Source organism: Cibotium barometz, chromosome 35 (genome assembly GCF_041138505.1).
Source record: "Cibotium barometz isolate CiBa-2024 chromosome 35, ASM4113850v1, whole genome shotgun sequence".
Lineage (NCBI taxonomy): Eukaryota > Viridiplantae > Streptophyta > Polypodiopsida > Cyatheales > Cibotiaceae > Cibotium > Cibotium barometz.
The window spans coordinates 38683757-38755845 of NC_141080.1; the positions used below are offsets into that span (position 1 = coordinate 38683757).

The 72089-nt window shown below is 43.5% G+C and overlaps 1 protein-coding gene across 1 annotated transcript; it reads left to right on the forward strand.

The window, feature by feature from the left end:
* Positions 1 to 8463: 8463 nt before the first annotated feature.
* On the forward strand, positions 8464 to 49757 carry LOC147618419 (uncharacterized). The gene is made up of 4 exons (XM_086774856.1): positions 8464 to 9105; positions 11034 to 11087; positions 48972 to 49097; positions 49255 to 49757. Exons 1-4 carry the CDS (start codon positions 8548 to 8550, stop codon positions 49402 to 49404), a joined length of 888 nt encoding a protein of 295 aa, XP_086630982.1. The 5' UTR covers positions 8464 to 8547; the 3' UTR covers positions 49405 to 49757.
* Positions 49758 to 72089: the final 22332 nt, after the last annotated feature.

Below are 72089 nucleotides of genomic sequence, written 5' to 3' on the forward strand. Positions count from 1 at the left end.
CTTGTTTGTTTTACCAAATTGGGTCGCATTTGCATTACCATTTTTCTTGGTATTATAGATGTATTGCATCATTGTTTGCATTTCAAATTTGAAGAGAAAAAACAAGGTTCAACTTAATCCTTTCGACCTTTCTCCATATCGTTGTTGTGTGTACATCTTACGTGCGTCAACCATGAACACTTTTCCCCTTTTCTCCTAAAGTCGATTAAAAGTTTAACCTACTTTTATCTCTATCTTAATGGTAGGCCACCACTATTAGCTTCCCTCCCCCCCCCCCATTTTTAGACCACCATGCTATGCTATTATTTTTGTGTTTAGTTATTTCTTTTTGGTCTTCTTCTTCTTTCATATCTTATTGGGAGTTGCCACGTCGGCTCCTAGCTGCCTCACGTGGCAGCTACTCTCAAGTCTTCTCTTCTTCTATACTTTACTACTACTCTTTTATAGCATACTACTATATATCTATCGATTGTATTAAGCACAAGTTTCTTCCCTTACCACGTGTCACACTCTCTCTAGTCACTTCCCTTTCCTCATGGCCAAAAGAGAGGTGGGAGTGAGCAAAGGGAGAAAGGGGGGATATTCATGCTATCCTTTTTTTTTAATTTGAATTTTCTCATCTCATGTTATTTCAATTTTTGAGAGGAGAGCTATCCCTTCTAAAATAGGGGCCTCCCTCTTAAAAGATGAGCTTTATGATGAAAACTTCAATGTGTAGGTATTTCTCTCTTTTTCTCTCTCATTATAAAGAAGAGACAAAAGACATTGTATGTAAAATACACTTATTTAAGAGTGAGCACACCTCTCCATACATCCCCACCCATTAGAATTTAATTAATTGAAATTATATATGTATGTGTGTGTTTATTTGTTTTATAAATACATGTGTATATATAAGAATATATAGGTATATGTGTCTAAATATAATAAACATGCGCATCTCTCTCTCACACACACATATAAATATATATAATATATATTTATATGTGTGTGTGTGTGAGAGAGAGAGTTGTGCATGTGTGTGTGCATGTATGTAAGAGAGAGAGTTTCTATGTGTGAGAGAGTGTGTGTGAGAAGACAAAGGGAGTGTGTGTATGTGTGTGAGTGAGTGAGAGAGAGTGAGTGAGAGAGAGACACACATATAGACAAACAGAGAGATAGAGACAAAGACATAGAAGTCTATGTGTGAGAGAGTGTGTGTGAGGGGAGAAGAGTGTGTGCTTGCAGTAGTACATGTGCGTTGTGTGTGCAAGAGAGAGAGAGAGGGGGAGGAGGCCAGCATAACAACTATGGCCCCCCTTGTTTGAGGAGCCCCCTCACCATGTGAGGGGGATGGTGCAGCAGAAACATGCGACCAGGCAGATGCGGCAAAGTGAGATGGAAGCCCCAAATTGGACGCCAATGTGGCTGAGACAAAGAGACTCAAATTCTTCCCTTCCTTTGAGGGAGAAATAGCCACTTTAAGTAGAAAAGATGAAGGCTTGGGCCCAAGCAAGGCCATGGCTTTTAGATGCAAAGCAAGGGACAGAAAGGACCTCCCTTTGCAGGAGGAGGCACAATTTGTAGAGGCTAGAGGCGGAGATGACATAGACGGGTGAGTAGGCACTGCCATAGTGGTTGCGACTCGTAATATAGAAGGTTTGAATGTTTGTAATGAATTAATGTCTGGTGAATAGATGCATGTGCGCATGTTTGGGTACATGAGATGCATGTAAACCATACTCCAACATCTCCTTCCTCACCTCCTACAGAGAATCAATACTTTGTTCAGTGCATGTTGACATTGAGTGGGATGATGATTCACAATACCAACATAATCAACAACACTATATTTTGTGCCTCTCGTTTACATATTCAAAAATTTAGTTCGGTAAACCCACTCCTGGTAACATCACTGTACTTTGGTAATTTTTTACACTCACTTGATGGATGCACTATAGCTGATGTATGATTTCAATTCAAGCATCATGTCTTGGGACATGATATTATGTGTTAAAATGCATTTATACATAGTAAATTTAATGGTTGAGAGAGAGAGAGAGAGAGAGAGAGAGAGAGAGAGAGAGAGAGAGAGAGAGAGAGAGAGAGAGAGAGAGAGAGATTGCATGTAAGATGCATTGATGCATTTATTTGAGAGTGAGCACACCTTTCCATGCATCCCCACCATTAAAATGTAATTAATTAAAATTGTATGTGTGTGTGTGTGTGTGTGTGAGAGAGAGAGAGAGAGAGAGAGAGAGAGAGAGAGAGAGAAGATTTTTTAATGTCACAGGAACAATCCTAAAGACCAAATATGATCTATCTGATGGGAGAGAGAGAGAGAGAGAGAGAGAGAGAGAGAGAGAGAGATGTGTGAACCCACACACATGTACACATACATATTTATAATAGTGTTTTATCCCAACAAAACATTTGCACATCTCACACACATGTACACATACATATTTATAATAGTGTTTATCCCAACAAAACATATGCACATCTCACACTATGAGTGTACACATATTTATAATAGTGTTCATCCCAACAAAACATATGCACATCTCACACTATGAGTGTATTCACACATATAGTCACTTATATTCAAATAAAAGCCCATAAGTTGGTACATAGGGCAATTGAAATATTATTTCAAGATGTTGAGTTTTGCTTGTACATGCAGGTCCATGACTTGCATGCTCTCTCCTGCCAGATGCTCTCTCTACGAAGGCAGCATAGCCGCTTGAACAACAATGCAAGAAACTAATCCCATATCTACCACATGGTAGGTTTGAGAGCTCCTCTCCAGACCCATGCTCTAGACACATGCCACATGGAAGTAGTGTAAAGGGAGTGCACAGGTCACGGCAACACGCAGGTCAAGTACTAGTTTTATATACTTTAACTTGTATCTCCTCCGCCCTAGAGCGTGCTTTTTCAAGATCAACACTACACTTGTTGATAATTTGATTCTTTTGCTAAATAGTTCTATTGGATCTAGAGAGGTGGTCATCCCGCATGGCTATTTTATGTGTGAGTCTAGTGTGGATATCTTTTCTTTTATTGATACCTTTACATTTAATTGTTGCATTTGATCTGACGCACGAAAGGTCTTATCTTCTTGTGCATGTTTTTGCTCTACATCTTGTGCATCTTTCCTCATACTTCTACACCTTTGTTGTGTGATTGAAAAGCTATAGTGTATTGTAGATAATGGCCTTTACACACCTCTCTTCTACTTTCATGCTTGACATAGTTGCATAATCCACATCATTAGTTGTCCCAAGAACCAAGCTATCTGCTTGGCATTCTCTAAAAATTTAAAAAATTGTCCTTTTATTTTGTAGCTGAATTCTACATGAAGACTATAGAAGGAATGGATCAACTTTGTGTTAGAAGTTGTGGGGTAAGCTACGGTGCTGATGTAGCTTGATGATGTTCTTTCACCTTAGTCTTAGTCTCCTTGCCTTCTTCTACCTGGCCTTTACCTTCTATGTTTTCTACTGGGCACCCTTTTATGCTTCGATGTTAGCCTCCATCTTTGTTTTCTTATAGGCACCCTTTTATGCTTTGGCGCTAGCCTCTATCTCTGTTTTTTATTGTGCACCCTTTTATGCTTCGATGTTAGCCTCCATCTCTATTTTCTTATGGGCACCCTTTTATGCTTCAGTGTCAGCCGCTTCCATCTTTGACCCAGTCTCAATGATGATATTACCATGTTCATCACAATAGAGAATTTTAGGTTCTTGGTTGTTCACTGCACTCCTGTCTTTTTTGTCCTTCATATCCTTCTTGTTTTTGGGGGTGTCTTCTACTACTTGAAACTCACACCGACTACTATGAGTGGTGGCATAAGCTAATCCAATAGGTCTATGGCTTGGTATATTACCCATGTGAGCACGGCTAATGCAAGGCTCTTTTGTGTTCTTTAGTGTTAACACCCTTTTGATATTTGCATAAATTACTTCTGCCTAGTTTTCTTTTGCTTGAAGGGGATTGGGGGCCCAGGTGAACTCTGTTGAGTGCTAACACCCTTTTGATCTCTACATAAATTAGTGCCAAGACCCTTTTGATCTCTACATAAATTAGTGCTAGCACCCTTTTGATCTCTACATAAATTAGTGCTAGCACCCTTTTGATCTCTGCATAAATTAGTTCTACCCAGTTTTCTTACTTGAAGGGAATTGGGGCATAGGTGAGCTCTGTTGAAGTGAGTGAGTAGCCTTACATCCACCTGAGTTGTGCGATATGGCTTGTAAAAAGACAAATATATATAATATAGCCTACATAGCATGATAGGATGAGGTAAGATGATGTCCTCCCAATGTGGCTTATGCTTGTCTATTCTAAACATGCGACCTTCTCTGTTGGCTTGTTTATTTTTTTGAAGTCCCACTCACATGTTATTTACCATGGGAAAATTGAATGACTACCTAACCAATTCTTATGTGAGCCTCACCACTCTCCATTCATTGCTCGATGGCCCTAGTGGGCTAGCCATATGACAAATGTCTCTGTGTGGTTGTCAAAGGAGTGGATGGCATGGCAGCATCCAACCAAGTCCATTCCCCAATATGGCAACTTAAACAAGGGTAACAACCCAATCTTCTATAATAATTGCCTCATGGGCACATCCTCCAATGTAGCATATGGGCCTTGCCGATCCACATTCATTGTTGTGACGAGAATCATGCATGGGCCGAGAAAGCTCTTAGGCATCGAGAGCCTAATAGATCGAAGTGGCTGATGCTTCCCATGGAACTCCTCTCTCATTTGGTGTTCAAGGTATGTGCACGCCTCGTAAATACACTACAATAAAGCCATGTTTTGATTTCCAAAGATGTAACTAAAACATAAATGCATTGCAGTCTGAGTTTGATGTCATATACCAAGTGAAGATCAGTGGCTTGCCTGAGCAAGGGAGTAGAGAATACAACTAAAATGCGAAAATGTTCGATAAGAATTACAAAGGCACCCTAAAGGATACGGATGCGCTATTTACAAAGAGGGAACATGAGCTAGCACAAATTGCCAACCCCGACTGGCAAAGAGTTTTTTAAGAAGGTGATCTCTTACTAGTAGCAAGGTTGGGGTGAAAAGGTGAGCAGATTCACTACTCCCAAGTTAACAGAGATCGCTCGAGCACATATTCCAAATGATGCAGAGTAAAACCACACATTTTCTCTCAATGCATTAAAGTTTCTTTGATATATAGCTAGACACATAAGGCTAGTTCACAATGCAAGAAATGTAGATTCGCTGACATATTGGCGGGTGGCAAGTTTGTAATGAGAGACGCCCAAATTTCTCCTTTCAACAGAGCATTCTTCATGTGGATAAATCGTCATGTGTACTAGTTCCAATTGACCAAGTACACGCTATAGCTCTATGCAAAGTTTAAGGTACCATGGCTTTATCCTTGAGACATAGAAAAACCTTGTTTTTTTTAAATGAACAATGTTAACCATGTGGTTGTAGATGGGTGAAGGGAGAGGTGAATGCACTGGAAGGTGATATAGATAATTGCCATTGTTTACAAGGAGCGTGGCTACAAAGGAGAGAACGCGAAGGGTGAGGATGGTGCTTCTGTAATGCTTGTGCCTACTATCAAGAAGAAGGTGAGCTTCTTGCTACCTAGAGTTGGTGTTACCACCCAGGTTCATAAATTGCAAAAAAATATTATAGAATTATCACATCAATGGGCCCCCTCACTCTCATCATCATCATCACACAACTTGAATTTACATAAAATTACAAAAAGTAAATTTTTGTAGGAAATAACTTGAAATAGGAGATTTACACCATATTGCAAAGAATTGCCACAAATATTCGATTATGAGAAAAGTACAAAACCATAGTCCATTGTGGAGCTTGAACCTCCCACCCTCGAGTTTTCTCACTCACTCACACTCGTATAAATCGCCCCTCTACATAGAGGTTTGATTAAATCACATGAAATCATGAAATCTCTGAAAAATCAGCTAATCAAAATGCAATCTATGATTAACAAATCCCAAGAGAACTCCAGTTTCAATAAAACTCGAATCATGCATGTAGCGAATAATAGCCATGCACCCACGCAAGAGTGCTCACCACCAAACTTTGAAGAGGCTAAAGGAGAGGCTCATGTAAAATTTGCATAGTCACACTAGGAAATGGCCCTGTTTTAGGAGCATGTATCTCCCAAATAGTGATGAATTGGGGCTCCTATAAAATCTACAATCTCTTTTTTGAACACTAGGAAAATGGCTCTGTTTAGGAGCCTGTATCTCCTAAACAACGAGGAAAACTCTCTCAACATAAGTTTTGTAGCCCTATGAATTTTACACATTATTGTTCTTGAGATCTTTATACCAAACTCCTCCTTCTTCATCCCCAAAACTCACTTGCAAAACCGTGGCATGGAAAAATACCCAAATAATGAGCTGTAAATGACGTGTGTACTAGTTTGGAGGGTAGATTTGGGTACTTACACAAATGAATTGGGCTAGGTTTTGCTCTATAAAAGTTTTCTACTCTAAATTATTTGCAAGTCTATCATATAAACTTTCTTCTAATTCTGACTCTAAAATAGGTCACAAAACAACATAAATCACTCTTGGGCACAATAAAAATTCCTATTGTTTCATCCAAATAAGTTCCAAGACTCACATATACATTCTAAACTCTAAAGACACGAAGTTTCTAAAAATTACTTTACTTCCAAAAACTGGAGCATTACACATAGAGGAGCTATTGTGGAGGTTGTGGCTCCTCTAAATATAGTGCTTTAATGCCACTTCATGAGAGCTGGAGAAAGGCTTGGCGTTTTTTAGGGATTGCTCCATGACGATGCCACTTCTAGAGGGCTCAAAAAGGGAGTTGTGTCGTAAGGTGATGTTGGCAGAGAGAGTGTGCTGAAACATGATGCCTCCTCTACTACCTTGTCTTAGATGATCATGGATGCCAAATTCATTTTTTCTACTTGGCACATTGTTTTGGTTTGCTTTCCTGCTCGCCTTGCTAATGCTTTCCAACTCACCTTGCTAATGCTTCTTGTGTAGGTGTTGTTGCATGAGAATTTCTCTCTCTCTCTCTCTCTCTCTCTCTCTCTCACACACACACACACACACACAACACACACACACACACACACACACACACACACACACCTTTGCTTTCCTGCTCGCCTTGCTAATGCTTTCCAACTCACCTTGCTAATGCTTCTTGTGTAGGTGTTGTTGCATGAGAATTTCTCTCTCTCTCTCTCTCTCTCTCTCACACACACACACACACACACACACACACACACACAATAGCAGACATGATTCTCTCTCCCTCCCTCTCCAAATAGTAGACATAATTCATATTAATTTAAGCTTTTCCTTCTCCTTCCATGCCTCATTGACTACTTGTGTGGATTGTACATTAACATATATTGCCACTCATCAACTCCACCCTTTTGGATTGAATTGTACCTTGCACTTTGCTTTCCCATTCATCCATATTTTTAAGGACATTGAGGTGCAAAATATTTGCTAATTTTCTTTGCTCCTCTAGCTTCTATTAAGCTCTTACTACTACCTCAACTTTTTGTTTGAGCTTGAATTGGTGGTGGTACTAGGCCTCTTGTTCTCCACTCTCCATGTTCCCTCTTGGAATGCAACCACCCCTTTTTTTGTCACCACTAGAAACTTCCTTATAAATTCAACTTGCCCTTTGGTTTACACCCTCATTACGTTTCTTGGAATGCAATCACCCCTTTTCTTGTCACCACAAGACACCGCCTTATAAATTCAACCTGCCCTTTGCTTTACATCCGCGTTGGCAATGTTACGACTTTCATCAGTCGTGTCTCAAAGGGGAAAGAAGCTAGGAGTAAGTTCTTTGACATTTGTGCAAACGAGAGATAAGCTCTCTTGTTGATGAAGCCTTGTTGGCACATAGATCAATGGAATTCACTCATGGTAAAAAGGGAAGGTGAAAGGTAGTAGGCTACGAAGAGATTGGGTTGATCGATGACACTAAAGGGACACTAGAGGGCTATTGTAAAAAAGGTTAAGCCATGTGCTTGATCAAATTAGAGATGAAGACTTGAGAGTGGTGTAGAAGGTGCCTATGAGTGAAACTCCATCACGGAGGCAAGCGAAAACTAATTCCACACACTTCCACATAAAGTGTTGAAAAAATAGGCGAAGCCCACAAGAACGAGTTACGTTGCGTGGGGATGGCACATTTCTAGCTTGGCCTCCCAAGATGCAAATAAGTTTAAAGATGCCTATCCATATTCGAAATTGTGAGAGTCATTCTCTCATTTCTCATTTATGGGCGTGACCATGGTTGCCTACTCAACACCCATCCCATGCATGCTTCACAAAAAACATTTTTCTTAAGAATTTATGAATTTATGAAAATAAAATATAACTAAAATACTTGAAATTTTAAAATTGAGAAAATAGAATTTAGAGGTAAAAACAAAAATGTCGGGTATGTGCTAGATTCTCATTAGCCACCGCCTAACGCAGGGCTGCGCTCACTTCTCACACGAGAACAGAAAGACATTTCAGGAAGGGCATAAAGGATCAGTGCATGCCATCCACCCACCCAGCCATGGCCGCTTCTTTGGCTGCCTCAGACCCTTCTCTGCTGCACGCGCTTAATAGCGGCGGCAGCGTGGCCAGGCTGCGCTCACTGCCGTCCGGCGGCCATTTCTTAAAGTTCCAGCCGCTGCCGGACGCTCGGCTGCGCCATCGCCACAGCAGCGTCCAGATCGCGGCTTCCGCCAGTGCCAAAAATAATAGCCTGGATGATTTGGCTGCCCGCCTCATGGACGCCGCCCGCTCTCTCAGCCACAGAACAGGCCAAGTGGTAGAGTCCACCTGGCTTCAAGCGGTGAAGTTCGTTGAGTCCCAGAATCTTCAAGGCAAGATGAACCAGAGCTTCTCTGCCGCTAACCAGAAGCTTGAAGAGCTCAGCTACGATGCCCGCAAAGGAGCAGAGAAGTTAGATCGCCGTTTTAGAGTTTCTGAGCGCGCTCAGGAAATGGCGGATTTTGCCAGCCAGCAAGTCAAGAATGCTGATCAGCAGTTTGGTTTGGTTCAGAAATTCAGAAACGCTTCCTCAGACTTCCGGAGGAACTGGCCTACGGTACATGCTGCCCTCTCCCTCTTAATTGTTTTTCTTTTGAAAGACCATAGTTTCAACCACCTCTCTGCCAATGTTTTTGGCCTTTTAACATGGCATTTTGTCCCCATTTTGGTTTCAATCGTCTTCCTGCCGAGTTTTTGTGCCATCACTCTCAGAAACTCTGGTCCATTTCATTAAAGTCACATTGGACCTGCACTTGGCGATATGCAGGAGGCTACACATAGTTTGGCTTCGTCATATGCGGGGTACCATGGTTTGGTTTCGGCCACATATCGTTTGGTCTGGGCCATGTGCAGCCACACTTAGTTTAGTTTCTGTTTTGGCCACATGGAGGCCACACATAGTTTGGTTTGTGGTTTGGCCACATGCAGGCAATACCTAGCACATTGTTTGGTTACTGTCCACATGCAGGGCCCAGGCTACACATAGTTTGGTTTTGCCTATATATAGTGAAGAGGACCTTAGCCCATTTAGCCTGCTTTTTGATGCATGTTATGTTACTGCTTGTATTTTGAAATGTTCTACTGATGCACTTGTGGTTCTTTCTAAATGTTCCACTGATGCATGTTTCTTCATATCCTACTATGCGCTTGTGTTTTCTTCATAAATGTCGTGTTTCTTTATATAATTCAGCATGGGTTTTATACTCTTATCATGGTTGCACATGTGCTTCACCATACCGTTCAGCATTGTCTCATGGCTGCACCTGTAATAGGCTTGACCTGCAAGATCTTAACAATTCAATGAAATTAAACATTAATGTTGCAGTATGATATCCAAAGACAATTTTTTTTTTGCATGCTTATGTGTGCTTGTGCTTGACGATACTGGGGATCGAATAAATGGTTGGTCTTCCTCGTCAAGGTATTCTTCTATTCCAATTTTTTGGATAAAACGGCTTGTGTAGATTTCAAATTTTATGTAGTTAAAACACACAAGGCAAAGAATTTAGTTTGGAGTTGACCTTTTCTGGAACCTCCTCGCGAGAGGTATTCTGCCAGCGGGTGTGCGCACTGCAGTTGGTGTCCCCATGGACTTTCTGCTCCAAACCAATAAGGTCCGAGCTTGAAGAGAGGCAGTGATTTGAACTAAATAGCAGGATCTCAATGTGGGAAAAAAAGGAAAAAAAATGGAATAGAAAGGGGTCTGGGAGGCCCTTTTATAGGATTTTTCCCGTGTGCCACTCAAACCTGCACTTTTTGGCTGTAAGCTGATTCTGCTCCAAACTGCTCCTTTACTGGTCATTTACTGCTTTGACATTTCCAGCTTGTTCATTCTCATGGGCCAATGCTCCCTGGCTCATTATCCCATCACAAGTGTGCATCTTACTTGCTTGTGTGAAAGCCCTAATCTCATGATCACTGGTGATGTCTTTTCATCAAATAGGGTACACAATGGTCTCTCTGTTACGTCAACTACAGTGTCTATGTTATCAGTAATTATGACACATGTATCTGGGGCCTGATGCATGTGACATACATTATGCGTGTCCCCTCCCCTTGGGCAAAAAAAAACCGAGAAATTGAAAAAAAAACTTCCTCTCAACGCAGACTACTACCCTCCAAGGATATCCATAGCAAAAGAAAACTCTCATGCAAGGTCAATAAAGCTAAGGACAGAGGATGGGGAGCTCCCTCCCCCTCCCTGGCTTGCTGCTCTTGGAGGGATGTGTGTCCTGTTAGGTACCAAGTCTGGAAAAGTGTCTCAATGTATGTATTATGAGTTTGGCTCTTTTGGTAGTTACTTGTGATTTTATAAAGGAGCATCTATTACTAAGTTTATTGGAAGGTTTTTAAAATTAAAATTGGCGTTGATCTTGTTGACTGCAAATAATGAACATGAGTTAGATCTTTGGTATCTTGTATCACTTAAATTGACAAGGAATTACAATGCATGGCATCTGATTTTCTTTGATATCTATGTTACAGTATAGGCGGCAGCTGAATCAATTTCTTCAAACACCAGTTGGTCAGACCTTAACAGTTAAGTATTGTTTGTTTTCTATATTTTGCTTTTGTTGCATTTAGATTTTTATTTGAGAAAGAAAGAAAGTTCTTTTTACATTTAGACCAAAAGGGACTATGAGACCAAAATTAATATATGTGATCTATGGGTAAGAGTATGCCAACAAAACATGAAAGGGACAAAAAAACTAGCTACCCAAAGAAAAGGACCCACGTACAAGGTGAGTTTTGCATGTACAACGTGATCAATCCAACAAGCCACATGATGTCTTCATCCAATGCTAGCACCATCTTGCTTTGTGTGTGTGTGTGTGTGAGAGAGAGAGAGAGAGAGAGAGAGAGAGAGATTTCCAATTGTCTATGAGACCAAATGGTAGTACAATATTTCCATGAAAATACTGATCCATGGGATTGAAAAAGAAACTACCTACCTATATTAAGAACAGGTAGCCCCATGTGGCTATTCCATGATGCTAGTATGTACAAGGGGTGAGAGGAAAGCATGATTCATCCAATTATAGTACCGTCGTCCTCCATGACAGAGCGAAGGGCTATAATGATGTCCCTCTCTTGCGATAAAACGTTCTCATGTCGTGCAGAGTCTTGGATTTGAAGGTGACAGAGTGGTAGTTTGGGATGCTTGGAGGTGGGGGTGTTTGGCTCTTAGAACGTATTGTGCGCTCTCTCTAGTGACATGCTAACTATGCAGAAGTGTAATTAATGATGATTATCTCTAGGCTAGAGAGATTAATGCTAATCACATACGCAATTATGACATAAAAGTAGAAAAGAGTCTCTTTACCTAACCTTCTCCTAGTGTATATTACCAAAACATGATGTATATACAACAATTGTTCGGATATGAAGTAGATCCGGACACTTGAATTGTGACACCTACGAGTATGCAGGGCACAACCGGGCATCATATAGCAGCAGGTAGGCAGGTTCAAGCATAAAGTCATAATTCAGTGAGTTAGTCAAGTTCATTCATCATATTATCATTCTCCTAAGTCAATAGAAGTCACTTACGGCCAGACGTCACCCTATGGGGCTGACCATGTCACGTGCATCGTGCACTTGGATGCCACGTAGACATATCTGAACAAGAAGGTGCAGGACCTGGGGTGGAAAACTGGTCCAAAACTGGTCCCATGTGACCCCAGTCCGGGACGAGATGGTTCCACTCCATTCGTCCGAGGTCAGGTGTGCATTGTCCTGCACATGCATCCAAGGTCAGGTGTGCATTGTCCTGCAGATGAAGTAGTGCCGGTCCGAGCTGTGAGTCTCCCTTTGGAATGATGTCAATTGCTCTGTATGTTTGGTTTGTGACTAGATGTCAGACGATTGCGTAGATGTAGGTGTGCATTAGGTATGGGCACGGGGAAGGCTATGGGCCACCCCAAGGGGGCCAGGAAGGCCCCAGGCCCTGCCCACCAGCCCTAGTATGGGCTGGGCAGGCTGTCGGCCAGCCTAAGGGGCCTATCCAGGCAGCCGATAGGGCCTTGGGCCAGCCCAGCCTGTCGGTCAGGCCAAGGGGCTGCCCAGCAGCTAGTCGGCTAGTGCCGAGGGGCTGCCCAGCAGCCTGTGCAGGCCTGGACAGCAGCCCACAAGGGCCAGGCCAGTACAGAATTTACAGTGTGAAAACATTGGCATTTATTAGCATTAAATGCTAATTTCACTAGTCACGGGTCTTTTTCAGCAAACCGACCCCTGATAAACCAGCCTAAGCGGCCTGACCAGGCAGCCGACAGGGCCTTTGGGCCAGCCCAGCCTGGCGGCCAGGCCAAGGGGCTGCCCAGCAGCCAGTCAGCTAGTGCCCAGGGGCTGCCCAGCAGCCTGCACAGGCCTGGACAGCAGCCCACAAGGGCCAGGCCAGTACAGAATTTACAGTGTGAAAACATTGGCATTTATTAGCATTAAATGCTAATTTCACTAGTCATGGGTCTTTTTCAGCAAACCGATCTGTGATAAACCAGCCGACCAGGTCTAGTTAAGGGTATATAAACCCAAGGCATATTTCAGTCCAATCCATCTCATAATTCACAAGGTGCTGAAGCTAACTCGAGGGCCAGGTCAGCCAAGGTAGAAGCTAACGCAAGGGTGAAGGATTGAAGGTCAAGGTCATAGATCTATCTCAGCCAAGAAGGTTCAGGTTCAGTGTTTTATTTCAGATTTTGCATCATTCTAATACAAGCAAATACACCATTCGTGGTGGGGGCCCTGTAGAGGGTATTTGGGACCCAATATTGTGTCCTCTTTTCCCTCTCTCTCTCTCTCTCTCTCTCTCTCTCTCTCTCTCTCTCTATTTTCTGCACATCTATTTTCAGTTTTGTACGTTATTCTCATTGTGAAACATGTGTTGATTTCTGAGCATTGAAGTTACCGATCTTCCCCGAAGCTTCCGCATGTTACAGTGGTATCAGAGCCTACTTCAATTGTAAAGATTCAGTAAGAAACCACAAATTTTTTCTCGCTTGTGTGGTTGGTTTTTAGACTCCGGAAGTCTCCCACACGCATAGTGGATGGTCAGATTGCGCTCCAGAAAGGTGGTGCATTTTCCTGCTATGGCGAGCTACGACGGCGAGAGACCAAGAACCTTGGGACCGAAGTGCACCAGGCAGTCCAGCTAGGGCATCAGGCTTGAGTGTACAAGAGATGTTCCAACGAATGGTGCGAGCAATCGTAGACTAGAGTACCAAGTTGGAAGAGCATAAGGCGTGGATACTAGCTCTGGAAGAGCGCACCTGTTTTCCAGCTCCGCGTTTTCCGTCTTCTTCTTCTCCCTCCGTTTCCCAGATTCCAGATCCTCTACACAAGGACCCTTTCGAAGGGTCAAGACTGCATCCGAGTTGGATGCTCGAGTTGCAGATGCGTGCATTGGAGATTCGACAACGTGAAGATGTAACTTGGTTGAACACAATGCTAATCAATACACTTAAATACACTAAGATTTGAAGGACACTTGCTCAAATACAAGAAGTAAAGTGTTGAATTGACAAGAGGCACACAATGAGCCGGAACGGCCGACCCCTCCCTTGAGTAAATTGTATTACTATTGGAGAAATTCAATACATAGCTTCACGGGCATCCATTGCCAAATCCTCCATGCCAATGCATATGAAATTCAGCATTTAGAAAACAATGGTATGTCGATGTAGATCACCAAGGAGCTGCCTTGATGCCCGGCCCGACTTCAGTGCCCATATTCTCTACCATTGTCTCTATGTTCTACCAAGCAAGGTAGCAACATCCTCAAGAGCACATAGGACAAGAGAAATACTACACAGGGCGGCTAAACAAGGAGTCCTGCCCTTCTACTGAGTAAGTAATGACAACACATTGTCCAATTAGCTTACCAGTCTTCATAGAAGTTGTTGCAAGCGGAAGCCTTCGCGTTGGAAGCTTTAGAAGTGTTGATATCTTCGATTTGCCGCAATCCTTCGCGACAAAAGTCTTCAAGAGGATGAAGGGAACCTTGGGAAAGCTTCCCCTATGGTTCAACTTGAGAAAGGAAGGCTGAAATTAGGGTTTTCAGCAAAAAGACCAGAAATTACAGTAAAAATGAGAGTTGTTTTGCTGAATTTCAGTCATTGGGAGTGAGTAGGAGAGTGATTAGCACTTGGAAACACTCTTGGAAGCTTGGAAAATACCCTAGCAAGTTGGGTATGGCTATGGAGAGCTTGGAAATGGAGAGAAATGGTGGAAAAACAGAGTTTTCAGCCTCCAAAAATCCTCATGAAGAGAAAACACGAATTTCTCTTAATAAGTAAGTGAATTGGGGTCCAATCAGGTGAAGGGACATGGGGAGATGCCCATTTATGAGTAAAAGGGGAGGATCAGGTCCTGGACATTGAGTCTTGTCCGCCTCGGGACTTCAGTGAGTGTGAACTTGGAAGCGGTCATAATTTATAAGTGACTTTTGGGCGCCCAAACTTTAATGAAATGGGAACGCACTTACTTATAAATATTGGCTAAGTCCTAAGGGCTATTTGAGCCTAGATTGGGTAATACTTACCACCTGTTCACATGCCACACAACCATGTCAGCAGACAGTTTCACACGCACGGTTCACGGGCGGGCGTCCCCTAGCCCGGAACTACACATAGGTCATGCAGGCATGAAAACAGCATGCAATTTCATTTGCAGTCAAGCACATAAAGATGCTATGCAATGCAGCATTGGCATGAGCAATTTCCGTTCATGAAACCATATAAGACCAGGCGTTTCCAGGCAAGTATACGCAATACCAGACCCAGTGGAAAGCCAATCCTCCAGGCGTTTCCGGGCATGTACACAAAGGCACAAGTCCCAGCGGAAAGCCAAGTCCTCCAGATATTCCGGGCATGATAACATCAAGTCCCAGCGGAATATCATATCCAACTATACAGCATGACACGTGTCAATCACCTGCATAGGCATATTCCATAAGCCATGGACACCAATCCAGTATGTACATAGTGTGAAAGCAAGAGTGAACCATTTGGGTGGCCAAATGGTGACAGAAGATGACGCCATGCAATGTGTGGAACATGAGTGATAGCTTGCGGCCTTGGACGCAAGACTGACAGGCTTCCTCAAATCATTTTCTCTCGAGAAAACGAATTTTAGTAAGTATAATGGTAAACTCGACCCCACAACACTTTATTCATGGTTGCATCAATTTGAAGCTTACTTTGCCGCAGTTCGAAAAAGTGATACTGACAGGGTGATCTTAGCTAGTTGGTACTTGGAAGGTGAGACCATTCCTTGGTGGACCCAGTGGGCTCATGCCCACACCAGATTAGGTATGGCAACTTATGTTTGGAACGAGTTTGTCCTCGACCTTAAGCAACGGTTTCTACCGTCCCATTACCTTGAGCGACTCGAAGACGAGTTTAGGGAAGCGTGTCAGAACGCGCAACCAGTCCTTTAGCTTGCCAATAAAATTTCGAACTTATCTTTGCAGTTGGGCTTATTTGATACGGACAAGAAAGGGCAATTCTTGTATGGTCTTGATGTATATCCAGTGGGAGGTGCGTATGTTTAGGCCAGCCACCTTCGAAGACGTACTCTTGCTTGCGCAGAGTGCTGAAATGAAGCACAATGGCGGAAAGCCCAAAACTTCCTAGTCGGCTACTTCCAAGGCTACCACCTCGGGGGGAAAATGCCAGAATCAGACGGGGTCTTCCCCAGGACAGAGCACAGGAGCCTCTGGCTCCAATAACTCGATCAATGCGCCCAGGCTTACTCCAGACCAGAAAGCAGAGGCAGGCAAGACCGGTGGCAAGTTGAGTGTTGAGGAGATTGCTCAATATAAGAAGGAGGGTAGGTGTTTCTTTTGTCATATAAAAGAACACACTTCTCGGGAGTGTCTTAAGAAGACTACCGCTCCAAAGACCGTTGCCTCAGCCTCCACGGCTTCTGTGGTAAGCCCAGCTTCCACACAGACCCCAGTGGCTGTCCCTAGTTCTTCGGATCCCAATGCTTCGGTTGGAGCAATTATTAGTCGGGAGCTCGAAGATAAGCAGAAGGGTGCCCATGACCAAGAGTATGAGCGCAACGAATTGCTCAAGACCTTTGGCTACATAGGTGGCCAGAGATGTCAGAATACGCAGCGGAGATGATGACCAGATTTGGGAACACGAGCAAAAAAAACGCATGCAGAAAAACAGCACAAGAGAAAGAGAGATGTAGGCGTGTAACTCTGCTCTGATATACACAAGAAGATCCCGAATATGATACAATGAGTGGAGTGGGGGTGGGGGCCTATTTATATGCCCCCACATGTGCAGTCGGCCTGCTGTAGGCAGCCGACTGGACACAAGAAGCCTCACGACTGGATAAAACACAGTCGGCGAGCATCAAGATAAGTCGGCCAGCAGTAGGAGAGTCCCACGACTCATGAGGTGCAGTCGGCTATCTCACAGATGCAGTCGGCCAGGCTCAGTGTCCACCTGCCACTATAGGGGTGCCTCCCAAGCCACAGAAAAATGGGAAAAGTAGGGGAAAAAAATACGGGGAGTGAGGAAAAATGATAAAACACCTGATAAGGGCGGGCACACCCACAACAAAGGCCGTGGTGTATAAAACTGGACAGGAGGTGACTTCTAACACCCCCTCTCAGCTCCTGGCTGTGAAACCAACCACTGGGAGCTAGGGTGCCGCCTGAGCAAATCCTGAGATAGCGACTTCGTGAAGAGGTCCAGTCCTCCATTGAACAGAACTCCAGCAAGATGTCATCAGCAACGATCTGTTCACGAACAAAGTGCCTCTGGATGACCATGGGTTCCTCCAGTGGAAGCCCAAACCTGCTATGCAACCTCTGCATCCTCACCACCTCACAAACAGCATCACAAACAGCCCGGCACTCTGCCTCTGTTCTCGACAAGGCAAAAGATGGCTGTCTCCAACTGCTCCGTAAAACTGCTCCTGGGCCTGAAGTAGATCCCCTTGTGTCCGGATCTCCTCCCCAAACCGAGTCACTCCAACCGTGGAGTCGGACTCCATCCAACAATCCCCCTCCTGTGTACAAGAGTCTCTGATCCTTCGCATGCCGCAGAAACCACAGGAAACGCAATCCTGCCTCCCAAAGAGATATCTGCAACCATGAGCTCAACTGTCTCATCAGGAAGCTCCCGTCCAATCTGGTGTCCATCAACCAGATCAATGAACCATACAGCTTCTGAGTCACAGAGACATCACACTGCTTACAAGGATCAACACCTGTTACGGTGCACAAACAAGTCCTGAAACCTGATGAAACCTGTCAACCTCCCCCTCTGAATCCGGAACCACAAAGCCTGGAGAAACCACCTCCTTCTGCAAGTAAGCACCTGCCACCTGCCACTACTGGAGGTTCTTTGTTCCAAATACTACAAGACATCAGGGCATAAGTGACATGTTCAGCTTCCTCTGACTGACGAACACAAGAACTACCAACATCAATACTGGAAAGTTCCTGCCAAACAACTGCTGCCATCTATTGGCAAGCTATCCACCATCTGGTCCCGGAAAGCCCGCACCTGCAGCGTATCCACACTTAAGTGGCCATAACCAGACTGCCACTCATCACAAACCTGAGGACCTGGGAGAGAGAGTGCTGAAAGCCTGTAAACTCCATTCTCCACTCCGCCTTCCCAAACCACTTGGCCTGTTGCTTTGTCCCGGAGAGCAACAAAGTGCTCATCAAACTCCACCCGTACGCCAGTCTTGCAAACGTGATGCACTGACAACAGATGAAAACCAAGTGCTGGAACATACAACACCTGGGAGGAATGCTTCCCCCCTCTGCCATCGGGAACTATCTCCATCCTGCCTTCACTGTGAACTGGGATAGTGGACGTATCCCCAGTAAGAATATGACCAGAAAGCCTGCAGAGATCCTGAAAACCGGAACGGGAAGGAGTCATGTGCCGCCTGGAAGCACCACTATCGAGAATCCACTCCCGAGTATCCGTTGCGGAGAGTCCTCCAATCTCCTCCCTGCCTGAAGAAAATGAAGCATCGGTGTCCATCACCTCCAGGTGCACAAAAGCCGGAGTCTTCATGATTGCTACTGAGGAATCTTCACCCTTCTCGGTCTTCCGCTTGGGACACTGCCTCCAATGGTGGCCTTTCTCGCCACAATCATTACAGGTCCTCTCTGCCTTCAGTTTCTCGCGGTCAGCGTCGGACTTCTTTCAAAAGACTTCTCCGACGAAGCCTTCCCTTTGCCTGAGTTACGGCCTTTCGACCGTTGGCCAGTTAAGGCCTCCGAACCTCCACCCTGAGGAGGGTTCGTGAATCGTTCCTCTTGGTCTAGGACCATGGGCACAAGCTCCTCCCACGTGATGGTGCTGAGCCTGCCACTCGTAATCAACGACGAGTAAAATGCTGAGTACGAAGAGGCAAGTGTGACAGCAACGTTATGGCCATGTCCTCTGATGATATCTCCTTCCCAGCCTGAAGAACCTCTTGCTGAAGAGCCTGCAGCTTGTTAATATGCTCCCGCATCGTCGACGATTTTGCAGGGTTCATAACCCGCATCTGTACTTCCAAGGAAATCCTCTTCATGGGCGATACCCTGTTGTAAAGTGAGGCCAAATGCTGCCATATACTTCTGGCCAGTGTCATGTGCTTTACATGATTGATTACCTGCGGTGTGTAGTTGAGAAAGATAAATGAACGGACCCTGGCGTTGACACGATCCCACATCTGTGTCTGAGCCTCCCGGTCCTTACGGGTTGACGGTAACTCCCCTTCCTCAACTTCCGGCCGTGGAACTCCAACAATGACGAAATGAGCGAGGTCGTAAGACTCCAGAACAGATTCCATCATCACCTTCCATATGCCGTAGTTGCTCCCGTCCAACTGACGGTCCACCGGGAACGTGGGGAGTGTCGGGATCTTCACATGTCTCTCGGCCATCTCAAACAGATCTGCCATTGCGGGGATGTCCTCTGAAAAGGGTGGGTGGGTGGGAACAGAGAAGAACTAAAACCTGCAAGTGGCTGTCCAGCAAATCAGCCCGCCGTCCTCTTGCTTCTCCTCTTCCCGAACAGTCCAAAACAGTCCACCAATCAGCCACAAAACAGTCCCCCTCTTGCTCACACAAATCCCAAGACCTATCTAGAGCCTAATGCTCTGATACCATGTCAGAATACGCAGCGGAGATGATGACCAGATCTGGGAACACAAGAGCAAAAAAAACGCATGCAGAAAAACAGCACAAGAGAGAGAGAGATGTAGGCGTGTAACTCTGCTCTGATATACACAAGAAGATCCCGAATATGATACAATGAGTGGAGTGGGGGTGGGGGCCTATTTATATGCCCCCACATGTGCAGTCGGCCTGCTATAGGCAGCCGACTGGACACAAGAAGCCTCACGACTGGATAAAACACAGTCGGCCAGCATCAAGATAAGTCGGCCAGCAGCAGGAGAGTCCCACGACTCATGAGGTGCAGTCGGCTATCTCACAGATGCAGTCGGCCAGGCTCAGTGTCCACCTGCCACTACAGGGGTGCCTCCCAAGCCACAGACAAATGGGAAAAATAGGGGAAAAAAAATACGGGGAGTGAGGAAAAATGATAATAAAACACCTGATAAGGGCGGGTGCACCCACAACAAAGGCCCTGGTGTATAAAATTGGACAGGAGATGACTTCTAACAAGAGAGTCGTCGTCTTGTTTGACAGTGGCAGTACGGAGGACGTGGTCATGGAACAGGCCGCTCGACGTGCCCGTTTCATCCCGACTTCGGTGGAGAAGCAAGTTGAGGGTTTTAGCACAAGCATGACAACGAGCGTCAAGTATGAAGCTCTAGGTGCTAAGTTAGTTATTCAGGGCATTGAGTTTGTGCGTGATTTTATGGTCGCCCCTCTTGTAGGAGCAGACATAATTTTGGGCATTCAGTGGTTTCACAAGTTCCTTCTTGATGTCAAGTGGGACAAGCACACTTTCCAGATTAGCCGGAATGTGTCCAACGCCCCAATGACCAGTTAAGTGTGAGCCAGGAATCCCAAACTTTTCGCTCATAAGCCACTTGTAGGCTAAATGAGCCATCAGGAAAGGCACACATTGTGTGATGATTTACATCCAGACTGCCCAGACGGTGGCCAGGGATTTCGAGAAGTATTTGGCTCTCCATGAAAAGTTTCAGAAAATTTTTCTTCAGGACAATTTCTCTCCCCAACTCCCCCCGTCCAGATAGGAGGACCACAAGATCGACCTTCTCCCAGGCTCGGAACCCCCGAGCAAGTTTCCATATCACCTTTCCAAGGCAATGGAATCGCAGTTGTACCGCCAACTCCAAGAATTGTTGCAATCTGGCTTCATCTGTCCAAGTGTGTCGCCATTTGCAGCACTGATCCTCTTTGTCAAGAAGAAAGATGGGTCTTCTCGTTTGTGTGTCGATTATCGTGCACTCAATAAGCTGACTATCAAAAAAAGATTCTCGATGCCTTGAATAGATTTATTCTCGAGAGGTTGAACGGGGCTAAGGTGTTCACGATACTTGATTTGAAGAGTGGGTACCACCAGGTGAGGATTGTTGAGGGGAACATCCCCAAGACAGTCCTTCGTATGAAACGGGCCCACTATGAATTTGTGGTCATGTCTTTTGGCTTGACGAACGCCCCAGCCACATTCAACCGCATGATGATGCGGGTGTCCCGGGAATTGATTGGAAAGTGTGTTTCCATATTTTTGGACGACATACTAGTATTTTTAGCTACGGTTGAGCAGCATGACATTGATGTGGAGAAAGTCCAAGTTGTTGGAAAGCAATGGGACAGCCAGTCAAAAATCTACAACCAGTTGGCCTTTGATGTGCTGAAGTGTTATGTCCACGATAAGCAAGGTAAGTGGGAATCTTATTTGCCTTTAGTTCAAGCTGTTTTGAATGATTCATTTTCTTCAGCTATTGGCAGGACTCCATATGAAGCAGCGTTTGGAAGACCATTCCAGTCGCTATTGACCAGAACCTCGTCTTCAGTACCTGAAGCGAACAGTTTGATGGAGTCCTGCCAGGAGATTTTGGAGTCAGTAAAAGACAGGTTGGCTAAAGAGCAAGAGGTCTGCACTCGACAGGCCAACAAAGACCGAAGGGATATGAAGTTTTCGGAAGGTGATTGGGTTTATCTTCGGATTATGAAGCAAAGGTTGAAACAGGTGGGCAAGCGATGCCCAAAGTTGTCATTCAGGAGCTTCGGACCTTTTCCCATCCAGAGAGAGATTAACGAGGTTTCAATGATGTTGAAGCTACCTCCGAGTTGGACTATGCACGATGTGTTCCATGTCAGCTGGTTAAAACCATATGTAGGTCCCAATGCCTTTAGAAGTGAAAGACGAAGCGGAACCAGATATCATTGATGAAGCTGAAGTGATGGTTCCAGAATAGGTCTTTTTGCACCGCTTCAAGCATGGCTCAGGCTGAAGACACAGACAGTTCCTCACAAAGTTTCAGGACCGAGGAACCCACAAAGTGGTATGGCTTGACAAAGAGTTCTTCGACGACTATCCGGCTTTATTGACGGACTATTTGGAGGCTATGCAGCTTCCGTCAAGTTAGGCAGAAGGGGATGTCACGTGCATCCCGTACTTGGATGCCACGTAGACATATCTGAACAAGAAGGTGCAGGACCTGGGGTGGAAAACTGGTCCCATGTGAGCCCAGTCCGGGACGAGTCAGCCATGGTTCCACTCCATTCGTCCGAGGTCAGGTGAGCATTGTCCTGCACATGCGTCCAAGGTCAGGTGTGCATTGTTCTGCACATGAAGCAGTGCTAGTCCGCGCTATGAGTCTCCCTTTGGAATGATGTCAGTTGCTCCGTATATTTGGTCTGTGACTAGATGTCAGACGACTGTGTAGATGTAGGTGTGCATTAGGTATGGGCACGGGGAAGGCTATGGGCCACCCCAAGGGGGCCAGGAAGGCCCCAGGCCTTGCCCACCAGCCCTAGTATGGGATGGGCAGGCAATTGACAGGGCCTTTGGGCTAGCCCAGCCTGGCGGCCAGGCCAAGGGGCTGCCCAGCAACCTGCGTAGGTCTGGACAGCAGCCCACATGGCGGCTATGCCAGTATAGAAGTTAGAGCGTGAAAACGTTGGCATTTATTAGCATTAAATGCTAATTTCACTAGGCGTGGGTCTTTTTCAGCAAACAGACCCTTGATAAACCAACCAAGGGCCAGGTCAGCCAAGGGAGAAGCTAACACAACGGTGAAGGATTGAAGGTCAAGGACAGAGATCTATCTCAGCCAAGAAGGTTCAGGTTCAGTCTTTTATTTCAGATTTTGCATCATTCTAATAAGAGCAAATACACCATTTGTGGTGGGGGCCCTACAGAGGTTATTCGGGACTTAATACTGTGTCCTCTTCTCCCTCTCTCTCTCTCTCTCTCTATTTTTTGCACATCTATTTTCAATTTTGTGAGTTATTCTCGTTGTGAAACATGTGCTGATTTCTGAGCATTGAAGTTACCGATCTTCCTCAAAGCTTCCGCATGTTACAGACAAAGAGCCATCATGATTATAGGCCTCAGGCTTGCAGGCTGATTAGTACATCATGTTGATTTCAAGTCCACAGCCAAGGAGATTTGGGAAAGGCTGGAAAAACATTTTGGCAATGAAATTACAAACGCAAAAGTATTTCTTAAGCTTAAACTTTATGATCTCAAGATGAATGATAATGAAGAATTAAGTGACCACCTTGCCAAGTTTTACTCATTAGTCCAACAGCTCACTAGTCTAAAGTGTGAGCCTATTAGGCAGAGTAGGGACTCGCCTTAGCATACCAGGGCCTTCGCAGACCCATGCGAATGTGTGTGCCTCGAGGGGCGCTAGTGGCTCTTGAAAGCACGTTGGGCATATATTTTGGCCAACCATCTATGCATAGTCACATAGAAACGTGTTTCTGGGCTGAGAAACTCCGAAACCCCGAAATGCTAGAAACGTGTTTCAGAAACGGGATTTTTTTTGTTTCTAAAAAAAATAAATTGTCTTTTTTAAAAATTTTGCCTAAGTGTTAAAAAAAAAAAATGTTGGGCTCCCTCCCTCCCTCTCTCTCTCTCTCTCTCTCTCTCTCTCTCTCTCTCCTGTAGTCCAAACATTCTCCCTCTCTCTCTCTCTCTCTCTCTCTCTCTCTCTCTCTCTCTCCCCCCCCCCCCTTGCACGCACGCGATCTGCAGTCACCTCTCCTCCTCCTCCTCCTCCTCCTCTCTTCACATAGAAACGTGTTTCTGGGCTGAGAAACTCCGAAACCCCGAAATGCTAGAAACGTGTTTCATAAACGGGGATTTTTTTTTTGGTTTCTAAAAAAAATAAATTGTCTTTTTTAAAAATTTTGCCTAAGTGTTAAAAAAAAAATGTTGGGCTCCCTCCCTCCCTCCCTCTCTCTCTCTCTCTCTCTCTCTCTCTCTCTCCTGTAGTCCAAACATTCTCTCTCTCTCTCTCTCTCTCTCTCTCTCTCTCTCTCTCTCTCTCTCCCCCCCTTGCACGCACGCGATCTGCAGTCACCTCTCCTCCTCCTCCTCTCTTCCCTAATTCCTCACAAATTTCCCAATATTCCCGATTCCCTAAATTCTCAATTACCCAATTTCTCATAAATCCCCAATTTCTCACAATTGTCCAATTTCTCACGAGTCACAATTCCACAACTCCCCAATTGCCCAATTGTGACCACAATTGCCTAAGCTTTTACCATATTTTAAGTGCCTAGCTAGCTCTAGGTAGTCCTATAAATACTTCTACAAACTACAAGTTCTAAACCATTTTATTGTATTTATATGGAAAAAACTACGAAACCTCCACGTTTCTTAGCTGAGAGACGAAACGTTTTGCCCCGAAACCTCAAAAACCCCGAAACGTTACCATATTTTAAGTGCCTAGCTAGCACTAGGTAGTCCTATAAATACTTCTACAAACTACAAGTTCTAAACCATTTTATTGTATGGAAAAAACTACGAAACCTCCACGTTTCTTAGCCGAGAGACGAAACGTTTTGCCCTGAAACCTCAAAAACCCCGAAACGTTTCTGGCGACTATGCATCTATGTCATATGTGGTGTGGTATCATGACACATCATGGGGGGTGTGGCAACTCTTGGTTTCCAAGAGGTGGATCATTGATATCCAACAAGTGATGTATTAATTTTCGCATCTTTCAAACTATATCTTCTATTTATTAAAAATACTTTATTTGTCAAAGAACTACTCTGAGCGTGGATTTGCGAGCTCCCCCCCTTACGCGTTTTCTTGCTGCTTGCGCCCCTCCCCCCCTCTCCCCCCCTCTTCGCTGTCCCCTCGCCACCTGCTTGCAGCCCCCCTTGCTCCTTGTTTTCGCTTGTGCATCCCCCCTCCATCCCTTGCATCGCCCCCCTCTCCCCCTCAGCGCTCCTCCCCCTTTTTTTACTTGCGCCACCCTCCCCCTTCCTCTTTCCGCTTGCCACCCGCCCCTGCTCGCTTCCCCTCTCTTGCTTTGTCCCCGTCCCTTATTCGCCCGGTTTTCCCGTGCGACCCCCCCCCCCCCTTTCTCTCTCTCTTCTGCCTTCTTCTGTCCCCCTCTCGTGTCTCTCCCTTCCCTCCTCCGTAGCGTCTTTTCCAGCTCCTTTGCCCCCTCCGTCTTCTTCCGACAGCTTTCTCAGTTCTTGGGGCATTCTCCTTTCGGTGAGTCTCGGCCTATTCTGGTCTTCACCCTCATGAGGATATGTAAGCCTGAAGATAAACGCTGATGTCAGCCCAGATGTAAGCGCTGAAGACAGGCTGATGTAAGGCTGATGTTAGCCAGATGTAACTGGTGTTTGTCGATCAAACTTGACCTTTTGACAAACCAAACATGCGTGAATCATAAAGTTTCAATGTCCTTTCTCAGAGTAGGCCAATAGAAGTTGTCACGATTGTGACTAACTCTCTTAATCTCTCCCTAATTACTCCTTAATCCCTCATTAATTGTAAAGACACTTGTGAAGGGTCTCACCCTTGCACATGGGTCACTTCAAAGGACATGCCTATTCATTAAAGACACACCCCTTAAGTCTTAAGGACATAACCATTGATTCAAGAGCCACACTCCTTCACAGGGATGTGCCTCTTCAGTTTTACCTTTTTGGTCTCTATTTAAGAAAGGCTCCCGTTTCAATGCAATCACTCAGTCTTTTCTTGCAGTATTTTTCTTATGTTCATTAACCAAGTCTTAATCATGTTAATAAAGCTATAAAAGCTTTACAGTGGTATCAAAGCAAACTTTTTCCGCCTTGTGACATGCCCAAACCCTAACCCTAACCCTAAAATCAGTCCTAACCCTAACCCTAAAATTAGTCAGCCCAAACCCTAAAATTGGGTGTAGCCAGTGTTGAATGGAAGAGCAGGAGAGAATGCCCCCATCAAATTCAGTCTCCAACTCCCAATTTTTGCTGATTAATTTCGGGCCAGTCATATGTAGAAAACTCTTGAACAGAGGCAAGACAATACGGAGGCTTACCTTTTAGCTGGCACCCTTTCATGGACAGGCACCCCTCCATTGAATCGGCGCATCCCTTCTTCGTGGATTTTTCTCCAGTCGGCTGCCTGTTGAGAAGCGCACGTCGACTTGTTGATTTTTTATTAAAAAAAAGCAAACACCCGTCGTACCCACTCCCAAGGTTATGACCCTAAGACACGTATACAAACAAAAAAAAAACATAAAAAAAAAACCCTCACGAATCAGTGCCAACTGCCCGTATTCGTGCAGTTTTCAGTCGCCCTGCACACGGTTCAGCGTACCACTTGCAGTCGCCTCTCTTCTCCACGGATTTTGCACTCCCTTCATCGTTTGCTTTGTGCTGTCCACTACCGTTGCTTGGACCAGCCGCTTGCAGTTGCAGATTTTTGTTGGATTGCCGGCCCCCATCTCCTTGGTGCTTCTCCTACAGCAACAACATTATGTATGGCAATCTTTTTCAGGTGTGATTTTTTCATTTTCTTGGGTATTAAAATCTCACATAATGTGGAGCATTAGAATATCAGAAACCCGTCACTTTATTCTTTTGCGTGCTTTCCACCCATCAGGGGCCAATGTTACTTTTTACGGGTTTAAGAGCACCTCCCGGATCACGTGGACACAACCCTTTCAGCTCTTCAAGCAAAACGGTGGGTCCGCAAGAGTGGTTGTTCCTCGGCACTTTTAATGGTCTATCGAGCCAATGATCCTCCTGAGGACATGGATACGAAGATGATGTACCTCAAGTAACCTTTCTTTGCTCCATACTTGGATCTTTTTCCTTAGGAGCTTCCTGCGGTTCTCCCACCTCGGTGACCAGTCGACCATGCTATTGATCTCCTTCTGGCAGTGCTCCACCTACTCGTGCTCCATATTGAGTTTCTTTTACGGAATCTCAAGAGATATAGCGACAACTTACTGAACTTTTGGAGAAAGAACATATTCGACCAAGCAAAAGTCCTTTTGGAGCTCCAATACTTTTAGTGAAAAAGAAGGATAAGTCCATGCGCCTTTGCATTGACTATCGTGCTCTTAATAAGTTGACTATCAAGAATAAGTACCCTCTTCCACGCATTGATGAATTTTTTGATCAATTGCTCCATGCAAAGGTCTTCTCCAAAATTGATCTTAAGTTTGGATATCATCAGATTCGCATTCGCGAAGGTGATGAATATAAGACAACTTTTCGCATGATGACTATAAGACAACTTTTCGCACAAAATATGGTCATTACGAGTACCTGGTCATGCCATTTGGGTTAACCAATGCCCCTGCAACATTTATGAGTCTGATGAATGATCTTTTTCGTCCTTTTCTGGACAAGTTTCTTATTATCTATCTTGACGACATCCTGGTGTTCAGTCGTAATATGGAAGAACACAAGGCACATCTTAAGATCGTCTTCCGACAATGCTCTTTACATTAATCCAGGCAAAAGTGAATTCTTCAAGACATCCTTGGAGTACCTTGGACATGTTGTTTCAGCATATGGTATTTTTGTGGATCCGAAGAAAATACAGGTTATTGTCAATTGACCAACTCCCATAAATATCCATGATGTTCGTTCTTTCTTGGGACTTGCCAACTTCTATCACACAGATTTTTTCGATTTTCAGAAATAGCTGCTCCTCTCATAGAACTTTAAAGTTCGCTTTTGCATTCCAGTGGACTGAAGTCGCAACACAAGCTTTTGAAAGATTAAAGATAGCTTTGACCACAACTCCTGTCATGGCTATTCTTGACCCTACTCTCCCTTTTGATGTTTATACGGATGCTTCCGATATTGCCACTGGTGCCGTTTTGATGCAACAAGGACGTGTTATTGCATTTGACAATCATAAGCACTCTGCGATTCAAGTAAGATACCTAGTATATGACAAGGAATTTTTGGCTATTGTTCATGCCTATCGTGCATGGAAACATTCTCTCCTTGGTGCGGATTCAGTGGTGAAAACAGATCATCATTCTTTGAAATATATATTCACGCAGCCAGTTATGAATGCTAGGCAAGAGCGTTGGGTCGAATTCTTAGCCAATTTCCATATGACAATTGAGTATGTTCTTGGTCTTACCAATGTGGTTGTGGATGTCCTCAATCGTATGCCGCCAGCTTCGGTCTTGGCTATTTCTACAGTTGAAATGGATATACCTCAAAGTTTCAAGGATCGTTATTCAAAGGATTGTGATTTTAGAAATGCATTTCGAATTCTCAATTCTCAGAATGCAACTCCTTCCGAATTGAAGATTTATGGAGCATATACATTAGTGGATGGTTTATTATATTATCAGGATCGTATTTGTGTACCTCATGATACTCATGTTCGAAGAGTCTTGGTGAAAGAATATTACGAGGTCACTTATGTTGCACACCCAGGCATCAACAAGACATATCGTCTTTTGACGGCTACATACTATTAGCCTCAAATGAAGCAAGATGTTATTAAGTTTGTCATAGCATGTCTTTCGTGCCAACGTATGAAAGATAGCAGACAAGTTCCAGCCGCTTCTAGTTTCCAATGAACGCTGGGAAAGTATTAGTTTGGATTTTATCACTTTATTGCTACGTTCTTCTAAAGGCAATACACAGATTCTTGTGGTGGTTGACAGATTTTCTAAGATGAAACATTTCATTCCGTGCAAGAAAGCAACCTAGGCTTCGGATATTGCAATACTGTTCATAAAGTATATCTTCAAACTTCATGGGTTGCCAAAATCTATAGTTTCTGATGGAGATCCAAAATTTACAGGACATTTTTGGACTTCGATATTCAAGTCTCTTGGTACAAATTTATATTTAACTCTGCTTATCATCCACAGACAGATGGACAAATGGAACGAGTTAATCAGATTCTGGAAGAAATGCTACATCATTATGTTCAGTCCGGATTAGCTTCATGGGAAGAATATTTACCTTTGGTGGAATTTGCTTATAATAATTCTTATCATTCAGCTATTGGAATGACACCTTTTCAAGTAGCTTATGGCCATACTCCCCTTGTTCCTGCCAACTTTGTTCTTCAACATAAAGTGTCTTTAGCAGACCAACTCATTCAAGAGATGCAAGATATTCTGTTACAGATTAAGGAGAAGATGGTCAACGTACAAGAGCAATATCAGCGCACAGCTAATAAGCATCGTCGTCACATTGAATTTCAAGAAGGAGACTTGGTATTATTATATATTGCCTCTCATCGATACAAGACAGTGAAATCAATCTTTCCAAAGCTTCGCCCAAGATATTATGGACCCTTTCGTATTATTAAGAAGAACTCATCTCCCAGTTATAAGTTGGAATTACCGTCTTCTTGGGGTAGAATTCATCCAACTTTCCATATTTCTTGGCTCAAGAAGTTTGTGGACGGTGATTTTCCAGTTTTAGATGTTTTGGATTATGTTCCAGAAATCGAAGATGAACACACACTATTAATTCCAGAGACAATTCTTGATGTCAGATAGAAAGAAACACGACATAAACTCACTACAGTATTTTTGGTTAAATGGAGAGATCTTGATGATTCTGAGTGTACTTGGCAAAGTGATGAAGACTTACAGAAATATCCAAAACTTATTCGGGAATTCTTTCAAAGACAACCATCTCTTCTAAGTCGGAGTCTTATTTTAAGTGGGAGGGAATGTCACGATCGTGACTAACTCTCTTAATCTCTTCCTAATTACTCCTTAATCTCTCATTAAGTGTAAAGACACCTGTGAAGGGTCACACCCTTGCACATGGGTCACTATCAAAGGACATGCCTATTCATTAAAGACACATGTCATGTGCATCACAGATGCCATGGACATTCTCAGGGCTAGATCCAGAAGAGGCAGCCAGATAAAGATCAGAACCAAACAGAGCCAGGGATTGGAGCACAAGTGGCCAGTTTGGATGTGGAGAAGAACCAGGGTACAGTCGGCTGAGTATAGGAGCTGTCGGCTGTACCAGAAAGCATGTCGGCTGACGTCAGCAATGCCAGGAAAGTGTGGCAGCAGCAGGCGCATCAAGGACAAAAAGCACATCCAGTCGGCTGGATTAAAGGGGCTTTAATGAACATGTAACTGGCCGACCAGCAGTCGGCCAGTTCATCATTTATTCCAAGGGGCTATAAATAGCCCCCCTTGCTCATAGAATTAATCATTCTCTCCCACTAGGGGATTGGATCATAGGAGGTCCCATAGGGGACAGATTTTAGGGTTAATAACCTTTTTATGAAGGCAGCCCATGGCTGTACAGATATGTACCTTTTTGTACCATAGTATATACTGAATTTCCAGCACTTCTCACTCTCTCTCTCTACTCTCTCTCTACCTGCGTTTTTGCATCAGATGGTGCGTTTTTGCATCAGAAGGTTTTCCAAGAGTGTTTAGGGCTGAAAGAAGACTACCCAGAGCTTCCGCGCATTACATTGGTATCAGAGCTTAGGTCATCCTAGGACAGTTCTTAGTTTATATTTGGTGCATGCTGAATTAGGGTTTCTGAAATTAGGGTTTGCGTTTTAGGGTTTACGAGCAAGATTAGGGTTTGCATTTTTGCGTTAAATCTGCATTTTTGCATCAACTTTTTGCTCATTTTCAGCATAGTATAGTGCTAGAAAGTCTAGTTTTCAGCCTAGCATGATCCTAGGGAGTTTAGAAAGCATGTAGAACTCTAAAGTTAGGGTTTTTGGGCTGATTACAACAGGAAAAACAGCAAAATAATATCATGAGTTTAGAGGCAATGGACGATGACTTTCTCACGTCTTTGCAGAGTCGTCGAAGACAGGAAGATGAACGATACAAAAGGGAAGAAGAACGCTATGCTCAGTATGAACAAATCATCGGTGGGGCCAGGTTTAGGCAACAACTCATAGAAAAGCTTCAAGAAGAGATGCGTCAAGACCCACTTCTATACGAGCAAAGATGGACACAACTCAAGGAGACATGGGCAAAATTCATGGCAGCATCAACAAAGGCCAAGAAGGAATCACCTAGGGTTGTAAAGCAGCCCATGACCGAGAGCGTTTACCCAACGAAAAGAGAGCTTCTAAGACAAGAGTTCTCGGGAGACGTGATCACAGAAAGAGGTGTTTCCGAGGAGGTGCCATTACCCGGGATGCACATGCCAGAACCAGAACCAAAGCCAAAGCTAGAGCCAGAAGCCAAACCAAAACCAGAACCAGAGCTCGCGCAAGTGGATCTTTCCAAATCCTATTTGGAGGAGGATGAGGTCAACCCAATAGTTCCCAAGGAGGTGGATCTCTCCAAATCCTATTTGGAGAAGGATGAGGTCATCTCGACAATTTCAAAAGATCTAAAGACCAAGCCAGAGAACTTGAAGACCAAGTTAGAGAACTTGGGGATTGAGCCGATGGATATGAAGTGCAATCTTCAATTGGACCAGAAGGAAAATGGAGCAAAGGTGTATGGATTACCCCAGTGCTCCAAGCTTAGCAAAAGGGGATGTCATGTGCACCCGTTCATGCCAATGCTCATAGACATGTATATTCTCATTAGCAAATATATGGGTAGATTTAGGGGCAGATTTAGAGCAGATTTTGCAGCCCTACAAGCTCCCGAAAGTGCCCAAGACATAGCCCAATGGTTGGGACACCTTTTGGGCATAGTTTGGACACAAAATATGACTGTTTGGACAATGTTTTGTGGGAAAAATAGGCAAAACCGACTTGATTACGAATTCATTCCTTTTTCCTATAAATAGGATCATTAGGCATTCATTAGAATCATCATTCAAAGATCAAGAGGATCCATTTGTCAGAGTCTGCAAGGCAGCAAGGACACAGTGGTGGATCAACAGGAGCTTCTCTTGTTCGATTGCAAGTAGAGGGTTGCAAGGATCTTTGGTATGCATCATGAAGCTGTGAATCAGCAAGATCATTGTTAGAAATAATGTCCTGACATTATTATGGGCAGTGGCCAATGTATTAGGACCGGCCGGGCACTTTTTACTCACTTTAAGTGAGGTTTTTTCCCCGCGCCCAATAAGGCGCCCAACTTACCGTTATGTGAAACGGGCACCAGTTAGGGTTATTATATGCCCTAAGTTTTGTAATAAACTTATCTTCATAATTTGAGCTCCATCGTTTTGCTCCTTGCCTCCACACGTTTTGCTTCTGTTTGTTCGCGTGCTCCACACCGTCTCTCACTCACAATTGGTATCAGAGCCAGGTTGTTGTTCCTGCTCGCGCCTTCCCTACTGCTGGTGAAGCACTTTCGTCGCGAAGAAACACCTCTATTGTGCTGGTCGCCTGCTTCTGGTGCTGAAAAACAAGTCGCCCTCCTTCTACAGACCTGGGCGACCGCTTTCTGTGTGTCTCGGGCACTGTTCTGGTGCAAAAAGCAGTGCTGGTCGTTTTTCTACAGGCCGTACAGCATCTGTGCAGCACGTGTGGCTGCTGGTTGCTGTTTTTTTGTTCGTACAGGTCTGTACGACCAGTTTTGCTGCTGTTTTCTGATCGTACAGCAGCCGTACAGCTGTCGTACAGCTCTATCTGCTGTTTTCTGTCCGTACAGTTCTGTACAGCACCTGCTGGTTGCTGTTTGCTGTCCGTACAGCCTTCCGTACAGCATTGTACCGTCTTCTGCATCAGTTCGTACTCAGCAATCTGCAGCAGCAACTCGGGTGAGTCTACCTGTTGTATTTTGGAGCTTAACTGTGAATTTTGTCAGCAAATCAAGTCCGAAATTTGGGGCTTTTGCTGTTTTTATGTTGCTGCACAATCTGTGACAGCTCCCACAGGTTTTTGTGGGAATCAGAGAAATTTGAGCCACCAGAAATTTGGGGCTTTTGTTGCTGTGCTGTCTATTTGTGTGAAACAGACAGTCTCCAGCAATATTTGTGGACTCTTGTGCAGTCAGTCTCTTTTGCAGGTTACAGTTTGCTCTCATGGCACAGAACACCGCTGATGTGTTTGGGTTTTTAGCCCAGGAAGATAAGTTGGATGGAACCAACTATTCCCTGTGGAGCTTTATGATCAGGAATCTGCTAGTTGCAAAGAATTTGTGGAATTATGTAAGTGGAGCTGAGGCAAGGCCTATGCATGTGGCCCCAGCTACCCCTCCACAACATGGCAGGCAGCAGGTTGTACTACCAGCTCCTCAGGCACCTACACAGGAACAAACTAGGTGGGATTCCAGGGATGCTCAGGCACTCTCTTTGATTGCACTTTCAGTTAAGAGGTCCATTATTCCGCATATCCGTTCATGCAGGACATCTCAGGCTGCATGGGATACTTTGGAGCACATGTATCAGGCTCGCAATGAGGCTAGAGTTGCCTTTTTGAAGCGGGAACTATCACACTTGTGCATGGATGAGGGTGATTCTATGCAGGATCATCTTACGAAGATTCAGGATTTGAGAGAACAGCTCTTGAATATTGATGAAATCATTTCTGATGCTGAGATGGTCACCACTACACTTAACTCCTTACCGAGCTCTTATTTGGGTTTTCATACATCTCTTCACTTGTCCATGAGGGGTAATCCAGTCCCTCTATCCTTTCAGGATTTGGTTGGACTTTTGCTGCAGGAAGAGCAGACTCGGAAAAATGTCATGCAAAGAGGTGGTGAGCAAGCATTATTTGCCAAGAACAAGGGCAAAGGAAAATCTGGTGCATATAAGCCTAAGTCAGAATCAGGACAGCCATCTAGTAAAGAGAAGGATGATGCACAGAAACCTAAAAAGAAGGGTAAGTGCCATTACTGCAAGAAGCCAGGTCACTATATTCATGAATGTCATAAGAGGATAGCCAAGGAAAAGAAGAAAGAGTCTGGTAATTCAGTTGAAGACTCTTCAGATGTGGATAACAAGAAAGATGATGCCACAGTCAATCTTGTGGAAGAGGATTGGTGCTTCTTCACTTGCAGCTATGATCCCTCAAATGAGGTTCATTCACTCAGTGTGAGTGAAAGTGGTGATGTATGGTTCTTTGACAGTGGTGCCTCAAGGCACATCACGTCCAGAAAGGATTTGTTTGGCAAGATGGTACCTTCTTCATGTGGCAGAAAGGTTACGTGTGCAAATAATGCTTCTTATCCAGTTCAGGGCACAGGGGATATTATGCTTACAGCCATTAATGGCTCAGAATTTCTCCTTCAGGATGTATTGTATGTGCCTGGGATAAAGAAGAATCTTATCTCAGTGTCTTCTTTTGCAAAGAGAGGGCTGGTTGTTTCCTTTGAGGATACTAAATGTATGGTCCGTGACAGGGAAAGTGATTTTGCTTTGGTTGCTACAGGGACCTTATGTCGCGGTTTGTACCGTCTTGATCCTTATGAGAGGCACAGTGCATGTGTTGTTTCTACCTTTACATCTGCTATGCAGGATGCAGAGTTGTGGCATGCCAGGTTTGGGCATGTAAATTATGGCAGTCTCATGGCACTTCAGAAGCTGAAAATGGTAGATGCCCTACCTAATTTAGAGACTCCTCCCAGACATGTGTGTGAGGGATGTATTTTGGGAAAGATGCATCGTCAGGCTTTCAAAAAGGATAGAGTTGTTAGAGCTGTCCGCAAATTGCAGCTCATTCACAGTGATGTATGTGGTCCAATGAGGACACAATCCTTGGGAGGTCATTGGTATTTTGTTACTTTTATTGATGACTTTTCCAGATATGCCTGGGTGTATGCTTTGAAGAACAAATCTGATGTCTTTATGCATTTCCGACATTATGTCAACATGGTTGAAAATGCAACAGGACAAAAAGTGCAGACTCTCAGAACTGACAGAGGGGGGGAATACTTATCTAAAGTATTTGATGCTTTTTGTTTAGAGAAGGGCATAGTACACCAGTGTACTACACCATATACACCTCAGCAGAATGGTGTCGCCGAACGAAAGAATAGGTCACTCATGGAGATGGCCAGGTGTATGCTGAAAGCAAAGGGATTGCCACATAAGTTTTGGGTGGAAGCTCTTATGTGTGCCACTCATGTGTTGAACAGGTGCCCTACAAAGGCACTCAAATCTGTTACACCCTATGAAGCTTGGTTTGATCGGAAACCTAGTGTTGATTATTTTCGTGTGTTTGGTTGCTTGGCTTATGCACATGTACCACAGGAGCTTCGTGGGAAGCTTGATGATAAAGCCATAAAGTGCATATTTGTTGGCTACAGCAGTCAAAGTAAAGGGTACCGTCTCTATAATCCTGTCACACGGAGGATTTTTGTGAGCAGAGATGTTGTTTTTGCAGAGAATTCAGCACAACCCATTGCTGAATTTAAATTTCAGCAACCTCAGGAGTCTTTTGATGTATTTGAAGGGTTGATACCCATTGGCATAGGAACCACAGCTGATATACCGGCTGAATTTCAGAATTTGCAGCCACCACCTCGTGTGTTTGATGCTTTAAATCAGCCCCAGGCTGAACCTGACATACAGCAAGCAGAAGAGGATATTGTTGTACAAGAGAGGACAGCTTTGCAAGAAGCTAGAACCATTCCTCGTTGGGCTATACAGACTCTTCAAGAGAGTAGACTTGCTGCTCCATTACCAGGTAGGACACGTAGGAGTACACGTGAGGCTGAAAGCTCTCACTTTTCAGAGTCAGCTTGGGTGAGTTCTCTTATGGATGAAGAGGAACCTGAGAGTTTTGAAGATGCAAGTGAAAATCAGCATTGGATGCAGGCCATGCAAGCTGAATTGGATTCTATTGTTAAGAATCATACATGGGATTTGGTGGATTTGCCTCCTGGCAAGAAGGCAATTGGTACAAAGTGGGTTTATAAGGTTAAACGCAAACCAGATGGTACCATTGACAGGTACAAAGCAAGGCTGGTTGCTAAGGGCTATGCTCAGAAAAAGGGCATAGATTATGAAGAAACTTTTGCCCCCACTTCTCGGATGACCACCATCCGTGTTGTTGTTGCTATGGCTGCACATTATGGCTGGTTTGTACATCAGTTGGACATAAAAACAGCCTTTTTGAATGGTGATCTTGAGGAAGAGATTTATGTGATACAACCACTTGGTTTTGCTATGTCTGGTCAAGAGCACAAGGTGTGCAAGTTGAGGAAAGCTTTGTATGGCTTAAAACAAGCACCGCGTGCCTGGTATGCAAAGATTGATGCATTTTTGACTAGCCAGGGGTTCACCAACAGTCCAACTGAAAGCACCCTCTACATCAAGAGAGATGGGGGGGATATTTTGATAATCATTCTTTATGTAGATGATATGTTGCTCACAGGTACTGATGCGGATAAAATTTCAGATTTTAAGTCCGAACTCAAATCTGCTTTTGAGATGTCAGATATGGGTATGTTGCACTATTACTTGGGCATACAGTTCATACAAAGTGAGAAGGGTATCTTTATGTTACAGTCGAAGTATGTACAGAGACTGTTGGAAAGATTCAAATTTCAAGATTGTAAGCCTATTTCCACTCCTATGGAACCAGGGCTGAAACTTACAGTACATGATGGCAGTGAATCTTTTGATGCTATTCTCTATTGTCAGGTTGTTGGGTGCCTGATTTACTTGTGTAACACCAGACCGGATATTCAGTATGCAGTATCCCAGGTGAGCAGATATATGCACAGCCCACGGATGCTTCATTGGCAAGCTGTAAAGCGTGTGTTTCGTTACTTGCAAGGCACCAAGTCTTATGGCTTGATGTTTCCCAGGGGGGGTGACTTGCATTTACATGCATACAGTGATTCAGATTGGGCTGGTGACTTCGACACAAGGCAGTCTACCAGTGGTAATTGTTTCTTTTTGGGACACTCATGCATTTCATGGTTGAGCAAGAAACAATCTACAGTAGCTACCTCGTCTTGTGAGGCTGAGTACAGGGCAGCTTTCACAACGACAGTGGAATGTGTTTGGCTACGCAGACTCTTGGCAGATCTTCATCCTTTATTGGAGGAGCCTACTCCGATTCTCACTGACAGTCAGAGTGCTATTGCAGTAGCACGGAATCCTGTGTTTCATGCACAAACGAAACACATAGAGATACATTATCATTATGTCAGAGAAAGACTTCATGCAGGGGAGATCAGCATGATCTATTGTCCAACACATGACAATGTTGCAGACATTTTCACCAAAGCTTTACCTCGAGAAAAGTTTGAAGCTTTCCGAAAAGCTTTAGGCTTACTTCCTTTTGGTGATTGACATCATGCCTTGTACCCACATTGGCACTGCAGGGGGGTGTTAGAAATAATGTCCTGACATTATTATGGGCAGTGGCCAATGTATTAGGACCGGCCGGGCACTTTTTACTCACTTTAAGTGAGGTTTTTTCCCCGCGCCCAATAAGGCGCCCAACTTACCGTTATGTGAAACGGGCACCAGTTAGGGTTATTATATGCCCTAAGTTTTGTAACAAACTTATCTTCATAATTTGAGCTCCATCGTTTTGCTCCTTGCCTCCACACGTTTTGCTTCTGTTTGTTCGCGTGCTCCACACCGTCTCTCACTCACAATCATTGTATATATAGCATGTTTTGGCAATATACAGTAGATTAGGTCTCTCTCTCCTTCTCTTTTGTGTCTTTGCGAAACATAAGATTAGCGTTATCTTCTTTGCTTAGCGTTAATCATGAACACGCTTCCGCAACGCGCGTTACATTGGTATCAGAGCATCAGGCTCAGCAAGGCTAAACACTGATTCAGTCCCAGATGATGGTGTACAGGTCCAAGGTACAGGAAAGTACACAGATTCGAAGCCCAAGGCGGGAACACAGATCGGGAAGAACTCCCAGGAGGTTTGTTGGTGGTGTTCCACAGTGCCAGATGGGGATGGCAGTTCCGTGAGCCAGATAGGTTCTAAGGGAACGGTCCCAAGGGAGGTTGATCCTCCAAGGGTGATGTGAGAGTGCCAGACTCAGTTCCAGGAACGAAGACCAAGACGGTGTTCAGAGCCAGGGCAGGAATGGATTGTGGACTAGAGGAAGACCAGATGCATAGATCTTCATCAGAGACAGAGTGGTTTGGAGAACAGATCGGATTTTCAGAGAAAAAGGTTTGCCAGGGATGGATTATGACAGAGGGACTTCGGAACAGGATTGGGATGATGACAATCATCCAAGAGTAGGTTGGATTCCCGTCATCAAGTTTAGCAGAGGGGGATGTCATGTGCATCACAGATGCCATGGACATTCTCAGGGCTAGATCCAGAAGAGGCAGCCAGATAAAGAGCAGAACCAAACAGAGCCAGGGATTGGAGCACAAGTGGCCAGTTTGGATGTGGAGAAGAACCAGGGTACAGTCGGCTGAGTATAGGAGCTGTCGGCTGTACCAGAAAGCATGTCGGCTGACGTCAGCAATGCCAGGAAAGTGTGGCAGCAGCAAGCGCATCAAGGACAAAAAGCACATCCAGTCGGCTGGATTAAAGGGGCTTTAATGAACATGTAACTGGCCGACCAGCAGTCGGCCAGTTCATCATTTATTCCAAGGGGCTATAAATAGCCCCCCTTGCTCATAGAATTAATCATTCTCTCCCACTAGGGGATTGGATCATAGGAGGTCCCATAGGGGACAGATTTTAGGGTTAATAACCTTTTTATGAAGGCAGCCCATGGCTGTACAGATATGTACCTTTTTGTACCATAGTATATATTGAATTTCCAGCACTTCTCACTCTCTCTCTCTACTCTCTCTCTACCTGCGTTTTTGCATCAGATGGTGCGTTTTTGCATCAGAAGGTTTTCCAAGAGTGTTTAGGGCTGAAAGAAGACTACCCAGAGCTTCCGCGCGTTACAACACACCCCTAAGTCCTAAGGACATAACCATTGATTCAAGAGCCACACCCCTTCACAGGGATGTGCCTCTTTAGTTGTACCTTTTCGGCCTCTATTTAAGAAAGGCCCCTGTCTCAATGCAAGCACTTAGTCTTTTCCTGTAGTATTTGTGTTATGTTCATTAATCAAGTCTTAATCATGTTAATAAAGCTATAAAAGCTTTACAGAAATAGCTCTCCAAAGCTTGAAGTGTAGTCAAGGTGTCTCTATGTCCCATGTAGAAAGGAGCATGGCACTCTTTCATTACCTTGGCCTCAATTCCTTGTGTCACACAACCGGGGTTTGAGTCATAAGAAAGCCCTACTTGATGACATGAAAAAAAGTCACCAAATCTCTATTCTGCAATCTGTTCAAAAACATCTTTGAAATCCTCTTTAGTAGCGTAAGGATCCTTCATCAAAGTGAAATCTATACAGTAACCCATAGAAATTGCATAAGTCATGGGTCTCTGTGATAGCACATCTGCTACTTTGTTGTCCTTGACATTCATAGGCCACAACATGGCCCGCTTGGTTCAAGACTGCTCCAATGCAATCTCATCATGTTCAACCACAAAAAGGTCTAGAATAACCAACACCGGTGCTTTGCTAGCATAAAGTCTTAATGCTTCAAAAAGGGTTCTGTTTCAGCTTTGGTCCACACAGATTCCACGGCTTTATTTGTCGAAACATGCAATGGGCTAAGCACCGGTGCAAACCATTCGTCGAACTTCCTGGTATGATGTCAATTTGATAATCTTCCTGGTATGATTTGACGGTCCGATTCTTTCGTTCCACAACTCCATTCTGCTGAGGAGTGTATGGAACTGTAGTCTGTCGGTGAATGCCCTTCGAAGCAAGGAAGTCATCAAATAGTACAAACTCGCCACCATTATCAGTTCGGAGGATTGAAACTCTAGCCCCAGACTGATTTTCCACCATCGCGATCCATGTCTTGAAATTGGCAAAAGCATTTGACTTGCGAGCTAGAAAACATACCCAGACTTTGCGAGTGAAATCATCCACAAGAAGAAAATATCAAACCCCTCCAAGAGACTCAACCTCCATAGGTCTTGCAAGATCTACATGTATAAGCTCTAGCCTTCGGGCTGCTCGATGAGTGGCCTCTTCTGGAAATGCATCTCGATGATGCTTGCCCATCATGCAGGATGAGCAGATGTGTGAGAGAGACCTGAGTTGAGGTAGTCCGTTGACAACCTGCTTGCTTAGAATGGAACATCTGTAAGGTAGCAATGGGTACATGACCGAAGCGAGAATGCCACAGAGAAGTATCTGCCTTAGAAACCAAAGCCATCAAGGGGGAGAAAAGTTGATGAATATGTGAATCAATGTGAGGGATCCGGGAAGAAAAAATGGTGATCTTTTAGAGACCCCCATCATGGACTCCATTGGCAACAACCGAGAGAGTCATCCTATCGATTACTTTGATGACTTCAAAGTACACACCAAGTCCCTTCTGAGAAGCTTTGTATATTGAAAACACATTTTTGGAAATCCGTGGTACATGTAGAACATCATGTAAGGTGGCAGAGGAACCCAAAGAAACATTACCAACACCGGTGATGGGAAGCGAAGAGTTGTCGCCGATGCGAACTGACGAAGAGAGAGTTTGGTGGGCCTGATTGGTCATATGGGCACAAGCACCACTATCACCAACCCATTCCACCGCGTTAGGTGTGTCATTTACCTCTTCAGGAGAAGTCATATCTGTGATCACGAGGAGTGAATCCTATGAAGAAGTGGATGAATCTGACTGCCATGTATGCAACTTTGGCAGATCCCTCCTCTGAACTTTGCCTTTATCTTTGGTGTTGTCCTTGTCAGATGCTTTAGAAGCATCTTGGGCTTTATACTTGGTGTTGGCCACTTGAGAATCATCACGACGAGCAAAGTACTGAGCGTTAGTATGACCTGACTTGCCACAGTAATCACATTCATTGCTTTTGTCCTTGGATTCCTTAGAATCCTGTTTACCCTTGCTTGTTTTTGTTGTTGTTGTTGTTGGAGTTCCGTTTTCCACTTTGCCTTTGCCCTTGTCAGAGGCAACAAAAGCAGGCTCCGACTTACCTTTTCCGTGAAGCATGCACTTGTTGGGGAGATAACTCACGACTTCCTCAAAAGGGGGAGAGGATCCGAGGAAGTCGTGAGTTATGGAAATAAATATTATCCCTGAAAGAATCAAAGGAAGCAGGCAATTAACCAAGAAGTTTATGGATGGGATTGTTGATGGTGCTCCCGTACTCCTCAATCTGTAGCTTGATACGGGTGAACTCTCCAATCTTCTCAATCAAGTTATTTGACTCATTGATTGTAAGCTTCTCCAGATCTGACTCCAATTTGGCAATCTTCACTGTCGAAACTCTCCCATACCTCCTCTAGATCTCTGTCCACATCTGATGAGCATTACTCCGGGTAGAGACGAACTGTGCCTGTATAGATGGAGTCATGCAATGGATGATGATAAGACGAGCCTGAGCATCCAATATGCTTCTCAAAGCAGGGTCCACCACGTGAGGTGTCGAGATAGCCATCCACACACCGGCTCCTTCCAGCAACAAGTGAGTGTAGAAAGACCAAGTATGATAGTTGGTTGCTGTAAGCTTCATGGAGTCATTGACTTGGGAAGGATTGTAGGATGGTATATGGGTAGGGGTGGAAGCAAGACCTGGATGAGAGAAACTTAGAGAAGAAAGATTGGGAATAGGCTCCACCTGTGGAGCGGGAGCAGGTGATCCAGGTTGTGATGGTGCTAGAATATCAACAGGAGAAGGATCAGCAGTAGAGAAACCTCTTGAAGCCGTGTCCTCTGACAAGAATCCTTCTCTTAAGAAAGGGGCTGAAAAAATCAGCAAAACCTCCTCTCAGGCTGTGCACAGCAAGAATAAAGGGAGGGAGGGTGGGAAATTGAAAGGAGAGGAAGGAGGAAGATCTCTCCAAGCTGTAGATCCCTGTATCCGTGTCCTCAACACCTAGAAGAGGGCTTCAGCAATCCAATCAGCAATCTTTGCTTCCACGCTGAAATCTGCGGAAAACGCAACAAACTATCAAAGCCTCTGCTCCAAAACAGAAAACGCAGCTCTCTTCTATTCACAGGTCATAGTTTTTCTTTGATACCATGAAAGAAAGTGAAGCAAATAGAAAATACAGATGTAGGCCCAGGTACAAGACCTGTAAATGCTGGAAACTGATGTTTATTGCTGAAAACTGAGCATGTGGGAAGCCCGTAGGTGTTGTACAATGATAAGAAGCAGAAGTAGCTGCTAATGACCTCAAGAGGAAGCAAAAGAATGAGATAAAATGAGGGGAAAGGGGAGCCAACCTTATATCCTCCTCATGAGAGCTGGGCGGCCAGCTATAGCAGGCCGACAGCTGCCTAAACAAATATGCATATCCAGGGCCTCATAAATGGCCAATAGAAGCATGAAAATGATGCACAGGACCCTTTGGAGATGATATATAATCCAACAAAATCCAAGTTGAGATCCAAGTCCAAGTCCAAGTCCAAGTTCCATGTCCAAGCTATATGTCCAAGTTCCACGTCCAAGCTATATGTCCAAGTTCCACGTTTATGTCCAAGTTCCATGCCCAAGCTATATGTTCCATGTCCAAATCTAAGTGAACTCAATACCCAATCTTCAAGTAAACCTACAGGAAGCTTCTTGAATGCAAGGTGGCACTGCAGAATGATATGGGCAGCTGGCAGACGGCGGCGGCGTCTCACCCGGCACAAGTGGCTCTTGGGTGGTGGCGGTGACGGCTCGGTCGGCGGTGGTTCTGAAGCAGCGGCGGCTCTGCATGTAGGGTGGAGAGGAAGATGATGATGAAGCTCTTGCTCTTCATAAGGTGAATCTCTCAAGGTGGCTCTCCTCAAATTCTTTTCCACGAGGTTGATCCATAAAGAGTTGTTCTTCAAAAAGTTGCTCATCATCGAGAGGAATACAAACTTCTTATATACTTGAAAGGGGTCCTTGCTTTTTGCTTTTTCTCTTTTGAATATTTTATTAATAGTCAAATATAGCCAAGCGCTTGATTTACGCTTTTGTAGCTTCAGGACCTTGCTTTTTGGCTCTAGGGCTTCTTTTTTTGGGAAAGCGGCTTGTAGCTTTTTGATCTAGTTTGATGTCCTCTTTCGAATGATGCCCTTAGCTCTTGGTCAACAAAATTGACTTTTTACTTTTTCTTGCTTTTTGACCAAGACTGGTGCTTTTTCTTGTGCCAGCTTTAAGAACCCTGTTCCCATGTGTCCACCAACTTGTCCATGTGTCCGGCAAGAGTTTCATCATGTGAAAAAGAGCTCGGAGGACCAAATAGTTACGAGAGGATAGACTAGGAGGCACGGCTACAGTCCCAATACTCTACATGGGAGGAGTTGATCCTAGCACTTAGGGGATAGGACCCTTGGCATCTCCCAGAGTTTGGGCGTAGCCGCAAGAGCTTGTGCTTTTGACGGTTTGATAGGAGGAGCTTTGGCCCCAACCTCTCGCGACTTGACAAGTTTTATGTGGATGAGTGGGCTTGGGGCTGTGGGAGCATGATCGGCATTTTGGCGGGCACTACTTTTTCTGATCATGCTCTGGCTATCCTATCCTTAGAGGACCCCTGGAGGCAAGATAGGCACGTGAGTACTAGGATTCCGGACAGCCTTATAGACGTTCCCGATAGACGTTCCCGAGATTTGCAGATATGAGTGGGACTGGATTTAATCTTAGGCTCTGCCGCATACACCTTGGATGTGGGCCTTGGTGAGATCTTCAGATTTTTGCAAGAGGCAGCTCAGAGGTTGTGAGTAGGAGAGGAGTCTGAGGAGGGGTCTTGCTTCTCTCTAACATCTTCAGGAGAGTTTCCTCGATAGCCCGTGGATTGAGAGTCAGCTTGGTGCCGAGATCAGATCTATGCAGGAGAGGAGGGTGGAGTACAAGTACCATGCCACAACTTCCTTTTGGACCTAGGCTGGCGATAGAGTCATGGGGGACTTCTTTGAAAATTGAGATAGCAGGCCCTCACAGGCGGAGAGATGGTATTCACAGGTTGCGTGGCGAGGATGGAGCTATTGTTTCTGACCTCCCCCCATGTGAGAGCTATCGCCACCAATTTTTTCCGGTCTTTGCTCACGGGTGCCTCATTATCCCCAAAAGTGATGGACATGCACGAGAGGGTCTGGCGGCACATGAGAGAGGTGGTCCGCCCCTTCACTGTAGTGTCACCAGCCTGGACATTTCCCAGTCTGAAAGGGGTCTGGTGGACTCCAGGATGTTTAAATATTTGGAAAGTACAAGCTTTGGGAATGGGGGATTATTCTAGAATACAAAGGACCACACTTCTAAAATTTAGGAGAGTTGCTATTTTTGGCCCGACTCCGATGGAAATTCTGTTCGCGTCATTACATCTGGAATTGAGCAGATACCAAGAGTTGGCAAAGTGCCTATGACAGAATGTCTACCAGTTGGGATATTTTTAGAGATAAAGTTTATGGAAGGACCCATCTCTTAGATTGGGACATGTGGCACGGAGGTGGACCAAAGTGAGACAAGTGGCCTGACATTTGTTAGAAAGTGGATCAAAGTGAGACAAGTGGCCTCACACTTGTCACTTCAGCTATTGTGTGGCTCTCCACTTGTCATCGTAGGCTTCTCTTGCCATTTTAGCTCATGGGAGGCCCAAATCTATAAATTGGAGCCCTCTCTCTTCATTAATGGAGGCTCTCTTGCTGCACACTAGCCTCTACCACCGTTACAGGATGCCCTAATGATGGCTACTCTCTTTCTCTCTCTCTTGAAGGCTGCCCAATGAAGAATACCGGCTGTTGGGGACTGTTTTGGAGGCTTCCATCGCGAAGAAATACTGAAGGCAAGGGTATTTAATCATTTATTATGATTTCTAGCCATTGTACTTGTTGCACCAGCATTTGTACTTGCTGTACCAGCCAGCGTACCAGCTGTACCAGCTTTTATACTTGCTGTACTTGCTGTACCAGCCACTGTACTGGCTGTACCAGCCACTATACCTGCTGTACCAGCCCTTGTACTGGCTGTACCAGCTTCTGTACTTGTTGTACCACCCATTGTACCAGCTGTACCAGCCCTTGTACTGGCTGTACCAGCCACTGTACATGCTGTACCAGCCCTTGTATTGGCTGTACCAGCTTTTGTACTTGCTATACCAGCTTCTGTACTTGTTGTACCAACCATTGTACCTGATGTACCGGCTGAATGGAGAGTTGTACTTGCTGTACCAGCTCTATTGCATGAAGACCCGTGGTTTTTTTTTTGGGGAAGAATCAGTACCCACACGGAGGTATATGGATTATATTGTTGGCTCGGCATTTCTACAGCCTATGTTCCGGCTTGGTAGCCTTGTGTTGGGCTGTGTTATGGCATTTGTATAGGGATAATCCGGCATCTCCCGTGGGGAGAGTAAGGCCCTCAAAGCTTGTACATGATATTATTCTCCTCGGGTAATAAAATACTCCAAGGGGGGGGGGGGGTCGGCCCATTCCGGCCTCTATGCGGTGTCACACGTGCAAGCTCCATTTTCAGCATTTGTGGATGCTTTGTCCAGCTTTATGTTTTATGCAAAGTGATGATGGATATGTGTTAAGGCTGTGGCCATGTTTAAATGTTTTAATATGCATTGATGGTATCAACAAGTGTGTCAAAGGCCCTAGTCCCCCGGGCACCCGCTGGGAGTTTCAGCTGGCAGAGGCAGTCACGGCTCTTTCTAGGGGCAAATGCTCGGGGCAGATGGGCTTCTAGTTTCTTTCTTTCTTTGCCACTGGGACCTCATGGAAGGTGGCCTTTGAGCAACCTTCAATGAGATTAGGACCACAGGTGCCATGCCAGAGAGGCTTTCAAAGGGTTGATTCGTAAGGAGGGTGGTGATAGATTAGAGATCTGCCAGTGGAGACCCATCATCCTTCTTGGGACCGCCTACAAGATCTTGGCCAAGGCCATCAGCCGGAGACTTCAGCCTTTCCTTCCTGATTTGATCCATGACACTTAGACAGGTTTTGTTTAGGATCAGAGCATTCTGGACAACATCTTTGCCTTTTGGGAGGTGAGAGCTTCGGCCAAGATGCGACAGCAGGACCTCATAGTGCTACTCCTAGACTTTTGAGAAAGCTTATGATAGGGTTGATTGGAGCTTTTCTGGAGGGCACGATGAGCCGGATGGGGTTCCGAATGGAGTGGATCCGTGGTGTTTCAAGACTTTACTTGGCCTCTCACAGTTACGTTTTCATTCAGGGAGTCCGAGGTGACATATTCCCTCTGTCTCGCTTGGTCCAGCAGGGCTGTCCTCTGGCACCTTACCTTTCCTATTCGTCGTCGAGGTCACGAGCAGTTTTCTCTAAGCTCAGGAGATTGGGCTCCAAGGATTGCGTCTCCCCCTCCGTACAAAGAGGAGCTATTGGACTCAGAGTTTGCAGATGACACAGCAGCCTACCTTTCAGGAGATGTTGGAAAACTCCAGAGATTTGATGAGGTGATCAAGATCTTTTGTCACGCATCAGGAGCTCACCTCGTTATTAAAAAAATTAAATATAAAAAAGGTTAAAAAATGTGTATTTCTCAATGGTAGTAGTAACAAGTTTTTTACATGATGTTAGATTGATGGATATACAAAATTCTTACATGACCTTAAATCTTATACTAGTAGTAACTGTGGTCCCTTGACCAAATCAAGATGCAAGGAAAAAATAAATCAAGAAATTATAACATTAAAAGGGAAAGTCACTCAACCAAATTATCTTTCAAAGAAAACGTCATGAAATGAAAGATCTAATGTGGTACAATTAAATTCTGTCCTCAAATGTAGGGCTAAAGCCACGAGCCCGCATCTCCATGAAAATCCATCTTGTACTTTGGTGCCAAGGACCTCCCAAAAGGCAGCTAAAGCTCTTGGGGTCAGTTGAACCAGTGTGAAAATCCAAACTCTACCAAATCTCCTATCCTGCTGCAAATCTCGAAATCTTGAATGAGATTGTCTAGGATCCGGGCGCTCAAATGTCTCTCTTGCCTCCATGGGTCCTCTAGGGAAAAAGGGTCAGAGAGCCTCGCAAGAATCTGAATGCTTGGAGCGGGATCATGACGAGGCAATGGTCTCCAGAAAGGGGGGGCCAATGACGGGTTCCTTGATGGTACTAGGGGGGCCCATCACCATTGGGCAACTACTGAGATAAGTGCTCTGTAAACAGCTCTCTGACAAAATCATATCCTCTTGTGGCCTGCGAGACTGGTGCCGAAGGCTCTAGAAATCCGATGGTGGTTCTGCCTCAGACCGTCGGTCTGCCACTCCCCTACATTGGGATCCTTAGCGGCCGGGATTGATGCTTTGAGTCCTGGGGCCGGGATCTCCTCCTCCCCCTTGATGAGGAGCGGAGCTGGAAACTTGGTTTGGGGGGGGGGGGGGGGGGGGGGGGGGGGGGGGGGGCACTAGAGGCGCCCTCTCGGGGACAAGCTCTAGCAAGGTATCCCATTTGTGAGCAAATGAAGCATTGGCCAAGGAGGCCAGAGGACTCAACTCTCTGCAAAATAGGAGCTCCCTGGAGAGGCAAGGAAGCGATATGACAGGAGGAACTGACTCCAGAGAGGCTATGTAGCTACAAGGGAGGGAATCCTTGTTGTCAGCCCTAGAACCGAAGCGGCGGTCTTTGTTTTTTTTGGGGGGGGGGGATTCCATCACGCTCCCGATAACACCACCTATCACTGGGAGGAGGGGAAGATATTCATTCCTCAGACCAAGAAAGTAAATTGTCAGAGGAAAGCTTGAGACGCCAGGCAGAGTGTTGGACGCTAGGTTGAGGCCGTGCTGCCACCTCGCAAAGAGGGCCTAGGCCGTGCGCAGTGAGGCGGGGCTCAGCGGCATGACTCTGTTTGATGCTGTAGGTGGATTAAACTTGACTTGGTAGTATGCACGCCCCAAAGGATGAATATCAGTGATCTTTCCAAGCTTGCTGATAAGGCTTGGGTCAATCTGAGCTGTACACATGCCGGGCAGCTACCCACAATCTTGTAGACCAAGGTGGAGGCCTCCAGGGAGGCAACTGTCGAAGCTAGGAGCTGGAGGTACGTTTCTGAGAAGGAAAGGCAAGGGACGGTGGCCTCGTTTGGGGATGATGGAGCTGCTGCCATGGAATCCTCCTGGAGGTGTGAAGACCAGAAGATGCCGACACTCGTCGAAGAGAAAAACATCCCGAAAGCTGAAAACACCTGATGAAGGAGAGGATAGGGCCAGGGCAATGAAGAGGCTCAGGCAGGTGTGTGTGTGTGTGTGTGTGTGTGTGTGTGTGTGTGTGTGTTTATATGCTGACCAATGGGGGCAGGAAGGCGGAATGGATGGGGCTCTAAACAGAAGAGGCGGCGGCAGACTGGAAGGAGAGAAGGTGGGAGCTCAATAGGGCGGAGGAGCACGAGGGCGGGGTGGTGGGCCAGCTGGGCTGGAAACAGATGGTGGGCTGAAGTGCAGGTAAGGCAGGGGCTCAACAGGGCGGAGGAGGGGAGCGGAGGGCAAAACCAGGCAGCGAGGAGATGGAGGGCAGCGCGAGAGAGAGAGAGGGAGTTGGACAATGGCGAAGGTGACAGGTGCGCAGACGGGGAAGCTCCAGCGCTTCGGGATTACTTGTTTGCACTCTTCCTGCTCTCTCTTGCATTGCTGCAGGGAGTCTTTGTTGAAAAACCTCCAAATTTCAAAATCTGAAATTTGCTTCAAAATCAGGAATAATCGAAGTTACCAACGTCAATAGCAGGGTGCACAAGGCCTGAGGCTGATCCGGGGGGCAGAAAACATGCAAAAAATTCCCAGTCCTGGGTACTCCAAGACGCACGGCATACGTTTTTGAACATGGTGCTGTACGTTTTCTTTTTCTGTGATTATCGTGGGTCACTATTTGATAGTGACATTTTATTCGACCATTTAAAAATCAAGGGGTTTATGAAACGCGTTTTATAAAGTATGAAACTCCTTTCATTGCTACTATGATCGTGTTCCCAACTCATGTTCTCTTTGTACGCAAGTAAAGAAAAGACCCAATGGGTCTACAAGACTAAAAAGTGTTACATATGTTTCATGTGTAAACTGAAGGTCATAAACATGGAAGCAGAAAAATACCAAAAGAAAATAGGTTTGTGCACTATGTGGGCCCTACATGTACAATATGTGTGTGTGTGTGTGTGTGTGAGAGAGAGAGAGAGAGAGAGAGAGAGAGAGAGAGAGAGAGTCACTTTCTTAATGGGCTATTCTGCAGACGTTAGTCTTCTTGTGGTTCCTTCTATCTGGCTGGTTGTTTAGAATCATCCTTCTCTCCATGTGGGTGCTTCCTTTGGCTGCTCCATTGCTCATCAGCTCTGCTGCAAGAAACATGATTGTGGAGGTTGGTATTCATTTACAGTGCTTACAAAATTTTTTTTGGGTGTTTTTTAATCTTTTTTTTTTCTGATATTCGTTCTCGTAATGCACAAATACCCAAAAATCACGTTGTCTGTCATGTAAAGCCTCACTAACTTGTACACATCCATTTGTGGATGCAGGGTGCTTGCCCATCTTGTAAAAGGCGGTTTATAGGTAATCGCGGTCAAACGATTGTGTGCAATTATTGCAAGGCTGTGGTCTGGCAGCCGAGACAAGACTTTTCAAAAGATGAATCTGATCCTTCAATAATCGATGTAGATATCGATTAAGTGCTCTCAGCAGGTTGGTTCAGAGCACTCTATGGCAAAGCTGCTTTTACAAATGTAAGAAGTTCAATGTTTTATTTGAAGCTTATGCTAGACATTGCTGTGTATCCTTTGGCATGAGGTGCTTCCAGATGGTCTGTACATTTGCCTGGATGCGTCTTTGTATGCTTTTTGCTTACTTTGAACAAGTCAAACATACGAGGATAAGCTCAACAACAATGTCAAGAATTTGGTTGCCAAATGAGCTTTGCTACGATACTCAAGAAGACACTACTGGATGTGAAAATTAAGGTGTATGTAGGCATACATAATTATTTGTACATTTCTTAAGTAATGAAATGCGAGATGTTCTTTTAGCGGGACACTAAAGATCTTTTCCACTTTGATAACATGCCTAATATCCGACCTAGACGAGTTTGTATTGTGTATAAGCAAAGTTATACTAATGGAACTTACTGATTAGACATGCTAGCTTCGGTTTGATGCTTCTGGTAGGTTAGGTTCTACACTCTTTCACGCACCCAAATTTTAGACTGTCAATGTGACCAGGGAAGAGTAGAATCTGCTCTTATTTTGTGCTGTGCTTGTAAAAGGCTGATTGATTTATGTAGTATCATCCACCCAGATAAATATGGTAAGGGTGGATGAGGTTGAAAAATGAATGGTGGTGAGGCATGCTGGAGCGTCTTTAACATTTCTAGAATGTTTTGTAGATCTTGCATAGGTGGTTTGGCTGCTTTGGGCCTGTTATGAAGTTTGGACGCATTGCAGGTCATTGGGGACTGGTCACTCTGGAAGCCATAGGGTGGTTTTGCAGCTTTTTGGAGCACCCCTGGCTTGAAGTGCAGCACTGTTTCACCACTTAGGGGGGAGATTGATCCAGCTGGTAAAAAATTTACTCAGAGAAGACCTGCCCCTTTCCAACAGACCAAGGGCCAAAGAAACATGAGAATAATCAATGCATGGAGAGGGTGCAGAACCCTCAAGGCATGAAGAGGGTGCACAATCTTTGGTGCGCGGAGCGTATAGAGAATGGGGAAACTCAATGTGTGTAGACAGAGGGAACAATGGGAAGGGGTCTAGGTTCTAGCTTTCCCAAATGCTACCCATCCTAGAACAAGACTAGTAGATAGGAGGTAATTTCCTCGTCTCTTTCTACTGTTGAGCAGTGTGCTGCGAACACAAAGCAACCAAGAGGCAGATGATGATGATGAGGACCTCCCTCATGCAGATCTTTGCCCTAAAAGAGGCTGGTTGCCAGTTACATCACACCATGGGAGGGACTAGTAATGATATTTTAGTACGTATGCTGGAGGTGGACCAAGGCATCCACAGTGGGTGCCTCAACGATATGCAAAAATTCACATCACCAATTCTTTAGGAGAGATGAGAAAGAAAAATCTAGTGAGCTCCTTATCTTCCTTTGCATAGTAAAAGAGATCCTATGGTCTTACAATATTGGCCTTAAAATGCAAGGTGTTGCTTAAAGAATTTAAAGCGTTCATAGTATCCCATTGTAGCTTGCACTTCAAATTATAGGAAATCTCTAAGCTAAGCGTGGCCTCTCACAAATGCATTCTTGTTCAAGCTCTTTGTAATTTTTGACAAATAAAAATGAGTCCAAGTTTTTGTTCACTTTTTTCAATTTACTATTTGTGGTATTGTTTGTTGAATCTTGTCAAATCATGGTCTTTCAATAGTGTTATTTTATTGAAATTCTTGTTAATTCTTGGTAATTATAAAATGAAAAAAAAATTCTTGTTAAATGAAAATTCTTCTTAATTCTTGGTAAATGAAATGGCCTTTTTATGTGCCGGCATGTGCAAGACGCCGGTTGCACAGCTAGCTAAGTGGATTTGGGTCATGCAATACATGTAAGGTGACGTGGAAAATGCCAACCAAGTGCATCCAATTTCCAACAATACTGGTTTGGAGGTCCGAATGAACTCCAAATGGATATCTTGAACATGGAGAAAGCATGTCCATGTCAGTACTTGCGAAGGTGTGGATTAGCTTGACAAGCTTATTATGCCATTTCATGTGCCATGGCACATGATATTCATTTGGAGTTCCAACCACTATGGCATCTGACGTTTGGCACAAGGGGGCATGTGTTAACTTGCTAGAATTCGAAACATTCTTGCATTCCCACATGCTAGGTGCCAAGTGCCAAATGAGGGTGACATGGTTTATATGTCCTAAGGTGACATCATATGCCAATTGCAAGGTACAAAGTTCTAGGTACCACATGCTTGGCGACCCAGTGCCATGTGCTATATGCCACCAGAGCCGACCTAGTTCCAAGAGGCAGACACTAGATTCATTTGTTGATTGAAGGCCCAAATAAACTCCAAATGCAAATTTGAACAACAAGAAATGCTAAGAAGTGTGCAAGTGGAATGTGTTGACAAGCATATGCTAAGAATTAAGAAAGAGCATATCCTTGCCAATGCCTGTTGCCACCACAGTGTGTTGAATGGCTTGACAAGCTTGTAAATGGATTGATAAGCTTGCTTGTTGGATCATTCAACGCATTGTGGTGGGTATTGACATGGACACATTTTTTTTTTCAATAAATTTGTGACATTTCATGTTCATCATATTTACAATTGGACTTCATTTAGGCCTCGAACCAATAGGTGAATCGGCATTTGGATCGGTCTCTACATTTGGCATTTAGCACTTGGCTCCTTCACCTTGCTAGAACCCGGAACCAAGTTGTTGGTAATAATATCATATAATTTTGTGTTATTAACCACAGTCTTAGAAAATCAAGATTTAGTGTATTTTGTATAGGTTGAAACTCTAAAAAAGGGCTAAAATTTGACATTGTCTCCAAGGTTTTTTTTTTGGGTTTGCATTTTTAGTTATTAAATAGGAAAATCTTAGTAATTTTATAAAAAAAAACCTTTTTCTTTGTAGGCTTGTCCTTTTTTCGTTGGCTAGAAAAAAAGTATTTTCAAGCTTTTTTTCACATAACTTTAAGAAAAATACATAATTATCTTTTATTTTATATGGATTTTAGCTTCGCATTATGTGCTTGGTGTTATCTAATGATACATGTGTTGGTCCGTTCTAGGATTAATAAATGACGCCACTAATATTCTACATTGAAAAGCAAAGATGGACACGCTAAACAGATGTATGATCAAGCTATGAAGCAACAATGTCCAAATTCACAATTTGGATGGGTGTCTGTGTCATTGCTTGGCGAAATACTTATGGCGATTCTTGCTCCAAGAGCGCGTGGTAGCAACCTAGGATGAGAATTTCCTTTGAATGTACTTTACGCATGTGTTATGAGATTGATCAATGTTTAAGAAATAGGCTCGGCCACACCCATTGTGCAATTGAGTCTTGCTCTTGCTTCTCTACTCCATCCTTATACTTGTGTAGTTACTATAAGTGTGTGAGAGAGCAGTGTGTTAGCGGCCAACCAGCCCGTTTGGCCGTCGCGTAAGTCATTGCCTAGATTGTCTCGTTTTGTAACAAACTATTATGGGTTAAGCTTTCTTACTTTGTAACAACTTGGTAATGGTTTCTTGCAAACGGGTAGTACCTGGATGGATGTGAGTAGCAAAGGGGATTATTCCCAGGCATGTGTGGATTAGAGGATTGAGGACTGAGTGGATAGTTGAGCTCAGGAGTTCATGAGTTGAATGATTGTTGGTAGTGTATTCTACTCTATGGGTCCAAGCTAATATTGAAGAATATCTTATGGGTTGGTCTCTAACTTGTCTCTACTCTGCATTGCATAATTCTATTAGTTCAGTGTTTATTTTGTGTTAATTGCATTATTGTCTACACCAGCTAATATTGAAGAATATCTTATGGGTTGGTCTCTAACTTGTCTCTACTCTGCATTGCATAATTCTATTAGTTCAGTGTTTATTTTGTCTTAATTGCCTTATTGTCTACACGTTAACTCCTATCCGGAATCATGAAGGACCTAGGAACTAACCTACTTGTGGTCATGACTAACTCCCCAAGCTTAGGTAGATTGACAACTCAACGTGTCAGTCTTGGCTTGTTGCATAGGGTACAATTTCGAAACCACGCAAGCGCCGGCTATTGATCGGACTCCGACACTTTTGGCGTTCCTATTGGGGAATGGTACGCCAGGAGGAAGGGGAGTGGGAAGGTAGAGGTTAGTTTTGCATAGAAAGTCCGAATAGAGAAGCTAGTCAAGGTAGATCAAGAGAGGAAGTGTGCACGTCCTTTTGTTGGGTATGTTCACAAGGGATAGGAATGGACAGTGCATGGAGAACGAAGAAAGCTCAAGTACAGCAATGTGGTACCGCTGCAGGCAGTCCGAGGCCGTAGGAAGTAAAGGGCAACCGTATCGCCTAAGAAGACTTCTGGACGAGATTCCGTGTCAGCAAGAATGGTAAAATCAGGAACCTCTGAGGAATCAAGAGGGGGAGGAAGAGCAACAAGAGCTTCAAAACAGGAGGTAGGAAGATCAAGAAGAAGAAGAATCAGTAGTTGTGGGAAGGATGTCTCTCAAATACCCAAAGTTCAAGGGCAAGAGTGAGGAGGATCCAGATGCTCACATCTTCGCCTGCAAGACTGGCCACCCGAGCTCCATTGCCACAAAAGATAGAGTACTTTGCAACGACTTTGGGTGGCAAGGCCACCAAAGCTGGTACGCTCAATATGGTATGGAGCACTTGTAGACGTTTGAGGAATTAAAGAAGGCTTTTCTGAAAAGATTCAGGAGAGACAAGACCATCATGGAGGTACCGAAAAAGCTACAGAGGCTGACTCAGAAAAAGAGGCCAACAAAGGATTTTGCAACAGAATTTAGAGCACTGCTAATGCGTGTGGAACAAGCCTGCCCCAGCCACACCGAGCTAGTGGTTTGTGAGAGAACTGAGAGAAAAGCTCTAGACAACGGTAGCCTTGTATGATTTGGAGACCCTCACCTTTGAACAAGTGGTGAGGAGCAACTAGAGTAGGAGGGATCTTGAAGCAGACAAGCAAAGACTCCAAGAAGAAGAAAAAGGACAAGAGGAAAAAGAACGAAGAAGAGACTTCGGAGTCGGATTCTGATGAAGACACCTCAGAATCAGATTCTAGTCAAGAGTTGCATGATGCTGAAGAGCGAAAGAGTTGTAAGAAGAAAGTAGGTAGTGGATGTTCAAGAAGAACTGTAGGCCGTCCTACCCAAGCTTACCGGAGGACATGTAGGATCCGGACTGAGACCGGCGGACGTCTAGTGTACGAAGTGTAACAACTAGGATCCGGATTGAGACCGGACGTCTAGTGTATACGAAGTGTAACAACTAGGGTCATACAAAGGAAGCGTGGCAGATGAAAGGCACACATCAACCATGTGCTATCTCTGGAAAGAGCAACCACACCACTGACACATGTTTTTTCAACACTCGAAAAAGGAATCCGAGTGGTGGAAAGGCAACAATGTGAGTTGCATCGGTCCTTGCTGTCAACCAAGTCACCACCGGGTCTCCATTTCCTATTACAGGACATGTTACGGATTTCTTTCCATTTCCTTTTACATGATGCTTCTATTGCTCTGGGCTATAATGGGCTCCAGTTTTGGCATTTCAGCATCCTTTCTTTAGTCGTCTTATCATTACATAGGGGCTTCTTGCGTGCTGCAATTTCTTCGCTCTTCTTGACCAGGCTTGTGCTGTCCAGATCCATCTCAGCATGCTCACTTAGGAGTAGACTTTCCTACATTGTCCGCACCATTCCTTGTGCACTTTGCACCAACTTGGTGATTTTCTCTCGAAACCTCTACTGCCCTGCCCACTATTTTGGCTTCTACTTCTATTCCAACTCGGAATTTTTGCATGTCATCATCTTGACAAGTCCTTGCGAGCTTGTCACGACCATCACTACTGGTGCATTTTCTTGTTGTTTTCCTGCCAATTGGTCCACTTTTACCATATTAACTACTGCATCAGGTCATGTTGGATTTGCGTCTCTTTGCGGCCTTGCCTGTTGTAGTTCCTACTACTGATGGCGTTATAATATGGGGCAATCATTCTGCCTATGCCATGCGGCACTACAGTAGTAGCATTTTAGCACGACTCCCCTTTGTCTAAATCTTCCACCTCCTCCCCATACATCTGAATGCACAACATCTAGTACATTTCTGCTCACATTTCTGTCACGTGGAAATACATGCTTTGTTTGCTTTCCAAATTGGCATGCTTCACATATTTTCTGCATACCTTCAACTTTAAACTTTGGCAGCCCTGTCACAATTCCTTTAGTCTGCATAGACTTCATTCTTTGCACATTCACGTGTCCAATTCTTTTATGCCAAATGTCTGTGTCTGCAACAATTCTTGAACCATTTGCAAACATCACAGCACTCACTTCAGGCATGTTTACATTCAATGTAAACATTCTGCCTACTCTGTCTTTTGCAACCAACCTGCACTTGTCTTTAAAGTCTTCAACATAACAACCATCAGGGTTAAACTGAACCTGCAAACCCTGCTGAATCGTCTGGCCAACTGAAACCAGATTCTTTGTTATGTTCGGAACATGAAGTACATCTACAAGGTACTTCACTTTGCCATCCTGCATAGACAATTTCTCATCTCCAACATGGGCAATTGGATGAGCAGTAGTGTCATCCCTTGTTTCCACAAAACCTAGTCTTTCAAGGTTTTTCATCTCCTTGAACCACTCCCCATGACTTGTCATGTGGTTCGAAGCACCTGAATAAACATACCATACATAATCTTTATGTGCTGCGTCAACATTTTCAGACATGGCATTAACGACATGCTGCATAACAAACATTTTCTGCTCGATGATGCATAGTCGTTTTGCTGCAATTTTCCATTTTGCATGTCAGCCTGCTTCTTATAATAATCTGCCTGCACATGTCCAGGCTTACCACAATAAAAGCATCCATGTGTATCATTATACTGCCTTTGCCAATTTCCACGACCTCTTTGACTCCCCCTGCCTCTGAATTGGCCTCTTCCACCTGCGTGTTGTTGTTGTTGTGAATTCTGGGACTGTTGTTGTTGTTGTTGTTGCTGCTGGCCATAATTCTGATTACCTGTTCGGCCACCTTCTTGGCCGCGTCCACGGCCTCCTCTACCTCGTCCTCTTCCTGAACTTGTGTAGAAGGCCTGTTGCTCTGAACTGTTTTTTGTTTTGTGAAGATTGTTGGTCTTCACCCAAGCTCTTCTCTTCTATAATCAACATAGATACCAAATCTATGAAATTGGGAATGTTTTTCCGAGACTGAATAGACGTCTTGAACGCCTTGTATTGTGGCCTGAGACCACGTAGACAGACTTCCACCTTATCATCATCATCTACTGAAACACCAATAGATGCAAGGGATTCCACAATACCCTTGATCTTCAATGCAGTCTCATTCACAGACATACTCTTTTTCTCCACAGTATGAAGTTCATTCTTCAATTGTATCTTTCATGCCTTGGTATTCGTTTCATAGAGTTTTACCAAGGTGTCCCACGCCTCCTTGGGGGACTTGGCTTCCTGTATGTGCCCAATCATTGTGTCCTGTATACTGATAGAGAGCCAATACATAACTTTTTTGGCTCCTTGGTTCCAATCCTTGAACTCTTTCACATCTGCAGACAGCAGTCAGATTGATCTCCGGTGTCTCTTCATGCTCACCTTCTATGTAGTCCCAATAACCCTTTCCCATCAGGAAATTTGTCAACGTGAACCTCCAAGCATGGAAGTTGTTCTTGTCAAGCTTCTCAGCAACAATCTGGTTTATGCCATCATTTGACATCTTGCCAGCAGCAGCAGACACACAAATTTACCAGAAACAGCACTCTGGTTTGTCCTACACAAACTGTTGTATTTTCTGCAGCGGTACTATACTACACTCAAATGTCACAACCAGTGACCTCAATGTGCATACATACACCCAATGGCAACTGTTTGATCTCCTTGCAGCACACACAATGTTTGCACAACCAATCTGTCTTCCTGCAGTTCTTAAAATAGAGTTCTGCATAGAATCGATGACTTACCCCCACAATGCTTGAAATCGCCTGCTTTCCGAAAAACGGAGGTCCTAACGCGCCCGAAACGCGTTTTCGGCCCGGAAATTTGGGTCCAATAAGACAATATAGTTGCCCTATAGCTTTACTCCCGCGAAGAAAGCTCCTCAATCAGAGATCGTTTGCTGGTGCCTCCCGTAGAGCTCCCGACAAGGGTGTAGTCACCAACACAAATAGGGAGAAGAGTAGATGAAGCTCTTACTCTCGTACCGCTTCATGTGCTTCTCTTGCTTGCAGCTCAGCCCTTAGCATGAACGAGGCTCTGATACCATGAAAAGATGCAGGGGAGAAGAGAGCTTGAGCTCTTGCAAGCACACACACACTCACAAAACCCTAAAGAGAACACACAAGGTGAGAGATTGAAAATCTTCTTCTTCTTCTTCACACAACACTCAACACACCATATACAAAGATAGTACACACAATATGAAAAAGTACTCAGCCAAATACATACTAGGGTTCTCTATAGTGTGAGCCCAACTAAATGGGCTGGCGCTATAACTATGCCAGTCTCTAGAATGGCTGTCACACAGCCTGTCATCCCACTGGCTGCATATCATCCATGATCTCACCAACCATGCCAGTGGTGTAAGTGTGGGGCCTATCGCCCAGGCGGGTCATCAGTGTCCACCACCTCACTAGATAAGCTCGATATCTCAACACCATTGCATCTAGAAGGCCTAAAATACTTGCAGGGGGTGGAAGATGACGAGGAAGAGCAGGTCTTGAAAGAAAATCCAAACTTGCTGTCACTCTTCGAAGTAGACATTGAGCGGATTGTACAGAGTTACGATCCAGAAGTCCTGGTCTCTCATCTTGAGGCACTCATGAAGAGAAAGAACAAAAGAAGATGAGGAAGACACTCAAGACAGGATGGTAGAAATACAGGCCGAGCAGGAGAAGGCCATGGTTGCTCTCAAGCAGGAAGAAGACCAACTAAAGAGGCATAATATCAAGGTCTAGGAAGATGAGCTTGAGGAAGTAAACCTAGGAGATGATCAAGTGCCCAGAACAGTTAGAGTCAGCGCAAAAATGAATCAAGAATTGAGAGGAAAATTTCTAGAGCTGTTGAGATTCTACAAGGATGTGTTTGCATGGAACTACTCTGATATGAAAGGAATTGATCCTAGCTTTTATCAGCACAAGATCAATCTAAAGGAGGATGAAATTCCTATCAGCCAGGCAGAGTAGGTATAGAATGAACCCTAACTATTCTAAGCAGGTCAAAGAGGAGACATATAGGCTGTTGAGAGTGGGGTTCATCTATCCGATTGACAGAGCATAATGGCTATCACCCATAATCATTGTCACGAAGAAGAACGGGAAGTTCAGAGTCTGTATAGACTACCAAAAACTGAATGCCTCCACCATATCAGATCCATTTCCTCTACCATGCATAGATTCTCTATTGAATGCTAGCAAGACGACATGAGACATACTCATTTCTAGATGGGTTCAATGGGTACAACTAGGTGCACATGGATCCGGAGGATAAGGAGAAAACAGTCTTTGTAATATAGAGTGGGGGGCTTTTGCCTCCAATGTGATGACCTTTGGGGCTGAAGAATGCTCTAGCCATGTGGTTTAAGAAATATTCTATGAATATTTAACCACCTTCATGCGAGTCTTCCTTGACGATTTCAGTGTGTTTAGAAAGAAAGAAGACCACATAAAACACCTGATGATGTGTCTGGAGAAGTGCAGAACAGCCAGATTGAGCCTCAATCTAGCTAAGTGTGCCTTTGCTGTTATCAGCGGATCTCTATTGGGACACATAGTGTCTGTAGAAGAAGGACTGGCAATAGATCTGGCAAAAAGTTGAGATCATTGTAAAATTGCAGCCGCCCAAGAATGCCAAAGAGCTAGCTAGATTCCTGGGGACTGATCAAATGGCACAATAGATTCATGAGGTTCCTGGCGAACGTGGCAATACCCTTGTACAGTCTGACCGTGAAGGATGTACAATATGCCTAGTCAGGATCCTATCAAGAGGCATTCCATAATCTGAAGCAGATATTGTCGTCGACAGCACCGATTCTTCAACAACAAAATTTTAATATGGTGTTTCGTGTATTCGTGGATGCTTTTGATTTTGCCATTGGAAGAAGTGCTTTGATGTAGGAGTCACATGAAGACTAGTTTCAACCGGTCTACTTCTGGGCCACTCATGCAAGTCTAGGATAGTTGTAGGACTGCACATATGCTGAACTGAATGTGGAAGAGGACTTCAATGGTAAAATTTGAGTAAAGGCTTATAAGTACCTTGAAATTTGAGTAAAGGCTTATAAGTACCTTGAAATTTGAGTAAAGGCGCACCTTGAAATTTAAGTTGGGGAATGTGTTAAATGACCAATTTAATTTGTTGCAGAGCTCCTCCCCTCCTTCAAGAAGTCCATTCTTGGAATCTCTCTCCCCCCAAAATACAACAAGTACCAAATATGCAAGACAAGTGCAAAAGGGACTACACCAAAGCCTAGGAAAGTGATGAAATTCTCTTATAGTAGCACAGCAAGAAGGACACTGACTTTTGTGTATATTTGTACTTCTCCTCTCTCTAGAGGTAGGATGGAGAAAAAGAGGCCTCCCCTCCCCTATTTATTGAAAAATGTGATGGGTGAGGATTCTAAGCTCCATTTGCTTAGGCTGATTTTTCTATTTCTACATGCTTGAAAGCAATAATGGTGGATTGAAGATGATGAATAGGCCCATGATTATAGCATTTCGAAGAGCTAAGCAAATAGATTAAGGCTAATTACATGATTAAGAAAATAATCAATGATTATGGCAACATGGACATGGAGAATGGGTGTGTACACTTGCATTAGATCTAAGCCTTTAAATAGACATAAGTACAAATAATTAAGAGCATGATTAAGTGTAAACCATCTCCTAATTCCTTTTAGATTTGAGCACCATGAAAAGGGGCATCCTTTGCCTAGATTTGGGTACAAACAAAGATCCTCCTCTAGTTTCTATAGGTGCGTTCTTCTTGTGAATTTGTGAAGCTAAGTGGACCATATTACATGTTAAAAAATTGGTCTAAGAACATATTACCCTATGCCCCAATGTCACCATGGATATTTTGGTGTATTATTTCAACACACTCCACTCTTTTTACCTATATATTTTATTGATTCACATCCCTTTTTCCAACTTTTATGGGCTAGGAGGTGTACGCACTACTCTTATCTTTCTTTTTCCTAAAAGCACTCCCTCCACTACTTGAGAACCATACAAATTTACAAAAATAAATGTGCACCTTATAAAAGCATAGTTTACTATATTTGACTTGTGCACCATTTGCACATATTTTTAATATTATATCTCATGTCTCCTTGCTATTTTCCATTGCTATTTTATTTTTCTATTATTATTATTATTATTATTATTATTCTAATTCATTAAGCCATATTTTAACTCTAGCCCCATTTAAAACTAATTGTGTATAGTTCATGCATGTGCACACTCTAGTGGGGTTATAGCTAATTTTCTTTGCATATAAACCCTATGATTTTTACACAAAATAATCCTTATAAATTAATATAACTATTTATAAGGTTTTTAACAAAGGTTTAAACATTTTTTTAGTGTAAACACATTATTTTTACACATTTTCTCTCTCTAGAATAGGATTTATACTAATTATCATTGTAAAAAATAATACATAAGTAAGAGGGATGATCATTTTCTCTCTCACTTTGCATAGTTGGTGCATTACTAAGTTGTCAAGATAGTTCTTTGATTCTTTCCACAAACTCCTTGTGATAGAAAGCCATTGTTGTTAATCTTTCTTAGCTTACCAAGCACATCTTCATCACTTCTTGGTTCTCGATACCTCACTCAAAATGCCACATTCACTTAAACTAAGAATTCTTCAAGACATTTAGAAACTAGGCCCTTAGACGTTGCTCAGTTGGTGTATTACTAAGTTTTTGAGATAGTTCTTTGATTCTTTTCAGAAACTCTCTGGTAAAAAGTGACCGCGTTGCTTAATCTTTCCTAGATACCATGCACATCTTCATCACTTCTTGGTTCTCGATACCTCACTAAAAATGCTACCTTGATTTGCTCATCACTTGGAATTATCTTCTTGGGTGAGTATTGATAACTTTTGAGCTTATATGGGAACTAATCATGCCAAATGTCTTTGGTGAGACTTCCTACAAGCTTGCCCACCTTTCAAATGCTTGTACATGAATGCTTGGGTCATTCTTTTCCCCTTTAAAAATTGGAAGCTCTATATTTATCTTGTTCCTCATTCTTGGTAGCTCTATACCTCCACTCTAGCTATTGTGGAGCAAGATCTTTCCTCCACTCTAGCTATTGCAACGCTATATATTGTGAGCATTGTCATCCACTCTAGCTATTGCAAAGCTATATATTGTGAGCATTGTCCTCCACATTGGCTATTCCAAAGAGAGATCTTTCCTCCACTCTAGATATTGTGAGTGTTGCCCTCCACTCTAGTTGTTGCAAAGCGAGCTATTTCCTATTGTTCTTCCAAGCTTGTATCATACTTATCTCCCCTTTCTTTCTCAAGAACTTCCCCTTTCTTTGAGCTCTTCTACTCACTCATTCCACTCTAAGTGAGATCTTTCCTTTTGTTCTTCCAGGCTTGTATCATACTCGTCTCCCCTTTATTTCTCATGAACTTCCCCTTTTCTTTGAGCTCTTCTACCTTCTCATCCCTCTTTTTTTTTTTTTTTAAAAGCTTGATCCATTTTGTTTAGGACTTATTTTTCTTGCTTTAGCTATATTCCTTCTACTAGTATACTATATTATCCTATTGGTCAGATTTTGTGGCTACTTTATAGTGCTTCCTACCTTGTGACTATGCTATCTTAAGGACTTAAATTGATTCTTTCCTAACTTGTTCTAGCTCGGATGTATATTTCCTATATTTTAAGGACTTGTGTTAATTCTTTCCTAACTTGTTCTACCTTGGATGTATATTTCCTATAAAATACTAAGCTTAAGGAATTCTATCAATTCTTTCCTGATTTGTTCTACCTCAGATGTATATTTCTTACAAAATATACTATTTCCTATCTTAAGGAATTCTATTACTTCTTTCCTAACTTATTCTAGCTTGAAAGTTTACTTCCTATAATAAACTATTTCCTATCTTAAGGACTTCTATTACTTCTTTCCTAACTTGTTCTAATAATTTTCCTGTGCATGATTTGATTTGAAATAAGCTTTGAAAAGAAACTCTTTCTTTCCAAGAGTGGGTTTTCAGTGAATGGGAATTTGGTAAATGTGCTCCCTAGTAGGATGGCCACATGTCTACAATGAGATTGTCACCCTTGACAGCTTCCAAGAAAACTCTTAGGGTATCTCAATCTATCTTTACATTTCCTTGTTGTTGTGAGACATGGAGGAGTAATTATTTGCCTATCTTAAATCTTGTTAGAGTCAATAATGCGAGCTATCCACCTTCCTACTCTTAGCTAGGAATCTCGATGAGAGATAGGGGCTTATCGTTCAAGATTTCCACATGATTTGAGGTCTCACCACCTAAATTCCCAAGCTGTTCAACCACTTTTATGGTGGTTAACTGGGAGGGATGTCTTGTGCTCTCTAATCATTGCCGAGGTTGCCAAGTTGTTAACCACTTTTACAATGGTTGATTGGGACAATTAACTTTGACGAGTGGCCCCATTGATAAATGTTTTATAAAGTCAGAGCTATAACAAGTGATCACCATCAATGAGTCATCTATTTCACATTATTTTTGTAATTTATGTTTGCCCAAGTGGATATTCATTTAATGTATATCTTATAGATTTTTTTGCTCAAATGAGCTACACATGATGTAAACAAGGGATGCCCAAGCTAAGTGTAATATTATCGGCATCGATTTCTCATGTTATCTAGATGGTCTATACCCATGGCTTGACATGCTGCTTGAAAGAGATGTTCACTTGCCTCAAACAAGGTGTTTGTCTTGCTACCAAGGAGACACAGTCCCTTAGATCTCTTAACAGTTAAGGAGACATTATCCCTTAGCTCTCTTGACAACTCTTTGAAGCTCTAAGTACTTATGTGTGTCTTAGAGTAGCAATATTGTGTAAGGTGGATTAAGTCTTGGAAGGATCTTTTTATCCCTTAGATCTCTTGATAGCTCTAAGTACTTATGTGTCTTAGAGTGGCAATATTATGTAAGGAGGGTTAAGGAGACAAGGCTTGGAAGGATGTTTTCATCCATGGACTTGGATGGTTGTTTTTGTGTCTTTTGTTTTGATTTTTTTATGAGTTGTTTTTTGTGTGATTTTTGAGTTAGTAAGGTTATATTTGTTGCTAAGTTAATGTTTTAGGAGGCATGATTTTAGCTTTTGAATGAGTTTTCTAATCTCTATAAAATGTTTAAAGTATTGTTAATTAAGCCTTTATTTTGCTAATTAGGCTTGCTTTTACATTAATTAGCTTAATCTTTAATCTTTACATTCAACTTTGTAATGCTAAGCACTTAGAGGCATTAATAGTTGGTTGATATTCTTCACTTTAATTAAATGTTTTAAAAATACTAAAGCATGCAGAGTTGCACAGAAGCTTCTAAAATGAGCTCTCTTATTGCTCATATCTCCTCCACTAGTTGACCTATTGCCAATGTTTGTTTCGACATTATATACTTAGATTCTTTTTTGGTCTGGAAGCTCCGTTCATTAATATATGCATCGATAGAACCATTAGTAAAACCGTCAATATAGGCATCGAAGCCGGCTGATGAGTATAACGAATTTTTTTTCGAGGTTCTTGCTCATAAGTAAATGTCAGTTATTTCATCATTCAGGACCCGAAAATTCTACCGACATTCTTTGTCCATGAAAAATGTTGATATCTATGTCAGTCACATCGCCACGTTGTCGCGGTCTTTACCGATGCATATATCGAGTACTATACTAACTTTGGCAAAAATATTGACATTCTTGTTGATAGATATACCAGTATTGGCTAATATATATTGACATTTTTACTCATGCATATATCGACACTGTGAATAAAGTTTTTTTGAGAAGAATGGGAAAAATTGGTTAATATACAGACATTTTTACCGATGTATATACCAACATTGTGCATACATATTTTTAGGTAGAATGGGATATATTAGGCCAAAGTGCCCCAACCTATCCCATTCTAGCACTTTCACCTAGCTTGGTGCTCATAGGAGGTTAACCTTAGTATCTAGAGAGAGAATTACCATAAACAAAGACAACCATTACATGGTAATGCTAAACTTATTACTTTATACATAAGAATTTATGCGTAAGAATTGTATAGAAAAATATGAGCTATGCTATTACAAAATAATGCCGAATTTATTACTTTATGCGCAAAGAATTGTACATAAAAAGGCGAGATATGCTATTAGAAAAAACACGAGCATATCTCGGTAAGTATAAAAAAATGTATTTATATCCTCGAGGGGTGGCTTTCCCTATGCGTTATCACCATCCCTAACTTCTCCCTCTTTGTTTTCACTTGCCCCCTCTTTCACATCATTATGTTGGTCTTCCGAACATTGACTAATATATACAACATGGTTCCAATTTAGTTTGTGGCCTTCACGCTCTATCTTGTCAAACAATGTCATGGTTTTGTGAGCCCATGAATAGTTGTACTCATCTTGCACGTAGCCATGACCGACTACATCCCTCTACACTGACATTCAACATAGATAGAGATAACAGTGCATAACATGTTATTAAGTATATAATAAAAAGATAGATCTTTACTTATGGAATACTAAGAGCAGAAGCATCCGTTGGCACCATAGCTACCAAGATGAGAACCACTCCAAGCACTCCCGCTATTGTTTGAACTTGTTGAGAGTCTCACGTAGCTTAGCCTTAGTCTTCTTCCAATCAGCTCCGTTGAGATAACTGGACTTTAGTTTGCCCTCTTAAATGTTATCATGAACCTCTGAGTCAGATTGACGGTAGCTCATGAGGTCCCTTATATGTGTACGCATCCACCTTCTACTAAACTTCTCTCTCTCTCTCTCTCTCTCTCTCTCTCTCTCTCTCTCTCTCTCTCTCTCTCTCTCTCTCTCTCTCTCCATATGGAACTCTTTGTAGAACTGATCAATGATATAATCTTTGTCCTCAGTGGAATGGTGTGTCCACTTGGTGAGGACATTGTGACCAAATCTCACACTAGGAAAAGTTGATGCATACATATCATAACCTAGTTATCACTCTCATCCTCCATAATGGATCCATCATTAAACTTTAAGAGACTATATGAGTACGCTGACATGTGTGGTGTACCAAGACTATGAACATATGGAGATCGACCCATGAGGAGTGGCTCCAAGAGTATGGCCTGGAGGGTGTTGGATATTTTGGAGTTAGTTTGGAGTCTAGTCAAGTTTCCTTAGTAGTGTAAACACTCTAGGTATGAACACCCTCTTATTTAGGGCCAAACGATAAGGCTTTGGTTCTTATAAAAGCATGTACTTGGGTCCTTCATTCTTTACATATGAGTATCATTCAAGTTGTGCAATCTCTCTCTTATATTTGAGCTTTACTGATATTCAAGTTGTGCAATCTCTCTCTTATACTTGAGCTTTACTCTCTCTCTCTCTCTCTTTTAGAGACGCCACCATGATGATGATATTTCATCCTCCATAGCTCCATGTGTGATCTTGTGGATGCCAACATGGAATCAGAGCTTAGGTCGCCATTTCCACATTGTCATCGTGCGTTTTCTACATGTAAAGGTTGCCATCGTCATCAGGCCTGCGTTACTGCTCGCCAGGTTGCCTGCTGCTCCACGACAAGCAGCATGCAACACTTTCACCTGTGCGTTTTTTTCTCTCTTGTGAGAGCCGCCGCCCCAGAGCCGGCGGACGTAGTCGTGCTCAGCTGCCCTAGAGCCTGTCGCCCCATGCTCGGCTGTCGTCCTAGAGCCAGAAGCCACCACCTCCGCCCACTCAACTGGGCGGCGCACTCCTCTGCCCGCCCAACTGCTAGCTGCGGCGCTACTGTAGAGTGCTTTGCCATCTCCCTAGCCGTGCCACCTCGCGGTTGGGCCGCCAACGCAGCACCTCCACCCTCCTCATTGGCACTCTGTCGTTTCTTACTTGCTCACAGCCTCGAGGCGGCTACATACAAATAATTAAAGATTAAAAAAAAGAAAAAAAAAAAAGAGTATAAGCATCTAAAGTCTCCATTCATCAATGGTCAGAACTCCATTCATCAATGGCCTTTCTGACCGTTGGCATAGTTTTGCTTTTGTATTAATTTCATCCTTAGAAAAAGGAAAAAAAACATTTATCATTTACATACAAGCATAGCATAATAGAGAGAGAGAGTCCCTAGACTAGGAACTAACATAAGAAGTGTCAAGAGTCACACTCAATGACATAGTTTTGCTTTTGAATCTTGTACATTATATCTTATAGAAAACAACTTATTTACATATATGTGTGTGTGTTCATCCTTGCTTTCGGTAAAGCTTTGAGGCTTAAGCATAAAGCCTCTATGCATAAGGCTTAAGCATAATTTTAAGCCTTATGCACGGAGGCTTAAGCCTAAAGGATTTATGCATAAGGCTTAAGCCTTTTGCATAAGGGCATTATGCTAAAGTCTTTATGCATAATTTATAGAGGCTTAGGCATAAAGCCTCTACGCATAAGGCTTAAGAATAATGTTTAAGTGTTATGCATAAAGGCTTAAGCATAAGGGCTTTATGCATCAGCCTTAAGTAAGGCCTTAATGCATGAAGCCTTATGCAACATGCATTATGGCTTCATGTATGAAGCCTTTATGTATGGGGGGTCTACTGCTGCTAGCAGTGGATCGACTAGTGGATGGAAATGCAGGTATGGAAGAGGTGTGTAAGATTGAGGTGAGGTTGGCTAGTGGTAGGAGATTGGGGCTACATATGTTAGATGTCTACTATAAAGATGATCGGAGTAAGTTGTGTCCCCACCATGGTGGAAGTAAATTTGGGTGTAGTGGGAGATGGGTGATGATGGTTGAGAAAAGACGATCTAATGAAGGAGAGATAGGCATGGTTGTGGCTCCAAGGGGGTGGGTGAGAATGGTGAAGACATGTTTGGATGTGACTAAACCTAGAGATCCCATCAGGTAATCCATTGTACTTGAGACTTTGCCATGTGGGAAGCATGTGAGAGCTCTAAAAGAAGGCCAATAGGACTTCCTGTTTGAACATGACTAAGACATTTATGGTCCCCAGCATGAGGAAATCTCTCCCTAATGCTATAATGTCCCCTTAGTCATCCTGTGATGCCCACTGGTGAATCCCAATCTCCCCCCTGAGTCTCTCTCTCTTGCATAGTTGTCTCCTCCTAGTCATAGATATATGCCTACGCACCTTGAGTACTACATTGAAGTCCCCTAAAAGGAGAAATTTGCCAAGAACATGAGAACTCAATGGCGTCTACATGGAGGGGATAAAACTACTCTCCCTCCTCTAGAATAGCATATGCAGACTTACAAGGTGGGAAGTAATAGACTACAATGTGTATCCATCTCTCCATTGTGACATATAGCCTCACCCACATAAAGCATGCCTCTGTGTCCCTGTGGACTATAGTGATCATGGGCTACACATGTGTCATGAATAGTACCACCACTTTGCTACCACTCCAGCCGTTTACATTTTCCACCGCATGTGCATGTTTCCGCTCGATAGGCAAATGCCCACTCATTAAACCAAAAATGCATGGTAGCCCTCCCTCTGGGCTCTCGTGGGTGTCTATGAAGAAGATGATGTCCCTCTTTGTAAAAACTTCTCTAAGTCCCCCAATGTACGACCATAGTGTCCCATTGCAGTTTTAAATCATGAACTTGAGTTGTGTGGTCCCATACACCCTATGCCTCTATTTGGGACACAGCTCTATGATGACGACTCAATATATTGCCCATTTCCTTACCTTGTGGGCCTCATGCACTTTGGGCATGTCTGCCCGCCTGTGCTACCTGGGTTTGGGTAAAGATCATTCTCTAGGTATATCTTCTTTGATAAAAGAGCTGTTATTTGTATATCCATGAAGGCCTCTAGACTAGCAAGGTTTGATAATTTCAAGATGAGGGGGTGCTCCTATAAGGTGTCTCATCCCACACGCCATGTGTCCACATAAGGTGTCACCCTCACATAAAGAGTTTAGGCCTTCCTCCTCTTCTCCTCTTCCAAGGTATCATCTATGATGGGGATGGATGTGGGGTGTTTTCTCACCACTTCTGTCCACTTCTTGCTTGATCACATGGCTCACCCTTTCTCCATCTCTTGTAGCTTGTTTTTCAACCTTTCAACCTTCCTCCTCTTCTCCTCTTCCAAGGTATCATCTATGATCACCTGGCTCACCCTTTCTCCATCTCTTGTAGCTTGTTTTTCAACCTTTCAACCTCAAGGCAAGGGAGGATTGATTTCTCCTTCTTCCTTTGCATACATGTGGCTCCTCCTTTGAGGTCTTCAACTTGGGCATTCCACTTTCCCACTTTGGTCGCATGGGCTTCCTTGATCTCTATTTCCCTATCTTGTTTATCTTCCTGGCATATGAGGATTTCCCTGATAAAAGTTTTTTAAGGTAGAATTTAAGCTTATACATTTTTACCCATTAATTAAAAAAATATATTGTAAAGTTTAACAAGTTATGTAAATTTCTAATATTTTTTAATCATGTATAAGTTAAAGAAAATACGATAGATCTTAAAATTTTTAATTATTTTAGGTACTGAACACTAGTCTTATAAAGAAAAAGCCAATTTTGTAAAAAAATCATTTATCTTTGTTTTAAAGAATTTCCTACTAGGAAAATATCCTCAACATATGATATTAGTCAAAAAAATATCAAGTGCCACAAATTTTAAAAAATGTAGCCTAATTTTTCCAAAAAATTTTGATACAAAATATTCAATTTAAAGGAATTACACAAATTTGCTAACTTTTTTTTTCATGAGGTATTATTCCATTCCTAGTTGCACACGGGAATTTCACTCGACTACAGACACACCATGCTAACCATGCACACACACACCCCCAAGTACCACAAGGGGTACCACCCTTTCCAAATATTGGCCACTTTATAGGCCGTGGACAATAAGCCATGGTGGGACAAACCCCATAAGTCGCTAGTGAACACCCAACACAACTTTGGTAGAACTGGGCATCGTAAGTCAAGTCACGATCTTGATGTCCATGGCATTCATCGTTCCCTGATCCAAAGTGTGAGCTTGAAGGGCAAGAATTGCACACTGTTGTCACCGCATGATCGCTGCCGAAGAGGAAGGTGGAAGCAAGCACCATGACGATTGAATGATGACTGCCTACTAAGGAGTGCGGATGGCTGCCTACATGCCCACCTGCATGATGGGAACACACCCTTAGTATAAGATGTCCCCAAGAGGATTTGACCCGAAGGGCTCCCGTAGAAAGTCTAAGGTCTTATCCACTAGGCTACCGCCTTGGGGATGACCGATTTTTTTTTATTGGATCATTTGGAAAAAATAAGAATCACCCTAAAAAAGTGGTTAAGCAAAATTTTGAATTCGAAGGAATGCACCCTAAGGACCATCCCTCCATGGGCTCTTAGCATGCTGCCCCTCTTCCAACACGATTGAAGTGAATCCCACATTGAGAGAGAGAGAGAGAGAGAGAGAGAGAGAGAGAGAGAGAGAGAGAGAGAGAGAGAGAGAGATTTTTGGCCCTTGTGCTTAGGGATATGGTGGACTCATAAGTTCACGCCCTTTAGCATCACAAGACCCCAGACTAGCCAAAAGATTAAACAATAAGGGGTTGAGGAGATTTAAGGATTGCTCGAATGATGCATTAGTGGGATGGAAAGACCCGAGCAATTGGAGATAGAACTTGCCTTGTCTAACAGAGAAGCACAGTTGGTCAAGTATGTGTTGGAGGAGGTGCAGAAAGGCTGGACATCCACTGCTGTGGATGATACTTATTACTGGGTTAATGATTGGTCTTGGTTTCTGGTTCTAAGCTAGACAAAGGCATAACTAGAGTTCTGTACAGTGCTTTGAGGGTAAGTTAAGACAATGTCATTTGTTGTAACAAAATATGGAAAGTGAATTGGAGCTCTAACTGTTGGAGAAGAAAGTGGAAGGCAATATGGGAAATGGAAATACCTAATAGATCTTAGGTTTTTCTATGGAGAGTCTGTATGGGAGCTTTGCCCATGGGCTCTAAATTGGTTCAAAGGAACTTCACCAGTGGATGCTGCCTCGGATGTAGGACTACCTTGGAAGATGGGAAACATACATTTTGGGATTGCCCTGCTATTAGAGGAGCTTGGATTAAGATTGGGAAATGGGTCCAGAGCTATTTAGGGGTGCATGGTCAATGGGGGGACTGGTTGTTTAGCATATGGATAGCTAATGATGAACATGTTGATGTGATCTTTAATATTATCAGGTGCTGTTGTTTATGGAAAATCTGGAACTCCATAAACTGCATTATGTTTTAGAAATCTTGTGATATAGGGATTGATATTAGTGGATTGATGCATAAATGTATTTGTATGTGATGGTTGTATGCTTGATTAATAGAATGAGTGGCATCTATGATCATCTTTGTGTCCATGTCTATATATTATTGGTCAAAAAAAGAGAGTGAGAGAAGCAAGCATGGAGCATGAGGAGGGCACATGCACTCCAAGACATCTCTCAAAACAAGCGATTCTTTCGACGAACACTGAAAAAAAGTTCTTTAAACCATATGGAAATGGTCTCATCAACCATTAAAAAAAAATGAAGGGGCCAAAACGTGCTAATAGTAGAAAAGTGGATCCCCTTGAAGGTTGCCTAACTTTGACGCAACGAATGATGGGGATAACCGTCAAAAGGTAAAGTTAAAACACGCATTGGTATCACACATGCTTCTTCAATGATTCTCACTCTCTTCATAGTTCAAATATTGCACATCTATCATTAAAAGGATCAAGTTCCATACAGAGATTAGAGTGGTTACAAGGTTAAGCTATTGGAACTTAATATGGCCGTTGCAGGATTAAGCTACCGGAGGTTAATATAGTAGCAAGATTAATAAGCTACCGATGATGAGTAACTATCACTGATGGCATTGTTAATTAAAAAGTGGCCTATGGCAATAGGTCTTTCCATTGTATATACAATTTCTTTTAAGCCTTTAATTATATATTATACTGTACTATGTGGTGGGGTTCTAATCCAACACTTCCACATCGATAGGTTTCGTGTTACCAGCTGCTAACATATACACACAATTTTTAACTAATGTAGCTATGAGACTACAAAAATGATTCATTAGGATACACTATACACTATAACATATACACTATAGCAGCTGGTAACATATGTGTATATGTTACCAGCTGCTAACATATACACATAATTTTTGACTAATGTAGCTATGAGACTACAAAAATGATTCATTAGGATACACTATAGCACCACCATATCTGACCATCTATGGGTTATAGTTAAAACTTAGGATAAAATATTGACATACCTATCTTAGTTTGTAATTATCTATATAATGAAAGTGATAACATGTGTAATAATTGTATAGAAGTGATAAACAAAACTTGATGAGATCTAGATGACATCATATCATATGAGGCATGACAACACCCACACAACTTATGATCACCAACTTCATTATGATGTTTTTCACACATATTGGAACTTCTTTGAT

What these genes read in the sequence shown, in the direction of transcription:
- LOC147618419 (XM_086774856.1), top strand. Translation starts at nt 8,548, where the DNA reads ATGCCATCCACCCACCCAGCCATGGCCGCTTCTTTGGCTGCCTCAGAC. An exon ending in CAGTTGGTCAGACCTTAACA is followed by an intron (nt 11,088 to 48,971) that starts GTTAAGTATTGT and finishes GCTATTCTGCAG; the next exon opens with ACGTTAGTCTTCTTGTGGTT. An exon ending in CAAGAAACATGATTGTGGAG is followed by an intron (nt 49,098 to 49,254) that starts GTTGGTATTCAT and finishes TTGTGGATGCAG; the next exon opens with GGTGCTTGCCCATCTTGTAA.